The sequence below is a fragment of the Saimiri boliviensis genome, chromosome 12 (genome assembly GCF_048565385.1).
Source record: "Saimiri boliviensis isolate mSaiBol1 chromosome 12, mSaiBol1.pri, whole genome shotgun sequence".
NCBI lineage: Eukaryota > Metazoa > Chordata > Mammalia > Primates > Cebidae > Saimiri > Saimiri boliviensis.
The window spans coordinates 85,465-156,430 of record NC_133460.1 but is presented as its reverse complement, the minus strand read 5'-3'; the positions used below and the strand labels follow the sequence as shown (position 1 = coordinate 156,430).

Sequence of the window (70,966 nt, the reverse complement as noted above, 5' to 3'; positions counted from 1 at the left end):
CAATTCTCCTGCCTCAGCCTCCTGAGTAGCTGGGATTACAGGCACGCACCACCATGCCCAGCTAATTTTTTTGTATTTTTAGTAGAGACGGGGTTTCACTGTGTTGACCAGGATGGTCTCAATCTCCTGACCTCATGATCCACCCGCCTCGGCCTCCCAAAGTGCTGGGATTACAGGGTTGAGCCACCATGCCCGGCTGACAGTTCATTCTTGATTTGGCTCTCTTTAAGTCTGTTATTGGTATATAGGAGAAACATGGAGAAACCCTGTCTACTAAAAATACAAAAATTATCTGGGGGTGATGGCGGGTGCCTGTAATCCCAGCTACTCAGGAGGCTGAGGCAGGAGAAGCAGCTGAACCCGGGAGAAGGAGGTTGCTGTGAGCCAAGATCGCACCACTGCACTCCAACCTGGGCGACAAACCAAGATTCCATCTCAAAACAACAACAACAAAACAACACAACAAAAAACGTCATGTGTATCCTTTAAGATGCGTTCCTTCAAGTAACAGAAAACCGAATTCACAGTGATTTGAACAATAAAGAGAATCTACTAGCTCCTATAACATAGAAGTCCAGAGCAGACTTTGGGCATAGGTTGTAGCAGAGGTTATAAAATCTTCAGGGTTTCTCTGAGATTCTTTCAGTGATACCCTCTTGTCCCTGTGTCTTTCATGGTAACAGAAATGGCTATTATCAGTCCCAGGCCTTACATCTATATTAACATCCCAGTGACACAAGGAGAGAATGTCTTTGTCCTGATTTTCCAACAAAGGTTATGAGATTCACTGTAATTGGGCAGCTGCAGATAACATGATCATCTCTGAACCCTGTCGACAGGGCGGTCAGATGCCCTGATTGGCTCAACCTCTGTCATGTGCTCCACCCCTTCAGCCAAGTAAAGTCATCTCCTGGGAAGATCCCCAAAAAGGAACTGGGAGCTGTTGGGAAGTAGGGGAGGTGAGGTAATCAATGGTGGAAGCCATTCAACTATACCATGCCACTTGTCACATGATGTAAGGGCATGGCATAGACCCTTATCTATAGTTAGTGGGCATATGAAAAGTGGTAACTAATTTTCTTAGAAGTCTGTCTGCTAGGCAGGACATGGTGGCTCATGCCTGTAATCCCAGCTTTTAGGGAGGCAGAAGTGGGAGGATAGCTTGAGCCCAGGAGTTTGAGACCTGCCTGGGCAATATAGCAAGACCCCGTTCTCCACGAAAACGAAAAAAAAAACAAAAAACAACAAAAAAAAAAGAAAGTGTAGAAGTCTGTCTGCTAGACCATAGGCAAACTGACAGCAGCGTCCTCATCTTACTCACCTTGGGTGTCTCAAGTGACTAGCATAGTGTCTGAGACAGACAGCTTCGATATTGCTGGATTCATATTGATAATGGAAATGGTGAAATAAAGTTACAGAAATTATTTCAGCAACCAAAAAAGAGGATTGCATGGCCTCCAGTAATATGAAAACATAAACTATTGCTGATCCATAGCATTAATAAGATAAATGAGCTACATCTAGCTGAATTATAGACTGAAGATAAAATTGGGATATATCCCAGTACATATCTTAAGAGTTCTATTATAAATTTTGGAAAAGAAATTTCTCTTTGAAAAGAAATGTTAAACAAAGTATCATGGTGTGTTTTGCCTGTCTTGGTAGTGGAAGGGAAGAAAATAAGTCTTTTTCTTTCTTCTCCTCTTTAAAACTATTAAGGAAGGGAGCCAGGTGTGGTGGCTCATGCCTGTAATTCCAACACTCTCAGAAGTCAAGGTGGGAGGATTACTTGAGTCCAGGAATTCAAGACCAGCCCGGGCCACATAGTAAGACCTCATCTCTACAAAAAATAAAACATTAGCTGGCTGTGGTGGTGCACACCTGTGGTTCCCGCTACTCAGGAGGCTGAGGTGGGAGGATCTCTTGAGCCAAGGAGTTCGAAGCTGCAGTGAGGCGTGGTAGTGCCACTGCACTCCAGCCTGGACAACAGAGTGAGATCACGTCTTTAAAAAAAAATAAAGAAAGAAGCCAGGGACAGTGGCTTACACCTGTAATCCCAGCACTTTGGGAGGCCGAGGCAGGTGAATCACCTGTGGTCAGGAATTGAAGACCAGCCTGGGCAATATGGCAAAACCCTGTCTCTGCTAAAAATGAATTTTAAAAAATAGCTGGGTGTGGTGGTGCGCGCCTGTAGTCCCAGCTACTCGGGAGGCTGAGGAAGGAGAATCGCTTGAACCTGGGAAGTGGAGGTTGCAGTGAGCCAAAATGGTACCACTTCACTCCAGCTTAGGGGACAGAGTGATACTCTGTCTCAAAATAAATACACAAAAATTATTTTTTAACAAAGAAGGATCCCCTGGGCATACAGTAAGTAATCCCATACTACATAGGCAAGTAAATACCAATTCTATCATTTGGGAATCTTAAGATGGGTTCTACCACTTGATGGATGTTCAGAATCTCTATTTTAGAGATACTAACACTGATCGATCCTACTATGTGTCAGGCACTGTCCCTCACACCTTCACATATATGATCTCATTTAATCCTCATTTAATTTTAGCAGAGAAAAGTTGAGCGCCTTACCCAGGATCATATAACTAGGAAATAAAGACCACTCTTCTTGCTATTAGAAAATATTTCCTTCTATAAACCTCAGGGACTTTACAAGCAAAATATTAGATTACTGTAATATGACTCATCAGCCCAATTTAATATTATCTATTCATTATAAGGTAATGCTGTTCGCACAACTGAGAAAATGCTGTTGCTTTACCCCCTCCAGGTCTGTGGCAGCCATGCGTAAATCACAGAACTGTAAACATAGGCTAATGATATAACCTTCGTAGGCAATCAATATGAAGAAAAATTTTAACTGCCCTATATTTCTGTGGTTGAAAATGTAGAGTCTAATTTTGACCCACAGTAACATCTAGGTGAATGCTGATTCAGAAGGAAAACATTTGTTGTTGCCATGAGAAGTGGCATTAAAATGCTGAATCACCACCTCCAGTGCTACCACTATTAATATAACAAGCTATGTAGTAAGATGGAATTCGACCATTTCTGACCACTAGGTTTACGATTCCACCTCCAGATACGTGCAAGAAGTATTGTCACAATACTGTGTCACGTTATTCCATTACGGTCATTAACAACTAAGCTTATAATGAATAATGGTCATTGGGTCAATGTCACCAGCAATAAGGGTTGCAACCCTAAATGCCTGCAAGGCAAAATGTAAGACATTAGGAAGTGAAATCTATGGGCAACTATATAATAGAGGCTGCAGATTCATGGGAGATTCTAAAGCACAGCAGTCCCCAACATTTTTGGCACCAGGGACCAGCTCTATGGAAGGCAGTTTTTCCACAGACAGCAAGGGGTGATGTGCAGTGAGGGTAATGGTTTTGAGATGAAACTGTTCCACCTCGAATCGTCAGAGATTAGATTCTCATAAGGAGTATGCAGGCTAGATCCCTCATGTGTGCAGTTCAAAACAGGGTTCACTCCTATGAGAGTCTAATGACGCTGCTGATCTGACAGGAGGTGGAGCTCAGGCAGCAGTGGAAGCACGGGGGAGCAGCTGGAGATACAGACGAAGCTTCGACTGTTCACCCACCATTCCCCTCCTGCTGTGTGGCCCAGTTCCTAACAGGCCACAGACAAGAACTTTCCTTTTTTTTTTTTGAGATGCCACAAACACAGATTTTTTTTTTTTTTTTTTTTTTTTTTTGAGACAAGGTCTTGCTGTGTTGCCCAGGCTGGAGTGTAGGAGTGTGATCTCAGCAACCTGAACCTCCCAGGTTCAAGCAATCCTCCCACCTCAGCCTCCCAAGTAGCAGGGATTGCAGGTGCACTGCACCACACCCAGCTAATTTTTTTGTATTCTTTGTAGAGATGGGGTTTCGCCATGTTTCCCAGGCTGGTCTGGAATTCCTGAGCTCAAGCTGTCTGCCCATCTCAGCCTCCCAAAGAGCTGGCATTACAGGAGTGTACCACCACACCTGGCCTGAAACCCAGATTTTTTTGGACATGGAGTCTTGCTCTGTTGCCCAGGCTTGGGTGCAGTGGCGTGATCTTGGCTCATTGCAACCTCCACCTCCGGGGTTCAAGGGATTCTTCTACCTCAGCCTCCCAAGTAGCCGGGATTACAAGCACATGCCACCATGCCTGACTAATTTTTGTATTTTTAGTAGAAACAGAGTTTCACTATGTTGGCCAGGCTGATCTCAAACTGCTGAGCTCAGGTGATCCACCTGCCTCAGCCTCCCAAAGTGCTGGGATTACAGGCGTGTACTACTGCGCCTGGCCTGAAACCCAGATTTTTAATATGAAATCAAAGTCTTCAAACTTTGTAGGTGTCATAAAAACGCTGTGGACTGTTAGTTTGCAATGGTCATAAACATTTCATCACTTTAGCCATGAAAAAAAAAGGATGCGAGGCAGAAAATACAAGCAACCATATCTAGTTTATTGTTTTTTTATTTATTATTATTGTTATTTTTTTTAGGCGGAGTTTCACTCTCGTTACCCAGGCTGGAGTGCAATGGCGCGATCTCAGCTCACCACAACCTCCGCTTCCTGGGTTCAGGCAATTCCCCTGCCTCAGCCTCCTGAGTAGCTGGGATTACAGGCACGCACCATCATGCCCAGCTAACTTTTTTTGTATTTTTAGTAGAGACGGGGTTTCACCATGTTGACCAGGATGGTCTCGATCTCTTGACCTGGTGATCCACCCGCCTCGGCCTCCCAAAGTGCTGGGATTACAGGCTTGAGCCACCAAGCCCGGCTAGTTTATTGTTGAATACGTATTCTGTGTCCCAAGAGCTTCCTTTTCACTAGCATCTGAAACTATATCCGGAATGACATTGATTTTCATAAAAGTGTTGATCCTCACACCTCTTACAGTCTTGCACCCAGCACAGCAGAGTGAAACACTTTAAATAGCACCTGTTCCTTGAGTATATGCGGGAGAAAGTGAAACATTGACAAGTGTTCAGCTAATATGAGCAGCATCTCAGGAGCATGCAGTTCTACAAGTACCAGGGAGTATTTTTACCATTTTCCCCCAGTGAAAGGCCTATTTTGAGAGACTTATCCTCCAGAATGAATATATTAAGTCGTATTACTTTTTCTTTATTTTTTGAGACAGGGTCTCGCTCTGTTGCCCAGGCTGGAGTGCAGTGGCGTGATTGTTATAGGAAAGCGATTCTAATCCAGACCCCAAGAGAGGGTTCTTGGATCTCATGCAAGGGAGAATTTAGGTTGAGTCCACAGTGCAAAGCAAAAGCAGGTTTATTAAGAAACTAAAGGAATACAAGAATGGCTACTCCATAGACAGAGCAGCCCTGAGGGCTGCTGGCTGCCCATTTTTCTGGTTATTTCTTGATATGCTAAACAAGGGGTGGATTATTCATGCCTTCCTGATGTTGCCATGGCATTTGTAAACTGTCATGGGGTTGGTGGGAGTGTAGCAGTGAGGACGACCAGAGGTCACTCTCGTCACCATTTTGGTTTGGGTGGGTTTTGGTCAGCTCCTTTACTGAGACCTGTTTGATCGGCAAGGTCTGTAAAACCTGTATTTTGTGCTGACCTTCTATCTCATCCTGTGACTTAGCTTGCCTTCACTATCTGGGAATGCAGCCCAGTAGGTTTCAGCCTCATTTTACCCTGCTCCTATTCAATATGGAGTTGCTCTATTTCACACACCTCTGACGTTATCACTGCTCACTGCAGCTTCAGCCTCCTGGGCTCAAGAGATCCTCCTGCCTCAGCTTTCTGAGGTTCTGGGACTACAGGCATGTGTTACCACACCTAGCTAATTTTTATATTTTTTTGTAGAGAAAGGGTTTCTCCATATTTGCCAGGCTGGTGTCAAACTCCTGGGCTCAGGCAATCCTTCCACCTCTGCCTCCCAAAGTACTGGGATTACAGGTGTGTGCCACTGTGGCCAGCCTAATATTTACTTTTAATCAGACTAAGACAGCGTTACTACCTGAGTTGCTTATGGCTCCAGCTGAAAGCCTGTGCAGTCATATCATGGGTAAACATTTGCTTTATTATGGTAAAAATATGGTAGACCTGGCATTGCAGTTTACACAAACCTCCTAAGGTGTCTTAGGTAATGTATTATTTCATTTTCACACTGCTATGAAGAAATACCCAAGACTGAGTAATTTATAAAGAAAAAGAGGTTTCATGGACTCACAGTTCCACAAGGCTGGGGAGGCCTCACAATCATGGTGGAAGGCAAAGGAGGACAAAGGAACGTTTTTCATGGTGGCAGGCAAGAGAGTATGTGTAGGGGAACTGCCCTTTATGAAACCATCAGATCTCATGAGACTTATTCACTATCAAGAGAACAGTATGGGAAAAACCTGCCCCCATGATTCAATTACCTTCCACCGAGTCCCTCCCACAACACATGGGGATTATGGGAGCTAGAATTCAAGAGGAGATTTGGGTGGGGACACAGCCAAACCATATCAGGTAGCAACTAGCCAGGGTCGGTCTTGCAGGTGGTAAAGGTATTTACCAAGACAGCTGTAGGTAAAGAAAGGCAGATTTATTAGAGAAAGTATGAAAATATGTTGTAAGGTTGCAATGGGGAGCACAACAGGGAAGGGGCTGTCTGCAAAGAGGCAGGGGCTGGAGGAGAAAATTTTATAGGGTGGTGCTGGAGGGGCTGTGTGTGGAGTGAGGTCATTGTGCCCGCAGGGTGTTTGTAATTAGCTGTCTCTAACAATTGTTCATACAGCAATTGTTCATTGTGCTCCTCAACTTGGGGCTCTCCCCCATGTGGGGACCCTTCCTCATTGTTGCTTACTTATCAGGACTCCACATAAGGGTCTGGAAACTTCATTCATTCATATCTTCAACACAAATTGCAGGAAGCCTGGTTTTTTTTTTACACGGAGTTTTGCTCTTGCTACCCAGGCTGGAGTGCAATGGCGTGATCTCGGCTCACAGCAACCTCCGCCTCCTGGGTTCAGGCAATTCTCCTGCCTCAGTCTCCTGAGTAGCTGGGATTACAGGCACGCGCCACCATGCCCAGCTGATTTTTTGTATTTTTAGTAGAGACGGGGTTTCACCATGTTGATCAGGATGGTCTCGATCTCTCGACCTCGTGATCCACCCGCCTCGGCCTCCCAAAGTGCTGGGATTACAGGCTTGAGCCACCGCGCCCGGCCTCCACTATTACTTCTTACCTTCTTTACTATTGTATGGACTTTTAACTATCTCTCACTTTATTCTTCCGCATTCTCTATTATTTATACCTACGGTAAACTTCGACAATTTGACCATTCAACTAATACTCATAGTGAATATATAGAGTCTAGAAAAGAATATACAGATTCTTAAAGGCTGCCCTGCCAGCAAAACCATAATGCAAGATCAAGCCTCACAGCTGTGCCAAATAATCAATTGTATAATGTCCAGAATTTTCCTTTAAAACTGGAATTTCCAGACTTCTTGTCTGCATTAACCGGTTTAACCGGACAGTAATGAAATATTCCTCCTGCTTTATGCTGTGATTGTCTACATGTAAACCAAAAATAAAATTCCAAGCCTCCCAATGTGACTGAATGGACCCTTCCTCTTGGCCAAGGGCATTCCAGAGTAAACTGGAAAAACCAGCTCAGGCCATGATAGGAAGGGAAGGTGTCAATCTGCCTCATTATACCTTCCTCCTTCTGGAATCCAGACACAACTGACCAGGATTAACATTAAAATAGAGATCTTAAACTGGCATGTTGGCTCACGCCTGTAATCCAGGTACTTTGAGAGGCCAAAGCAGGTAGATCGCCTGAGGTCGAGAGTTCAAGACCAGCCTGGCCAACATGGTGAAACCCTGTCTCTACTAAAAATACAAAAATTAGCTGAGCATTGTGGTGGATGTCTTGTCTGTAACCCCAGTGAGGCAGGAGAATCACTTGAACCCAGGAGGTGGCAGTTGCAGTGAGCTAAGATCATGCCACTGCACTCCAGCCTGAGCAACAGAGTGAGCCTCCATCTCAAAAAGATAATAATAGTAATAATAATAAAAAAAACCCACAGACCTTAAGACTGACAAAATAGACTCTTTGTAGCAATAAGATACCAAATTAAAGCCTGACCCTAGTCAGGACAGATAGTAAGCCCTGAAAGAAATCAAAGTATTATACATATATATGTTAAAGATAGGGTTTCACCATGATGGCCAGGCTGGTCTTGAACTCCTGACCTCGGGTGATCCACCCACCTCGGCATCCCAAAGTGCTAGGATTACAGGTGTGAGCCACTGCACCCAGCCTCCAAAAATATATTCTTTTAACCTATTAAGAAATGGCCCTGTAAAGCTATCTCTTTTGTGAAAAATCTACATTCTGTAAAGAATCTCCTTCCTCTTCCAGGTCTTTCCCTCATCCAGGAGAGATTTAACTAAGTCCGGCACCTTTTAGGGTCTGACAGGAGATATTTACCGTCTATTCTCTGCAGTCTGCCACCTGGAGGCTTTATCTACATAACAAGAACTTGGCTTACATGGCCCACTTTATCTTAACTACAAACATTTCTTCTGCTGACTTCAGACTGCAGAGCTTAACCTTCTCAACCAGTTGCCTTCAGATCTTTAAATCCACCTATGACCTAGTAGCTTTCCCCCACCCCCCAGCTCCACTTCCCGCCACTTCTAGTTATGTCCTTCCTTCTGGGCCTAACCAATAGACACCTTACATGCATTGATTGACGTCTGCCTGTAACTTCTGTCTCCCTAACATGTATAAAATCAAGCTGTAACCCAACCACCTTGGGCACATGTTCTCAGGACACCTTGACTGTTCCTCAGGTCTTGGTCACTCGTATTTGGGTCAAAATAAACCTCTTAAAATATTTTAGAGTTTAATTGTTTTTATTGACAGAGTTGTTGAAAAACGTGTGCTTTGAATGAAGAGACCTTCCAAACAGGCTTTGTGTGAGCAACATGGCTGTTTATTTACCTGGGTGCAGGTGGGCTAGGGCCAAAAACGCATTAGCAAAGGGCAGTGGGACAGGAGTTGGCTTTATAGGTTTGGGTAGTTTTATGGCGGGGGGGTGTTGCAAAGTAAGTTCAGTTACAGTGGGGTGGGGGGTGGGGCAAGGAGTATACAAGTTCAGTTACAATGGCAGGGTTGGGTGAGAGGTATTTACATTATCATAAGAACAGTTAAGATGGCAGGGTGGGGTGAGGGGCTTGTGGGAAGCTCCGCTGGGCGATCAGGGAAAATGGCCAACGCAAGACGGTGGGACTTCAGCTGGAGGCAAGCAAGACTTCAGACTTTCAGGCTCCAGGCGTGCATATGGAGACCTGACAATAGTGTACTGTCAGAGGCATTCAAACCAGAGCAACTCCATCTTAAGTGAGGGTTAGGAAAATGAGGCCAGGACTTGCTGTGCTGCATGCCCAGAAAGGTAGGCATTCCTAGGCTCTAGATGTTTAGAGTTAAGGGAACAAATTAATAATGTTTACTAGGCCGGGCATAGTGGCTCACGCCTGTAATCCAAGCACTTTGGAGGCAGGAGTCCAAGACCAGCCTGACCAACATGGTGAAACCCTGTCTCAAAAAAAAAAAAAAAAAGGAATAATGTTTACTAAACAGATCCAGACTTGGGAGTGTCCAGATGTCCCAATATCTGGAGAACAAAGGCATTCCTAATTTTGCTTTAAAGATAATAAAATAGTTGCCGGGTGTGGTGGCTCATGCCTGTAGTCCCAGCTATTCGAGAGGTTGAGGCTGGAGGATCGCTTGAGTCCAGGAGTTCTGGGCTGTAGTGCGCTATGCTGATCAGGTGTCCACACTAAGTTTGGCATCAACATGGTAACCTCCCGGGAGCGGGGGACCACCAGGTTGCCTAAGGAAGGGTGAACCGGCCCAGGGCAGAAATGGAGCAGGTCAGAACTCCCATGCTGATCAGTAGTGGGATCAGGCCTGTGAATAGCCACTGCACTCCAGCCTGGGCAACATAGCAAGACCCTGTCTCTTTTTTAAAAATTAATTAATTAATTAAATTAAAAATAAAATAAAATAGTACTGATCTTGCAAAATATAGTAATTAAAAAATTAATCCTTTCTCACAAACCCTTATAGCAGAACACATCTCTCATATCTATGAGTATCGTACCTAGGGTCAATTCATTCCTCCTACTTTCAAGAACGTCCTTCTCTGTGGAGTAGCTGTTCTCTGTGGAGTAGCTGTATGTTCACTTCTTTCTTTTTTGAGACAGTCTCACTCTGTTGCCCAGGCTGGAGTGCAGTGGTGCTATCTCAGCTCACTGCAACCTCCACCTCTGGATTCAAGTAATTCTCCTGCCTCAGCCTCCCAAGTAGCTGGGATTATAGGTGCCGGCCACACGCCTGGCTAATTTTTTTTTGTATTTTTACTAGGGACGGGGTTTCACCATGTTGGCCAGACTGGTGTTGAACTCCTGACCTCAGGTGATCCACCCACCTCAGCCTCCCAAAATGCTCGGATTACAGGCTTGAGCCTCTGCACCAGACCAACAGAAATCTTAACACTGCGTTTTTTTTCTACTCATGCTACCACAAGAATGGCTTTCTAGGAAGTCCCCTGGGAATCAATTCAACTCTAGATTTTCACCTCTATTATGACAGTACATACATATCTGTAAAATAGGCTGACATTTTTCCATAGCCAGTTGGGAGCCAGTTAAAAAAAATAATAATAATTTGTTTTGTTTTTGTATTATATTGCTTTGTTTTGAGACAGGGTCTCACTCTGTCGCCCAGGCTGGAGAACAGTGTCATAACTCCAGCTCACTGCAACCTCTGCCTCTCAGGTTCAAGTGATTCTCCTGCCTCAGCCTCCAGAGTAGCTGGGAGTACGGGTGCCTGCCACCATGCCCGGCTAATTTCCGTATTTTTAGTAGAGATGGGATTTCACCACGTTGGCAAGGCTGGCCTTGAACTCCTGGCCTCATTTGATCCGCCCACCTCAGCCTTCCAAAAAGCTGAGATTATAGAGATGAACTGTGCCCAGCCAAAAAAAAAAAAAAATTTAATAGAAAAAATTAAAAAATAGGTTAACATTTGGAAGACTTCAATAAGTGATGTAAAGAACATATATAAATAGACAAGAACAACTTGTATGTCCAGCCAGAGTAAACGTGTAAATCTTGTATTTGCAATAAAGGAAAGATTACAGAGTATAAATACTTCCCAGAATAATCAGATCACCAAAAACACAAAGTAGCCAGAGTCATTTGTTGTATTTAACTAAGATTTTTATTTTTCATACACATAAAATCATATGACATCAAAATTTTAATATGTCTACATAAAATTTAAAGTTAAAAATGCAACCATTGGTATTGCTTTTACAATACTTTCTACCTAGAATATGAAAAGGACATTGTGGCCTGTGGCGCAGAGAAACAGGGCACCGATGTAAATATGAATATTAGAAAATAACAGATTAAGGCCAGGCTCCATGGCTCATGCCTGTAATCCCAGGACTTTGGGAGGCTGCGGTGGGTGGATCACCTGAGGGCAAGAGTCTGAAACCAGCCTGGCCAACATGGTGAAACCCTGTATCTACTAAAAATACAAAAATTGGCCGGGCGTGGGAGCTAGCACCTGTAATCCCAGCTACTCTGGAGGCTGAGGCAGGGAGAACTGCTTAAACCCGGGAGGTGGAGATTGCAGTGAGCCAGTATCACATCATTGGACTCCGGCCTGGGGGGCAGAGCGAGACTCTGTCTCAAAAAGCAATAAAAATAAATAAAATATAAAATAAAAACTCAAAGCTGTTATCTGCATCTCAGTAAATTAGCTTACTGAATCTACTTTTTTTTTTTTTTTTGAGACATGGTCTCGTTCTGTCACCCAAGTGGCAAAATCACAGCTGACTGCAGCTTCCCAGCCTCAGGTGATCCTCCTTGCCTCAGCCTCCCGAGTACTTAAGAATATTTGTGCGTGACATCACACCAGCTAATGTGTTGTTATAGCAGAGATAGGGTCTCACTGTTTCCCAGGCTGGTCTCCAGTGCCTGGCCTCAAGTGATCCTCACACCTCAGCCTCCCAAAGTGCTTGGATTATAGGTATGAGCCATTGTGCCCAAACCTACTTTTCTAGCACATAGCTAAAATCAGCCAGATGAAAAAACTGAAGTTTTGAAGGGTGAGGGGAAGAAAGTAAGAACTAATCTGGAAGATACAGGGTCTCAGAAAAGAAAGTGGCACCTGATATTTACTCAGTTCAAAATTCTTCCTAGGCTGGACATGGTGGCTCATGCTTGTAATCTTAGCACTTTGGGAGGCTGAGATGGACAGATCACTAGGGGTCAGGCATTCGAGACCAGCCTGGGCAACATGGTGAAATTCTATCTCTACTACAAATACAAAAATTAGCTGGGTATGGTGGCACACGCCTGTAGTCCCAGCTACTTGGGAGGCCGAGGCAGGAGAATTGCTTGAACTCAGGGGGCAGAGGTTGCAGTGAGCCAGGATCACCCCATTGCACTGCAGCCTGGGCAACAGAGTGAGACTCCATCTCAAAAATAAAAATAAATTCCTCCCGGGATGGTCATTCCTCCTTTTCCTCTCCCAGACACCAGAGAGGATCCTCTACTCCCATCCTCTCTAAAGCAAGGCTGTCGAGTCCTTAAGTGCCCTGGCCCTTACCCTCATTACAGTTATTCTGCCCTCCCGGAATGTTTGAGTGGTCAAGGCACAGACAGGGAGTGAGAGCAGAGAGCAGTGGGTTTGTCGGGTTGTGGACAAAGAGGAAGGAAGAAATGGATAAATAAAGATGCAGTTAAGAGAGGGACACACAAAGCAGAAGAGAACCAGGAAAACAAGCTTTTACTTGATATGTATCAAAAATGTTACTCAGTTAGTAATTACTGCCTTCTATGCGCTCATCTGCTACAGTTTACAGATCTTCACCCGTTCCTAACCTTTCAACTCCAGCACACACTTTATCTTTAAATCCCAATTTCCCTTTTCACCTATCAGCTGCAGAAAGTATTAAAAGAAACATTTTCAATCATTTTAATTACATTAGCAGTGATTTAATTCCTTTAGATGCTAAACCTTATGGGTGAAACTGAATTAAATGTAGCCAAATGCAATGTCAAAATCTTCAGGCACAAAAACCCATTAACTTTTTAATACTCTCAGAAGATGAACCTAATTTCAAATGAAAGCTGTCTCCAGAATATATTGTTAAGCATATTCTAGATATAATTCATTTTGGCAAATGTTGTGTAGAAATTCACACAACATTTTACTGAACTAAAAGTAAGTTGTCCATGTAACAAAAAATATCTTTTCATAGCTTCAAGTGAATCTTTTTTTTTTTTTTTGAGATGGAGTTTCGGTCTTGTTACCCAGGCTGGAGTGCAATGGCGCGATCTCGGCTCACTGCAACCTCCGCCTCCTGGGTTCAGGCAATTCCCCTGCCTCAGCCTCCTGAGTAGCTGGGATTACAGGCACGTGCCACCATGCCCAGCTAATTTTTTGTATTTTTAGTAGAGACAGGGTTTCACCATGTTGACCAGGATGGTCTCGATCTCTCGACCTCGTGATCCACCCGCCTCGGCCTCCCGAAGTGCTGGGATTACAGGCTTGAGCCACCGCGCCTGGCCACTTCAAGTGAATCTTAAAGGATGACTGACTGTCCTTGGAAGAGAAACAGTAAACAAATAAGGTTTATAGCAATGATGTATGATTTAGAAACTGCAATTCCAGATAATCTCTCTATTAAAGAGACTATTTATACTTAATTTGGTCAATTGTAGTGAACATAGTTGATGTGAAGTCCCTATTTAAATACAACCTGAAATACCAAAGCTAATTTTCTTTTCTTTCTGTCTTTTTTGTTGTTGTTGTTGAGACTGCGTCTTGCTCTGTCACCCTAGCTGGACTGCAGTGGCAAAATCAAGGCTCACTGCAACCTCCGCCTCCTGGGCTCAAGCGATCCTCCTGCCTCAGCTAGAAGGACAGGTGCAAGCTACCACACCCAGCTAATTTTTGTATTTTTGGTAGAGATAGGCTTTCACCACGTTGCCCAGGTTGGTCTCGAACTCCTGAGCACAAGTGATCTGCCCGCCTTGGCCTCCCAAAGTGCTGGGATTACAGGCGTGAGCCACTGCACCTGGCCAGAAAATTTTAAACATGCACAAACTCTTGAGTGGCCTAATTCCCTCTCACCCAATCAACCACAATACAGATAAAAGATAGTTTTTGCACAAACGAAAAAGGCAAATTGTGAATGATGCACGATTTTTAATTACAAGTAAACTGGGCATATTATTTAAAGCTAAAGGGTGGTCAGTGGAAATTTTCCTCTGTTAGTACTTAAATACTTTTCATATTTATCGGCTTACTACAACCTGTGCCTCCCAGGTTCAAGTGATTCTCCTGCCTCAGCCACCTGAGTAGCAGAGACCAAAGGCACACGCCACCATATCTGGCTAATTTTTGTATTTTTAGTAGAGACAGGGTTTCACCATGTTGGCCATGCTGGTTTTGAACTCCTGACCTCAAGGGATCCACCTGCCTTGGCCTTATAAAGTGCTGGGATTACAAGCGTGAGCCACCACACCCAGGATTATTATTATTATTATTATTAAAATCTCTTTTGCTCTCTCTTTCAAGAGAAACCTCATGTCATTCAGTTGCATCCATTTATGCAACTTTGGCCTCCTGGGCTTGAGAGATCCTCCTGCCTCAGCCTCCCAAGTAGCTGGAACTACAGGCTCACACCACCATGCTTGGCTAATTTTTGTGTTTTGGAGAAATAAGCTCTTGTCATGTTGCCTAGGTTGGTCTCAAACTCCTGGGCTCAAGTGATCCACCTGCCTCAGCCTCCCAAAACACTGGGATTATAGCTATAAGCCACCACACCCGGCCCCAAGTACTTTTATACAAAATGCAAACACTGTTCTTCCATTATAAAAGTGATAAAACAGCTTATGTAAAGTTTTGTCATGTACTACTTATAATTACCTTGGGTACACTTTTTGATGTTAAAATGTATCTTATTATGAAAGTTTTTCCATTTTATTAACTACTTTTACAACAATGCAAATAACAAATTATTTTACAAACCATTTAGACATTTCTTTACTCTTGTCCCAATAATGTAAAATATATCATTGTCTATTACATTCAGATAAATTATATACTTGTAAACTATATACTTATGACTTAGAGAAACATAAATAAATTATACAAATTATATGCTCAATTTTTAGGTATACTTAAATTAAGATTAAATATAAATTGTCAAGATAAATTAACAGTTCAGGGCTTCGCAACTTGAAATCCATGAAACAAGACATTGGAAACAACAAAATTGTGGTGCAATTCTTAGGTGAAATTTGCTGAAACTTTTTATTTTTTACATAGAGATGGGATGTTACTATAATGCCCAGGCTGGTCTTGAACTACTGGCCTTAAGTGATCCTCCCACCTCAGCCTCCCAAAGTGCTGGGATTACAGGTATGAGCCATCATATCCAAATGAAATTTCTTGAGATAGTTACATAATTTAAAAATTTGCTGGTGTAGAGGTTAGACAAACTGAATAAATACTAAATATTAGGTCAAGTTTCTCATGTTTACACTATAAAGATGTAATTTAAAGCACTGATTTTCACAAAATAACATAGTGTGAAATTTGAGGTAATTATTTTCCCTGCTACCTCAAGGATTAGAATTCTTCCTTCCTCTGGCATTCACTGTATTTCCTTAAGAATCCCAAATATTTTATTTCATGTATCTGGGAAATGAGGTGCTTTAGTGAACTGAATCTTCTCAAAACTAAAAAGCAATAATTAAAAAGTACTTAACTCAGAAATAACAAAAATATAAGACATCAATAAAATACATTCTATACAGAATACACCAGTCATACTCTACTCCTTTTTGGTAATAAAAAATGTACTTACTGGGCTGGGTGCAGTGGCTCACACCTGTAATCCTAGCACTTTGGGAGGCCAACGCAGGCAGATCAGTTGAGGCCAGAGTTTGAGACCAGCCTGGCCAAAATGACAAAATACCATCTATACTAAAAATACAAAAATGAGCAGGGCATGATGGCAGGCACCTGTAATTAATCCCAGCTACTCTGAAGGATGAGGCAGAAGAATTGTTTGAACCCAGGATGCAGAACTTGCAGTGAGATGAGATCATGCCACCGTACTCCGGTCTGGGCGACAGAGCAAGTCTATGTCTCAAAACGACAACAACAACAACAAAGGCCAGGCGAGGTGGCTCACGTCTATAATCCCAGCACTTCAGGAGGGAGGCCGAGGTGGAGACTGAGACCATCCTGCCCAAAGCGGTGAAACCCCGTCTCTACTAAAAATACAAAAATTAGCCAGGTGTGGTGGCACGTGCCTATAACCCCACAGGTACTCCGGAGGCTGAGACAGGAGAATCGCTCGAACCCAGGAGGCTGCAGGGAGCCGAGATTGCGCCACTGCACTCCAGCCTGGGCGACAGAGTCAGACTCCATCTCAAATAAGAAAGAAAGAAAAAAGAAAGAAGCAAAGAAAGAAAGAAAGAAGGAAGAAGGACAGAAAGATAGGTGCTGACTAAACTTTAGTATCAAAATAGCAAAAAAATTATTTATGTTTTGGGGAAAGAAATCTGGTTATTAAATCTTCATTTCGATTGAGTTATATGTAAATTAAAATTCAGTATAAGGACTATTTTTTTGGTAGAAAAGTTCACCTGGCCCAAAAATGTTCAGGAGATAACCTGAGATTTTAGAATAGAAATGTAAAGACTCAAAACCAAGTTTCCTGAAACTCGCTTTAAAATATTAGAAATATTAATAATTCTAAAATGCCATTTTGCCACTATCATTCATATTAACCAAAGTATTAGAGAAGTAAAGCTTTCAGACTAAAACAGGAAAAAATGAATACAGTTCACAAATAATCATGGATAATTTAAAAAACAAGTGGGTCAACAAATAGTAGTAATTCCTCCACATGAAGTACATAATTGGCGAATCAAGTATTCAGTCTGCTGGCAATCCTGTATTTTAGGTCAACAATGTGGTCCCTTTAAGAGAGTCCTTGAATTCTCATTTCTCCGGGGACCCTTTGATGGCACTGCTCCCCTTGGTTTGAAAAAAAGGAAGAGCTGACTTGAATGTGCCGTCACCACTCTGCTGGGAAAAACAGAGGAAGATGGCCCAGAGCAAAGAACAGAGCCCCACATAAGCTGTTCTCCACTGAACAGGAACAAGGCTGAAGTTGGTCAGCTGGAACAGACAGAGAGTCCGTGAGGGCCACATGGAAACCAAAGCCCTGAGTTAATATGCCTGAGTAGGCAGAACTCACCTGTACAAAGGGCCAGTACATCAGTCCACTCTGGAATTAAAAAAAAAAACAAAACTTTATTAGAATGTCTTTTATTTTTTGAGGCAGGGTCTCAATCTGTCGCTCAGACTGGAGTACAGTGGCACGATCTCAGCTCACTACAACCTCTGCCTCCTGGGTTCAAGCAATTATCATGCCTCTGCCTTCTGACTAGCTGGAATTACATGCACACACCACTCCACCTGGCTAATTTTTGTATTTTTAGTAGAGACAGGTTTTCACCATGTAGGCCAGGCTGGTCTCAAATTCCCAACCTCAGATGATCCACCTACCTCGGCCTCCCAAAGTGCTGGGATTACAGGCGTGAGCCACCACATTTGGCCTAGAATGCCTTTGAACCACACAAAACAATTGCAGAGTTCAATTCATAAAAAAAGTAAGCAATAGCAGGCCAACAAGATGCCAAGGTAGTATTATATTTGACTAAGCTGATTAAATTAGACTACTCAAGGCCTCTAGAGTGAAGGGGGTTGGGGAATTGTGGGAAAAGAAAGCTATTAGGTACAAGACATTTGTATTAATTTTATATTTAGCTCCAGAATGAAAAGTCTAATAGAATCAGTACCAGTTCTGGAAGACAACTGCTTTGAAAATAATAGCATATATTTATGTATTGTAATTTCCTGGCTACCATGAACAAATGATGCAGGAATATATTTGTAAATACAGAATCATCAATGAATTTTTTTCTTAAATTTTTTTTGAGATGTGGTGTCTATGTTGCCCAGGCTGCTCTCGAATTCCCAGGAAAAAGCAGTAGTCCCCCTACAGCCTCCCAAAGTGCTGGAATTAGAGGCATGAGCCACCTCACTGGCCAAATTTTTTTTTTTTTTTTTTTTTTTTTTAAGATGGTGTCTCAATCTGTTGCTCAGGCTAGAGTGTGGTGGTGCGACCTCAGCTCACTGCGACCTCTGCCTCCTGGTTTCAAGCAATTCTCCTGCCACAGCCTCCTGAGTAGCTGGGATTACAAGCGTCCGCCACAATGCCTGGCTAAGTTTTGTATTTTTAGTAGAGACAGGGTTTCACCATGTTGGCCAGGCTGATCTTGAACTCCTGACCTCAGCCTGCCTCCTGATCCACCTGCCTCGGCCTCCCAAAATGCTAGAATTTCAGGCACGAGCCACTGAGCCCAGTCTCAAATTCTTAAAACTATATACCAAACCATGGTTTATGAATGATTTTCTATTAATATATTCAAACCATGTGATGCTATAGGACAAGTTTAGCTGAAATTTTTTAATGCTACAAAATATCTTAGACATTTTAACAAGCTTTATCCTAAGCATTCTGATGAAAAAGTCACCATTATGAACTTTTTAAAAAGAAGCCTTGATATGTAAATTATATCTTAAAAAAAAAAAGCTAGAGGTTTTAAAAATAGTCCTTAAAAGGGAGATTTTCTTCCTTTTCCTTATTTGTATTTTCTGAGGTTTCTAAAATGAACAGTTAAAACAAAAGCTTTATAATATTTATGTTTATATTTAAAAGTAGATAGTATACGGTGGCTCACGCCTGTAATCCCAGCACTTTGGGAGGCCAAGGCGGGTGGATCATGAGGTCAAAGATCGAGACCATTCTGGTCAACATGGTAAAACCCCGTCTCTACTAAAAATACAAAAAATTTAGCTGGGCATGGTGGCGCTTGCCTGTAATCCCAGCTACTCAGGAGGCTGAGGCAGGAGAATTGCCTGAACCCAGGAGGCGGAGGTTACAGTGAGCCGAGATCACGCCATTGCACTCCAGCCTGTGTAACAAGAGCAAAACTCCATCTCAAAAAAAAAAAAATAGATAGTATATATAATATATATTTTATATTTAAAGTATATTTAAAATTTTAAGGCTGAGCATGGTATCTCACGCCTGTAATCCCAGAACTCTGGGGTGCTGAGGCAGGCAGATCACCTGAGGTCAGGAGTTTGGGACCCGCCTGGCCAACATGGCGAAAACCCATCTCTAGTAAAAAAACAAAAATTAGCAGGGCATGGTGGTGAGAACCTGTAATCCCAGATACTTAGAAGGCTGAGGCAGGAGAACTGCTTGAACCCAAAAGGTGGAGGTTGCAGTGAGCCAAGATCATGCCATTGCACTCCAGCCTGGGTGACAGAATGAGAACTCTGTCTCAAAATAAATAAATAAATAAATAAAATTTAAACTTTAGGAAAAATAATCAGAAGACTAAACTAATCCAAACATAGCTTTCCAATTTTCTTTCTTTCTTTCTTTTTATTTTATAGAGACGGAGGCTCCACTATGTTGGCCAGGTTGGTCTTAAACTCTTGGCCCCAAGCAATCCTCCTGCTTCTGCCTCCTGAGGGCATGAGCCACTGTGCCTGACCATGGCTTTATTTCTTATGACTGCATTTTTTTTTTCCTGTCAGAATGTAGTAACAGGTACTAGTATATTTTGTTCTTATACCATTCTCCCATAAAAAGGAATCAGGACTCCTCGGAGAACTGGCTGATGCCAGGGCCAGGGCAGAACAGGGCAGGTACAAGATACAAGGTATAAGACAGTCGAGGAACATACTATCATGCCAGAAAGGAAGTGGCTTACAAAAGAAGAAATGGAGAAAGAAGCTGAATGATGTCATAGGACACAGGAACGAGCTCGGAGGGACTCCCACTGGCCAAATCTGGGACGTGTGAGCACTAAAAATAATTAAACACTGCCGTGAACCCTTCCCTGTGCTTCGGCAATCTCTCTCTGAATAGCCCAAAGACATCTGGCATTCAGCATTTCCCAAACTCAACTCATCTCATTTTTTTTTTTTTTTGGCTCCCTTTTCTCTGTGTCCTAAATGAAGTGATGAACCAGCACCCATGTAGTTGCTTAAACTAGAACCGTGGGCTTCCTAAAGGTGTCCTGAATCCGTTACCCCTACTTCCGATCAATCATTCCGACCCACTCATTCTACCTTCTTAAATATCTCTCAAACCTTTCCTATGCCCACTGCTTTCTTATTTCTTTTACATATATATATATTTTGTTGTTGTTGTTTAATTTTTTTGAGAGTCTCTCCCTGTTGCCCAGGCTGGAATGCAGTGGCGTGATCTCGACTCACTGCAACCTCCACCTCCTGAGTTCAAGTGATTCTCGTGCCTCAGCCTCCCAAGTAGCTGGGACTACAGGTGTGCACCACCACACCCAGTTAACTTTTGTACTTTTGGTGGACACGGTTTCACCATGTTGGCCACACTGGTCTCAAACTCCTGACCTCAAGTGATCCACTTGCCACAGCTCCCCAAAGTGCTGGGATTACAGGTGGAAGCCACCGCACCTGGCCAGTTTTATTTTTTTTAAATAAATACCGACAGGGTCTTGCTATGTTGCCTAAGCTGGTCTTGAACTCGTAACCTCAAGGGATCCTTCTCCCACAGCCTCCCAAAATGCTAGGATTACAGGCGTGAGCTAGTAATCCACACACAGCGTGCTTCCTTATTTCTTATGTGAGCTTGGTTACATAAGAAATGTAACTTTGGTTTCCTTTGCTGCCATTATCTGAGGGTGAAGTTCAAGATCCTCAGCTCGGGGCATTCAACAGTCTCCAGGAACCAAACTCATTCCAAGTTGCTCAGCAAATGCTCTGTGAACACCAAACTGCCTGTGGTTTCTCCCCTCCAGGCATACCACGGTGCTTTACATATTGTCGACTCTACTCAGCTCCTTCTGTCCCTGGGATACCCTGTCCTCCACTATGTGTGTAATTATAGCTTTTTATTTATTTATTTATTTTTTTTGAGACAAGGTCTCACTCTGTTGCCCAGGCTGGAGTGCAGTGGCACAATCATAGCTCACTGCAGCCTCAGCCTCCTGGGCTCAGGAGATCCTCCCACCTCGGCCTCCTGAGTAGCTGGGACTCCTGAGTAGCATGGTGCGAGCCACTATGCCCAGCTCACTTTTGTGTTTGTAGAGATGAGGTTTTGTTGTCATGTTGCCCGGGCTGGTCTCAAACTCCCCAACTGAAGCGATCCACCCACCTTGGCCTCCCAAAGTGATGGGATTACAGGCATGAGCCGCTGGTGCCTTGCCCCAGCAAGACTTCCTGGATCCCCAACCCTACACCTCCTCATTGTGCTAAGGACCCATGGGCTCTGAGAGCATTTCTCGTGGAATTCTAGTTAATGACTTGTCTATTTATCTATCTATCCCACTAGAATCTAAGTCCCTTTAGGACGGAATCTGTGTTTTATATGGTTTTTTGGGTTTCTTCCACAAACCCCTAGTACAGCACCTGGAAGACAGTTTCTTATTACAGCAAATCTTCCCCAAAAATCTCCAAATGGGCTGGGCTTCAGACTGCTGGTATACCCTCTTTCTTTTCATGAGGGTAGATGAGACTCACTCACTGTAACCACGATTTTTTTTTTAAACAGTATGCAAATGTTCCCATGGCTCTGTTCATCATTTACAAATCCTTGCCTGAAGCTTCTTTCTTTCTTTTTTATTTTTTGAGACAAAGTCTTGGTCTGTCGCTAGGCTGGAGTGCAGTGGTGCAATCTTGGCAACTGCAACCGCCGCCTCCCAGGTTCAAGCAGTTCTCCTGCTTCAGCCTCCTGAGTAGCTGGGACTACAGGCGTGTGCCACCATGCCCAGCTAATTTTTTTTGTATTTTAGTAGAGACGGGGTTTCACGAAGTTGGCCAGGTTGGTCTTGATCTCCTCACCTTGTGATCTGCCCACCTCAGCCTCTCAAAAGTGCTGGCCTGAAGCTTCTTTCTTTCCCAATTCTACTTCCTTCTCTCTCTCTCTCTCTCTCTCTCTCTCTCTCTCTTTTTCTTTTGAAACAGGGTCTCACTCTGTCATTCAGGCTGGAGCCCAGTGGTACAATCATGGCTCACTGCAGCCTCAGTCTCCCAGGCTTATGATCCTCCCATCTCAGCCTCCCAAGCAGCTGGGACCAGAGATGAACGCCACTATGCCCAGCTATTTTACTTTATTGTGGTAGAGATGGGGTCTCACTATGTTGTGCAGGCTGGTCTCAAACTCCTGGACTCTAGTGATCCTCCTGCCTCAGCCTCCCAAAGTGCTGGGATTACAGGTGTGAGCTGCCTACTTTCTTGCTCTTAAAAAAAAAAAAAAAGTTAGCTGTACATATCTCTATAGACTTTACAACATAATGGAAAAGCTTGTTCCTTTTTCCAAACTAAAACAGAAGAAGTTGACTGGGTGTGGTGGTTCACGCCTGTAATCCCAGAACTTTGGGAGGCTGAGGCAGGCGAATCACCTGAGGTCAGGTGTTCAAGACCAGTCTGGCCAACATGGTGAAACCCTGTCTCTACTGAAAAATAAAAAAATTAGCTGGACGTGGTTGTGCAAATCTGTAATCCCAGCTACTCAGGAAACTGAGGCAGGAGAATTGCTTGAACCGGGAGGCAGAGGTTGTAAAGAGCCGAGATGGTGCCACTGTACTCCAGCCTAGGAGACGGTATGAGACTCTGTCTTCAAAAAAAAAAAAAAACCAAACAAACAAAAACAGAAGAAAATCACATTTGGTTGTCAGCATGGGGTCCTCAATTTCTGCCCCAAGAGAAATCTCAAGAGTTCTGAACACATTCCTTGTAGTTACTGTTCCCACGTATAGAGGCTCAGGGGAAGCCTCTGGCTTCAAACCTCTCCATCCTCTGCGTCTTGCCATCAAGTGATGCTTGCTCAGGGGCTCGGTACCATCCAACAGATGATTCTAGAAGCTGTACAGGTAATAGGTAGTTGTGGCTCAACACTGCTTTTGATAGGGAATGAAGAACATGTGAAGGCCTAGGCCAGTCTGTGTACATTCTGGAATCCCAAAGATTCATCTCCTTGTGATCAATGCAATTGAACATGCTCTAGGGCAGAGAGGAAAATCAACCCTGATTTTGCCAGGCCTTAGGACACTGTTCAATAAATCTTAACTGAATACATACGTATTGGACTGGATTGTATATGTTTGTACTGAGCAAAAAGTCAGAAATCATTGAGCACATGGACTAAAATGCATAGATAGTATGCATTTTTTTGAGATGGAGTCTCGCTCTGCTGCCCAAGCTGGAGTGCAGTGGTGCGATCTCGGCTCACTGCAACCTCTGTCTCCAGGTTCAAGTGATTCTCCTGCCTCAGCCTCCTGAGTAGCTGAGATTACAAATGTGCACCCCCATGCCCAGCTAATTTTTGTATTTTTAGTAGGATGGGGTTTCACCATGTTGGCCAGGCTGGTCTCAAACTCCTGACCTCAGGTGATCCTGCCTTGGCCTCTGAAGGTGCTGGGATTACCGGCATGAGCCGCTCTGCCCAGCCTGGAGATAATATTTCTTTCCAATTCATGAAAAGTATAGATACTCTTAAAGCCTCTCCTCATTCATCTATCAAAATAACTAAGATTTCTCTGTCAAAATATTGGACCCTTCTGCCAGCCAAACTGGAGCTGTAATTTAAGAATTTGTTTTATTAAAATGTACTTAATGTTGAGATGGGAGGATTGCTGAAGCACAGGAGTTTGAGGCCAGCTTGGGCTATATAGTGAGACTCTGTCTCTACCAAAAAATTTAAAAATAATTAGCTGGGTGTGGTGGCACATGACTGTAGTCTCAGCTGCTCAGGAGGCTGAGGTGGGAGAATTGCTTGAGCTCAGGAGGTTGAGGCTGCAGTGAGCCATGATCACACAACTGCATTCTAGCGTGGGTAACAGAACGAGACCCTGTCTCAAAAAAAAATTGTTTATTAAAAAAAAATAGGCCGGGCGCGGTGGCTCAAGCCTGTAATTCCAGCACTTTGGGAGGCCGAGGCGGGTGGATCACGAGGTCAAGAGATCAAGACCATCCTGGTCAACATGGTGAAACCCCGTCTCTACTAAAAATACAAAAAATTAGCTGGGCATGGTGGCGAGTGCCTGTAATCCCAGCTACTCAGGAGGCTGAGGCAGGAGAATTGCCTGAACCCAGGAGGCGGAGGTCGCGGTGAGCCGAGATCGCGCCATTGCACTCCAGCCTGGGTTACAAGAGCGAAACTCCGTCTCAAAACACACACACACACACACACACACACACACACACACACACACAAGTGTTTGTACGCAGAGAACCCTGATATGATTAGACATGTGTACTGAATGATCACGTGTGTACTGAATTATCTGCATATATGTGTCAATTAAAAAAATTTTATATCCTTATAAACACATACATATACACCCAAAAAGATACTGATTATACTTTCAAAAGCCTGTCTTACCATATAGGTATTCCAGAATTTCTGTTTCAGGTCCAAAAATATGTCATCCTTTCCCTGGAGAATGCTCATACCTATTTGCAAAAAACACCAAAAGAATTTTAAGAGATTCATAAGAGTACTGTATAACAGTTCATGTTTAAGTCTCCCATTCCAATATGCAAAGTAACCATCACTAACATCCATCAATGACCGTTCTGACCCTACAGTGAAAAGAACATAGCCGGGTGTGGTGCCTCATGCCTGTAATCCTAGCACTTTGGGAGGTCAAAGCAGGGCAACATGGTGAAACCCCATCTCTACAAAAAATTCCAAACTTAGCCAGACGTGGTGGCACACCTGTTAGTCATAGCTACTCAGGAGGCCAAGGTGGGAGGATTGCTTGAGCCTGGGAGGTGGAGGCTACAGTGAGTTGTGATAATGTCACTGCACTCCAGCCTGGGCAACACAGCAAGGCCCTGTCCCAAAACAAAAAAAAGAACATAATCTGCATTCTAAAACTAGGTAAATTTTAAAGGAATGATAAATACAAATCGAGAATAGCAGAGTATAAAAGTTACAGGAAAACAATTACTAAAACAAACAAGTTACAATAGTGGGTCTATTGGTGACTTTACCTTCCAAACATTTTGTGAAATGCTGAAATTTAATTTCTATCTTTAAAAAAAAGCCAGTGGGCCAGGTGTGGTGGCTCATCCCAGCACTTTGGGAGGCCAACATGGGCAGGTGAGGTTGGGAGTTTGAGACCAGCCTGACCAACATGGAGAAACCCTGTCTTTTTTTTTTTTTTTTTTTTTTTTTTGAGACGGAGTTTCGCTCTTGTTACCCAGGCTGGAGTGCAATGGCGCGATCTCGGCTCACCGCAACCTCCACCTCCTGGGTTCAGGCAATTCTCCTACCTCAGCCTCCTGAGTAGCTGGGATTACAGGCACGCGCCACCATGCCCAGCTAATTTTTTGTATTTTAGTAGAGACGGAGTTTCACCATGTTGACCTGGATGGTCTCGATCTCTTGACCTCGTGATCCACCCGCCTCGGCCTCCCAATGTGCTGGGATTACAGGCTTGAGCCACCGCGCCCGGCTGAGAAACCCTGTCTTGACTAAAAATACAAAATTTGCTAGGCGTGGTGGTGCATGCCTGTAATACCAGCTACTTAGGAGACTGAGGCAAGAGGATTGCTTGAACCCAGGAGGCGGAAGTTACAGTGAACCAAGATCACACCACTGCACTCCTGACTGGGTGACAGAGCGAGATTCCATCTCAAAAAAATTAAAATAGGGCCAGGCGCGGTGGCTCTAGCCTGTAATCCCAGCACTTTGGGAGGCCGAGGCGGGTGGATCATGAGGTTAAGAGATTGAGACCATCCTGGTCAACATGGTGAAACCCCGTCTCTACTAAAAATACAAAAAAGGCCGGGCGCGGTGGCTCAAGCCTGTAATCCCAGCACTTTGGGAGGCCGAGGCGGGTGGATCACGAGGTCGAGAGATCGAGACCATTCTGGTCAACATGGTGAAACCCCGTCTCTACTAAAAAAAAATACAAAAAATTAGCTGGGCATGGTGGCACGTGCCTGTAATCCCAGCTACTCAGGAGGCTGAGGCAGGAGAATTGCCTGAACCCAGGAGGCGGAGGTTGCGGTGAGCCGAGATCGCGCCATTGCACTCCAGCCTGGGTAACAAGCGCGAAACTCCGTCTCAAAAAAAAAAAAAATTAGCTGGGCATGGTGGTGCGTGCCTGTAATCCCAGCCTCAGGAGGCTGAGGCAGGAGAATTGCCTGAACCCAGGAGGCGGAGGTTGCAATGAGCTGAGATAGCGCCATTGCACTCCAGCCTGGGTAACAAGAGCAAAACTCCGTCTCAAAAAAAAAAAAAAAAATTAAGTATTTTTTTATTTAGTGGACCCAAATATTCTGGCAACTACAAATTTCCCATCGGTATTACCCTAATCAAAATTTGAAAGTGGAACATCAATTCAGCCTTCCTAAAAACACTTTGAAAACTTTGATCTTCAATATCCCTGAAGAGAAATTCACAGCCTGGGTAATACATTAAGACCTTGTCTCTACAAAACAATTTAAGAACCAGTCAGGTATGGGAGTGCACACCTGTAGTCCCAGCTACTCCAGAGGCAGAGGTGGGAGGATCACTTGAGCCCAGGAAGTCAAGGCTGCAATGAGCTGTGATCACATCACTGCACTCCAGCCTGGGGAATAGACTGAGACCCTGTCTCAAAAAGAGAAAAGGGGAAAAAAAAAGAAAAAGAAATTCAGGTAGCAAGGCAAAGCTCTTGTATTTTAGGAAGGGTTGTAAAACTCAGAGTACTTTAAAAATTCTTTCCAATCCCTGATTACAAAGGAGGGGAAATAGGAGCTTTATTAGTTAATTCCAGAAGATTCTTACATGACCTAGCAAAATACCGGTAATACTGTGTTTCACTTACCCAGCATTAATTAAATGCTAAGTACTTTATGCGCCTCATTTCATGTTCCTTTCCTTACAACTTGCTTATGTACGTAGAGTTACAAAGGAGGAAAAGAGCTTAGCGAGGTTAATAGCAGACAGTTTAACCCAGGTGTCCCATTCCCAAGCAGAGCTCTTCATGTTACGAATCAGGTTCCCCAAGGTGGCCCCAGCACAAAGATCATCTGATTCATGCAATTTTCAAGTAGAGTCTTACACAAACCTCCAATCCATCCCTCTCTACTTCCCCCTTCACTGTAAGAGAAGATGAGGATAACTGAACTAGAAAATACTGAAAACCAAAGCAAAGTAGCAATCTGGCCAGGGATCTGTATTAGAGACCTCGGCCTGGACATAGGTTCAAGTCTTGTTAGTTACTCAGCACCTTTCAGTCCAGGCACACTGTCAACCTTTCCACCATGAAAGCATCAAGTGCCTGGATTGTGTTCTCTTTGGGTGAGTCACATAACCCTTCTGAAACTCAGTTTCCTCATTTGTAACATGAGAATTATAAGAGTAGTCTCAGGTGTGGTGGCTCAGGTCTATAATCCCAACACTTTGGGAGCAGGTCACTTGAGGTCAGGAGTCCGAGACCAGCCTGTCCAACACGGTGAAACCCCGCCTCCATTAAAAATACAAAAATTAGCCGGGCATGGTGGTGTGTGTCTGTAATTCCAGTAATTCGGTAGGCTTAGGCAGGAGAATTGCTTGAACTCAGAGCGGGCAGTGAGCCGAGATCAGGCCACTGTATACTCCAGACTGGATAATAAAGCAAGAGTCTGTCTCAAAAAAAGAAAAACCACATACACACACAGAAAAAAGAAAAAGAGAGAACAATCTCACTGGTCTTTGAGGATTAAATAGGATTCTGGTCCCCTACCCCTTCACCAGTATGCAAGGCTTCTGTAACGTGTGCTAGGAAGCAGTTTGCAAATCCAGTCTGGAAATCATACCCTGGAACCAGGCGCAGACCTTCCGATAAAACAGGAGGCCCTAGCTCTTAGGCTGTCTGTTCTCCTGACCCACTGACCCCATCAGCCCATGTAGCTGGCTGCAGTGGCAATAGGTAATCAGGTCTTTTGTGTTTCTGGTGGGGTCTGTTGGGAAAAGAAATGAATTTGACTCTTAAAAATAAGGCTTAGGGGGCAGAGTAGGTTTCTTCAAGACGGTGGCTTGCCTGACCTCAACCTGGTATTAGAAAGCATCGACAGCCCTTAGGAAAAGTCCTCTCCGATTTGGGGGGAAATTTGTGATCCCCAATCCCAAGGTCAGGCTTAAGACCCATAGAGCTTTTCTCCCCAGTCACCCACCCCAACCCCTTCAAGGCTATAGAAATTGCGATGATGATAGAGGCCATAGGGCTCTTTCTGTAAGCAGACAGGGAGGATCTCCAAAGATTACTGGAATTTAACCAACTTGAGCAATCCGCCTGTTTTACAGCCTCCTGCCCTCAACCTGTCCTTCCCCAACCCTGGGTGGAATGAGGACACCTTGTTTGTTTAAACCAGCTCCAACGGGCGAGGTGGCTCATGCCTGTAATCCCAGCAGCTTGGGAGGCTGAGGCGGGTGGATTGCCTGAGCTCAGGACTTTGAGACCAGCCTGGGCAACATGGTCAAATCCCATCTCTACTAAAAATATAAAAATAAATTAGCCAGGCATGACACGAGAATCGCTTGAACCTGGGAGGCAGAGGCAGGAGAATCGCTTGAACCCAGGAAGTAGAGGTTGCAGTGAGCCAAGATCACACCACTGCACTCAAGCCTGGGCAACAGAGCAAGACTCTGTCTCCAAAAATAAAAAAAATAAAAATAAAAAAAATTTAAAAATCCAGCTCCTAACTGAACTCAGGTTACTTATAGATGAACCCAAGTTAACTCTCCTCATTACCATTCTAAAGTCTTCACCCCAGGAGAAGCTATAGCTTCATGACTGTAACACACAACCTGTGTACTAACATGATGACTCACTGCATCTGCGCCACTGGGACCCCTACTCTACATGCAGTCATGTACCCTCACATTCTCGGCTCTCCATCATCCCATAAAACCCTCCTGCCTCTTTCTCTAGGGGACACGCTGCTTTGGAGAATACACTCAGTGTCTTCTTTACTCGTGCCAAGTAATAGAACTCCCATTGATCAAAACCTGCCTCTTGGTGGAGTCGTTTGTGACTCCTTAGGGGAAGGAGCCCTGTTATTTTTCAGGTAACATTTCTACTGTTCTTATTTTAGGTAGTGGAGAAGGTATCCAACGTCAATCCCTTGTCCCCTACACCCCGGGCCAGGGTCGGATATTTTAAGGAGAGGGTTCCCTGAACCCTCACAGGTATATAGCAGGAATACAAGGTCCCCTGTTTTCCGTGGGACCCCAGGGGAAAATCTTGTTACCAAAGCAGGACTAGGACGTTGGGCATGAATTTTCGGAGGATCCAGGCATCATCTCACATCCCACCTGCGCGGTACCCTTGCATTTTGTTCCTCTGTTGACCCTGGAGCCCCAGGCGTGGATTTTCTGAACAGCAGGTGGGTCCCTTCCCTTCCCCACGACTGGTTCACGGTCTTTGCAGCTGTTACGGCGTCGAGCTGAGATTTCCTCGATTTTCCCGTGGGCCTTTTTCAGGCGGAAAAGCCCTCCCCAGCCCTGCCTACCTCCGGCTTTGGCCTACACCCGATCCCAGAGTCAGCGCTGACCCTAGTCCCCTCAATTCCTGGCCCGGGGGACCTCTGGCTCCCAATTTCCGGGCTCCCCCGCCAGTGCCCCCCACCCCGGCTTCTCCTCCTCAAACACCCCAGCCTGCAGCCCTTGCCCCGGCTCGCTCCCGCTGAGGCAGCCGCGGTCTCGGAGCCCCAGCTCCTGCCCGCGTCCCTGCAGCGCCCTCACTCCAGCCACTTGGTCTCCAAGTCGCTGCCTCCAGCACCCCAACGCTGGGTCCCCCTCCCAGCCCCTCACCGACGTAGAAGGCCGAGACAGCGACGGGCGCGCCCACCACCTGGTCGCACAGCACTTTGGCCAGCACGGTGCGCGGCGCGCGGCCCGGGAGCGCGCGCTCCAGCAGGCCCAGCCACACGTAGTTGAAGTTGGCGTGGAACGTGGCCGTCACGGTGGCCACGCGCCGCGTCTGGCGCCAGTCGGCCTGGGCGCCCCGCAGCCGCTGCTGCAGCGCGTCCCCGGACGAGAAGAGCGCGGCGTAGAGCAGCACGTTGGTGGGCCACGGGTGGCGCCGGGCCGCGCGCGACAGCGCCCGCCACCAGCCCGCCATGTCCGCGCCGCGGGCTCCCGCGACCGGCCGCCCGCGCCCGCGCCCGCCTCCCCCGGACGCCCCGGAGCGACTGGGCGCCGCGCACACCCCGCCGCGCCGCCCAATCCGGAGGCCACGGGCCGACGTGGGGGCCGAGCGTTCGGAAGGGGCGCGGCCCACCCGCGGCTGGGGGCCGTTCGCGCCGAACACCCGGGACAGGCGAAGCCAAGAGGCAGGAGGTATGGGGGTTATTCATTTATCGTTGTTGTAGTTGCTGATTCGGAGTCGGAGTCTCGCGCTGCCGCCCAGGCTAGGGTGACGTGACGCGGCCTCGGCTCACCGCAACCTCCGCCTCCCGGGTTCAAGCTCTTCTCCCGCCTCGGCCTCCCGCGTACCCGGGACTGCGCGTGCGCCGTCCCGCCCGGCCCACGTTTGCACTTTGAGCCGAGAAGGGGTTTCCACGTGTCGGCCAGGCTGGTCTCAGGTGATCCGTCCGCCTCGACCTCCCATACGGGGTTATTTTTTGCAGTGATTTTGAAATTAGATAGGTGTGATGGTTGCATGGTTTTGCGAATAGATTAAAAAACCATTGAATTGTACCCTAAAAAAGGGTGCATTTGGCCGGGCGCTGTGGCACATGACTGTAATCTCAGCACTTCGATAGGATTACACAGGAGGAACGGTTGAGGCTAGGAGCTTCAGATCAGCCTGGGCAACACAGGAAGACCCCGTTTCTACGAAGAAAACAATCTTACAAGAAATCATTGTGATTTGTCAGGTTTCAGGTTTGGTGGTGCGCACTGAAAGTCTCAACTCCCGCTACTTGGGAGGCTGAGGTGGCAGGATCGCTTGAGCCCAGGAGTTCAAGGCTGCAATGAGCCACGATAGGGCCACTGCACTCCAGCCTGGAAAAGGGGGGTGGAGAGAGAGAGAGAGAGAGAGAGAGAGAGAGAGAGAGAGAGAGAGAGATATGAAGGGATAGCAAAGGTTGACTTGTGCCTGTAATCTTGGCATTTTGGGAGGCTGAGGCGTGCGGATCAGCTGAGGTTAGGAGTTCGAGACCAGCCTGGCCAATATGGTGAAACCCTGTCTCTAAAAATATGAAAGTTAGCTGAACGTGGTGGCAAGCGCCTGTAATCCCAGCTACTCGGGAGGCTGCGGCAGAAGAATCGCTTGAACCCGGGAGGCAGAGGTTGTAGTGAGCAGATTTCGCCATTGCACTCCAGCCTGGGCAACAAGGGCAAACCTCCGTCTTTAAAAAAAAAAAAATGTTGACAGACCAATAATTCACATTTGCAACACACAGAATACACTGAACTGATTGTGTGACTTTCCTCTAGAGAAAATGTCAAAAGTTACAATTTGAGGGATTTTATGAATGTGAGACGAGGCCCAGTCTGCCTTCCCTTCTTCAGTTTGCGCCTCAATGATTGTCATTTCCCAAAACATACGCTGAGCTCCCAGCTTCCAGGCACTGTCCCAAGCAGCAGACACGGTGGAGTCTGTCACCTTACAGAACTCATTTTTGTCTTTGCTTCTTTCTTTCTTTTCTCTTTCTTTTTTCATTTTGTGATATAGGTCTTACCCTGCTGCCCAAGCTGAAGTGCAGTGGTGCAATCATGGCTCACTGCAACCTTAAACTCCTGGGCTCAAGGGATCTTCCTGCCTCAGCCTCCTGAGTAACCGGGACTACAGTCACCTGCCACCATGCCTGGCTAATTTTGTAGTTTTTTTTGTACAGACAGGGTCCTGCTATGTTCCCCAGGCTGGTGTGAACTCCTGGCTTCCAGCCATCCTCCTGCCTTGGATTCTCTAAGTGCTGGGATTCTAGGCATGAGCCACCATGTCCAGCTTTTCCTGCCTTTTTTTCTCCTCTTTCACAGTCACATCCAAACCTGTTCTCTCTCCCTCACTTCCTCTTCTCTATTAACCCTACATTTATTTAGTTTTTAATTTTTTTTTTTACTTTTAATGATTGCATTTATTTATTTTTGAGAGAAGGGTCTCACTATGTTGCCCAGGTGGGTCTTGAACTCCAGTGCTCAAGCGATACTCCCACCTCAGCCTCCCTAGTAGCTGGGCTACAGGCACATGCCACCAAATCAAGCTCTGATTTTTAACATTTTCCTTCCTTCCTCCCTCCCTTCCTTCTTCCTCCCTCCCTTCCTTCTTCTTTCTTTCTTTCTTTTTTTTTGAGGCAGACTCTTGCTCTGTTGCTCAGGCTATAGTGCAGTGGCAAGATCTTGGCTCACCGCAACCTCCACCTCCCAAGTTCAAGCAATTCTGCCTCAGCCTCCCGAGTAGCTCGGACTACAGGCAGGTGCCACTGTGCCTGGCTAATTCTGGTATTTTTAGTAGGGACAGGGTTTTGCCATGTTGGCCAGGCAGGTCTCGAACTCCTGTCCCCAGCTGATCTACCGGCCTTGGTATCCCAAAGTGCTGAGATTGCAGGCATAAGCCACCATGCCTGGCCTTGATTTTTAACTTCTAATTTTGCTTGAAATAACTGCAGACTTTGAAAGAAGATGCAAAAACAGTACAAAGAGTTATCGCATGCTCTTCACCCAAGCTTCCCAAAATATTGACATGCACCTGCACCTGACCAGAGTCCAATGATCAAAACAAGGAAATAAGCATGGAGATTATGTGTTTACCTAATCTGCAGATCTTATTCAAATGATCACTGTTTGTCACCCTAAGTTCCTTTCTTCCCAGTCTGGCCTCCAATCCCAGATCTCTTTGCATTATGTTGAACTATCAAATGGCCTTAGTCTCCAAGCAAGACCACTAACCAGTTATTTTGTAGGCTGTCCCTCAATTTCTCAACCCAGTTTAATGATGCCCTCCAAAATTCATATGTTGAAGCCCTAATTTCCAGTACCTCAGAATGCGACTGCGTTTGAAGATAGGGCCTTTAAGTGGAAAGTGAGACATTTAGAATGGGCTGTAATCCAATCTGTCTGGTGTCCTTATAAGAAGAGGAAATTTGGGGCCAGGTTCAGTAGCTCACACCCGTAATCCCAGCACTTGAGGAGGCGAAAGTGGGAGGATCGCTTAAGATCACGAGTTCAAGACCAGCCTGGTCAACATGATGAAATCCCATCTTGACTAAAAATACAATAATTAGCCTGGTGTGGTGGCCTGTAATCTCAGCTATTCAGGAGGCTAAGGCAGGAGAATCGCTTGAACCCAGGAGAGGAAGGTTGCAGTGAGCCAAAATCGTGCCATTGCACTATAGCCTAGGTGACAGAGCAAGATTTCATCTCAAAAAAAAAAAAAAAAAAGGAGGCCGGGCGCGGTGGCTCAAGCCTGTAATCCCAGCACTTTGGGAGGCCAAGGCGGGTGAATCATGAGGTCAAGAGATCGAGACCATCCTGGTCAACATGGTGAAACCCCGTCTCTACTAAAAATACAAAAAATTAGCTGGGCATGGTGGCGCGTGCCTGTAATCCCAGCTACTCAGGAGGCTGAGGCAAGAGAATTGCCTGAACCCAGGAGGCGGAGGTTGCGGTGAGCCGAGATCGCGCCATTGCACTCCAGCCTGGGTCACAAGGGTGAAACTCTGTCTCAGAAAAAAAAAAAAAAAAAAGGAAATTTGAACACACAAAGAGGTACCAGGGCCAGGCATGGTGCCTCACACCTATAATCCCAGCCCTCTGGAAGGCCAAGGCAGGAGGATCACTTGAGCTCAGGAGTTCCAAACCAGCCTGGACAATACAGCAAGCCCTTGTCTCTCTCTTTTTCTTTTAATTTGAAAAATAAAGGAATAAATGAGGCACCCAGGAAAGACCATGTGAAGATGCAGCAAGAAGGCAGACGTGTGAAAGCAACCTAGCAGTCACTCGGCTCTTAAACTTCTTGCCTGCAGAACTGTGACAAGTAAATTTCTTTTTTCTTTCTTTCTTTCTTTTTTTTTTTTTTTTTTTTTTTGAGATGGGGAGTCTTGCTCTGTCACCAAGGCTGGGGTGCAATGGTGGGATCTCAACTCACTGCAACCTACGTCTCCCAGGTTCAAACAATTATCCTGCCTCAGCCTCCGAAGTAGTGACATTACAGGCGTGTGCCACTACTTTCTGCTAATTTTTGTTTTTTTTTTTTTTTTTAGTTCTAGACCAGTTCTAGACCTGGTTGGTCTAGAACTCCTGACCTCAGGTGATCCACCCACTTGGCCAAAGTGCTGGGATTATAGGCATGAGCCACCATGTCTGGCCGAGCAAAGAAATTTCCATCGTCTAAGCCACCCTGTGTGTGCTATTTTGTTATGGCAGCTCCAGCAAACTAATATATCCATTCTTTTCAGTTCTTGGGAATCTGCCCATTTCTATACCCTCTGACCCTTTTTATCTGCCCATCTGTTGATTTCTAGCCTTTTCCCTTCCCTATCCTTGTTACTGGTCCCAAGTAAATTTCTGTTAGATTTCTCCCAGCTGGGCAAGCTTCCAGCTCACCAGAACATCTCCTTGTATTCCCTTTGTATCATTTTTCCATTGTCAAGGTAATAAGTTACCACAGATTTAATGGCTTAAAAGAACACAAATTTCTTGTCTTAGAGTTTGGGGTGTTAGGGTCTAAAATCGATCGCTGGGCTGCATTCCTCTTGGAGATCCAAGGAGAGTCCATTTCCTTGCCTCTTCCAAGCTTCTAGATGCTCCCTGCACTCGTTGGCTCTTCATCCAACATCTTCAAAGTCAGTAGCATAGAATCTTTTTTTAGACAAGTTTTCACTCTGTCACCCAGGCTGGAACACAGTGGTACAGTTATAGCTCGCTGCAGCCTCAAATCCCCAGGCTCAAGTGATCCTCTCCCCTCAGCCTCGCGAGTAGTGTGACCACAGGCAGGCACCACCACACCTGGGTAATTTTTAATTTTTTGTAGAGACAGGGTCTTGCAATGTCACCAGGGCTATCTTGAATTCTTGGCCTCAAGCGATCCTCCCACCTCAGCCTCCCCACAGTGCTGAGATTACAGGTGTCAGCCATTGCACCCAGCCACATAGCCTTTTCTGACCTTGTAGAGACATGGTCTTGCTATGTCTCCAGGGCTGTCTTGAATTCTTGGCCTCCCTCTTAGAAGGACCCCTGTGATTACATTATGTGCTCCTGGGTGATCCAGGCATTGCTCCACATCTCACAATCCATATGTTGGCTGGGTGTGGTGGCTCATACCTGTAACCACAGCACTATGGGAAGCTGAGGCTGGAGGATTGCTTGTCAGTCCAGGAGTTCAAGACCAGTCTGGGCAAAATAGTGAGACCCCTGCTATGGTTTGGATTTGTGTCCCTGCCCAAATCTCATGCCGAATTGTAATCCCCAGTTTTGGAGGAGAGACCTGTTGGGAGGTGATTGAAACATGGGGGTCGAGTTCCCCCTTGCTGTTCTTGTGATAGTGAGTGAGTTCTGATGAGATCTGGTTGGTTTAAAAGTGTATAGCACCCCCTCCTCCTCTCCCTTCCTCCTGCTCCGGCCATGTAAGATGTGCCTGCTTTCGTTTCACCTTCTGCCATGATTATAAATTTCCCAAGGCCCCCCAGCCATGCCTCTTGTACAGCCTGTGGAACTGTGAGTCAATTAAACCTCTTTTGTTTATGAATTACCCAGTTTCAGGTAGTTCTCTATAGCACTACAAGAATGGACTAATACAACCTCCATCTCTACAAATTAAAAAATTGTTTGAATTACCTGGGCCTGGTGGTGCACGCCTGTAGTCCTTGCTATTCTGGAGGCTGAGGCAGGAGGATCATTTGAACATGGGAGTTTGAGGCTGCAATGAGCTATGATCATATCACTACACTCCAACTTGGGCAACAGAGTGAGCCGCTAACTAAATGATAATAATAATAATAATCTTTATGTTCATTATATTTACAGAGTTCATTTTGCCAAGTAAAATAATATATTCCCAAGAGATTCAGGTGTGGATATCTTTGGGGGAACCATTATTCAGCCTGCTGTCCCCCTCTTTAGCACATCTTCTTCTCCATAGCCCTTCTGGTCTCACCTAACAGCAATTGATCATCTTAGCGAAATCACACTGTCTCTTTCTCAATGCACACAGCCCCAGGACTTTGTTTGTCCCAACATTTATTCAATCATTCATTCAATTGCTAAATATTCACTGAGAAGCATTAAGTTCCAGGCACTGAATTATCTGCTATGGAAAGACTTTGTATTTGCAATGCTTAAAAAAAAAATCTGAGCTGAGCATGGTGGCTCGTGCCTGTAATCCCATTTACTTGGGAGGCTGAGGTAGGAGAATTGCTTGAACCGGGGCCTGGGAGGCAGAGGTTGTAGTGAGCCAAGATTGCGCCATGCACTCCAGCCTGGGCTACGGAGTGAGAGTCCATCTCTAAAAAAAAAAATATCTTAAGGCCACGTGCAGTGGCTCATGCCTGAAATCCCAGCACTTCAGTAGGCTGAGGTGAGTGGATCACCTGAGGTAAGGGGTTCAAGACTAGTCTGGCCAACATGGCAAAACCCCATTTCTGCTACAAAATACAAAAATTAGCCGGGTGTGGTGGTGGGTGCCTGTATTCCTAGCTACACGGAAGGCTGAGGCAGGGAGAAGTGCGTCAACCTGGGAGGCGGAGGTTAAAGTGAACCGAGATCATGCCACTGCATTCCAGCCTTAGCACTGAGTGAGATTCCATCTCAAAAAAGAAAAATCTAATCCCTGCCTAAAATAAAGAAAGCACTTATGGTCTATGAAAAAAAAGAAAATTTCCCTAATCAGTCATACACAATTACCTTAAATACATTTGTTAGAAAACTACAGCAAAATTGGGTTTCTAGGAAAAGATTCTTATGGTCTACAAAAAAACCCCCAAATTTCCCAAATTATTTCTACACAATTCCTTTAACTAAATTTTTTAGGAAAAAAAAAAATAGAGCAACATTGGGTTTCCACAAAGGAGACTGGGAGCCGCAAAGTGGTGTGGGGTAGGGACTACGGTGCTAAGTTACCTTTGAATTTCAGATAAACGTTGAATTCGTTGTTAGTGTAAGTATGCCCCATGCAATAATTGGGAACATACTTATATTAAAAACTTCTTCATTGTTTGCCTGAAATTCAAAGTTAACTGAGTACCCTATATTTTTAAAATCTATTTTACTGGCCAGCCACGGTGGCTCACACCTGTAATCCCAACACTTTGGGAGGCCAAGGTTGGGAGGATCACTTTGAGCCCAGGAGTTTGAGACCAGCCTGGGCAACATGGTGAGACTCCATCTCTACCCAAAAAAAAAATTAGCTGGTGTGGCGGCACTCACCTGTAGACCCAGCTACTCGGGGGCCTGAATGGGAGGGTGGCTTGGGCCCAGAAGTCAGAAGTTTGAGGCTGCAGTGAGCTATGATTGTGCCACTGCAGCCAAGAATTTTGGATTCTCAGGGGTAGGTTCAATTCCTGTGATTCTAGAAATAAGAAGATTTTAACCTGTATAATTTAGTCTATCAAAGTAATTCTTTTTCAGACATATTTCTTATGTTTGAGGTGAGTCCAGGTGACAAAGTGAGACCCTGTCTCAAAAGAAAAAAAAATTCTGACACCCATTGAAAACAAATAAAAAATTTTAAAAATTAGGGCAGGCATGGCGGCTCACGCCTATAATCCCAGTACTTTGGGAGGCCGAGGCGGGTGGATCACCTGAGGTTAAGAGTGTGAGACTGGCCTGGCCAACATGCTGAAACCCTGTTTCCACTAAAAATACAAAATTAGTGGGGCTTGGTGATGCATGCCTGTAGTCCCAGATACTTGGGAGACTGAGGCAGGAGAATTGCTTGAACCTGGGAGGCAGAGGTTGTAGTGAGCCGAGATCACACCATTGCACTCCAGCTTAGGCAACAAGAGCGAAACTGTCCCAGAAAAAAAAAATTAGAAGAACATAAAGGGAAAAAATTATTTTGCTAAATCTGGCAATACCAAAGGGATGAAACTGTCACTTACTAGATGCCTTCTGCACGTCAGTTCTCCCAGAACCCAGAGAGGTGAAGGATTGGTAGCAATCTCTAAAGGAAGATATCCTCTAATATCCATGGCGTTCTTTATGGACCAGCTCAACAGATTTACTTAATGGGAACTGAAAGAAGGAAAAATGAAGACGTAGAAGGCTCTGATGATTTCCAGTGCATTACTAAACACTTGTTTCGTCTTAGAAGCAATAGAAAAAATAATAATCAGGAGCTAAAGACAATCTATTACTCAAGCAAATGCTGAAGGGCTCCCATGGTCTTCAAACAAGAGGAGATGCTCTAAGATAAATTAATTCATTACGTTGATGCTTCATCATCTGTGGAAGCTGTGACTCAGAGCCCTCCAGCAATAATGAAGCCGCCTGTGCTGTTAATATCCCCAAACAGTGGGCGATGAATGGAGAACACAGGACTGTGTACGAATGAAAAAGAGGAGTTTTGTTCGGCGCTCTTTCAGCAGGGAATAAGTACTGATGTAGGAAGTAGAACTAAGCTTCAATTTACAACTAAGGATCACATTAAAAATATACTAAGATGATAACAATGGAGCTTATTGTAGCTATTACTGTTTCATTTAAATGAATCCCAGTTTAATAAGAACCACCAAGGGGGCTAGCGTGTCTAAAATCTAACTTCTCTTACAAATTCTGAAATTTCTACTGACAAACAAAAGACTACAAGGTGCAATTTTTTTTTTTTTTTTTTTTTTGAAACGGAGTCCCACTGTCACCCAGACTGGAGTGCAGTGGCACTATCTCGGCTCACTGCAACCTCTGCCACCCAGGTTCAAGTGATTCTCTTGCCTCCGCCTCCTGAGTAGCTGAGATTACAGGCATGCACTATCACGCCCCGCTAATGTTTTTGTATTTTTGATAGAAATGGGGTTTCGCCATGTTGGCCAGACTGGTCTCGAACTCCTGACCCCAGGTGATCTGCTCACCTCGGCCTCCCAAAATGCTGGGATTACAGGCATGAGCCACCATGCCCAGCCAATGCGCAACGTTTTTAAGACCAAAAGGATTGTTTTCCAGTGGAGCAGAGGAAGTAAGGCCAACCCCTCAAAAAATGTAGCACTGAGGTTCTTTGAACATCTGACTCTGAGACTTGTTCACATATGTGACACAGAGCGGGAAACTGAAGCAACTGCCTTCCTCTTTGTTACCTGAAATGAGACTGGAGAGTGGCTGGCAAGGAAACGGTATGTACTCCTCTCTCTTTCCTGATTTTCTTTTCTTTCCTTTTGATTTTTATGATTTATTTATTTATTTTGAGTCAGAGTCTTGCTCTGTCACCCAGGCTGGAGTGCAGCAGCGCAATCTCAGCACTTTGCGAGGCTGACGTGGGCAGATCAGTTGAGGCTGGGAGTTTTGAGATCAGCCTGGCCAATATCCTGAAACCTCATCTGTACTAAAAATACAAAAAAATTAGCCGAGCGTGGTGGCACATGCCTGTAATCCCAGCTACCCGGGAGGCTGAAGCATAAGAATTGCTTGAGCCTGGGAGGCGGAGATTGCAATGAACCAAGATCCCAACACTGCACTCCAGCCTGGGCCACAGAGTGAAACTAAGTCTCAAAAAAAGAGAAAAGAAATACAATCTATTTACTCTGAAATGTACAGTCTATCCACTCTGAAGCCTGCTACCTGCAGGCTTTATCTGAGAGAGAAAACTTAAATCTCTCCCACCTCTTACTGTAACCTAGATAGATATTCCTTTCTGTTAACAATAACTCTTTCAACCAATGTTGCCCATCAGAACATTTTAAAATCTATCTATAAAACCTGGAACAAAATAATGTAATTCTGAAATGTATTTGATTGATGTTTCATGCCTCCTTAAAATGTGTAAAATCAAACTGCGCCCGGACCACTCCGGGCACATGTTCTCATGACTCCTGAGGGCTGTGTCATGGGCCATGGTCACCCATATTTGGCTCAGAATAAATCTCTTCAAATATTTTACAGAGTTTGACTCTTTTTGAGTGATGATTTTGGCCCAAAATGTGGCTACAGACTATAATAAAAAATAGCTATGCTTTCCGCAAATTTTCGATACGATTTTTCTTTTTCTTTTCTTTTTTGAGACAGAGTCTCACTCTGTTGCACAGGCTGGAGTGGAGTGGCACAATGCAATCTCTGCCTCCCAGGCTCAAATGATCCTCCCGCCTCGGCCTCCCAAAGTGCTGGGATTATAGACTTGAGCCACCGCGCCCGGCCTCATTTTGTTTTTTTGAGACAGAGTCTCGCTCTGTTCCCCAGGCTGGAGTGCAGTGGTGTGATCTTGGCTCACTGCAACCTCCACCTCCCAGATTCATTCAACTCTCCTGCTTCAGCCTCCAGAGCAGCTGGGATTACAGGCACCCGCCACCACACCCAGCTAATTTTTGTATTTTTTAGTAGAGATGGGGTTTTGCCATATTGGCCAGGCGGTCTCGAATTCCTGACCTCAACTGATGACCTGCTTCGGCCTCCTAAAGTACTGGGATTACAGACATGAGCCACTGCGCCCGGCTGGGGGCCATTTTAAACAGCAAAATCTCTAACAAAAAGCACATAACTGTGAAAGATGTGATACTAAGTAAACTGCAGAAAAGACACGTTTGCAGTCTGAAAGCTGAGACAAGAAGGCAGAGTATGTCCAGGCACGGTGGCTCACACTTGTAATCCTAACATGTTGGGAGACTGAGGTGGGAGGATCACTTGAGGTCAGGAGTTTGAGACCAACCTGGTCAACGTGGTGAAACTCTGTCTCTAACAAAAATCAGAAATTAGCCGGGCACGGCGGCACATGTGTGTGGTCCCAGCTACTCAGGAGACTTAGGTGGGAGAATTGCTTGAACCCCAGAGGCAGAGGTTTCAGTGAGCTGAGATTGCACCACTGCACTCCAGCCTGGGTGACAGAGCAAGACTCCGTGTCAAAAAAATTTAAAGAAGGCAGAGTGTCACCTTGTTGGACCTCAGCTGGCAATGAGTGCATCATGTGACTTAAATTTTTTGCTGCTCTGTGCAGGTACATGTCTTCAGATAATGGCAAAAGCACCAGAAGTATTGATTGGGGGCATCTAAATGCATTTTAGCAAAGTGGATGGATTTATAAGCATGGAACCCCTGAATAACAAGGATGGACCGTATCAAGAATTTTTCATAGGAGATTGGAATACTGAGGGTTTAGGTAGTAAGATGGGAACTCTAAAGCGTATACAAGCAGGTGCGGGGGCTCACATATGTAATCCCAGTGCTTTGGGAGGCTGAGGCAGGGGAATAGCTGGAACTCAGGAGTTGGAAATCAGCCTGGGCAACAAGTCTCCATTTCTTAAAAAAAAAAAAAAAATTAATTAACTAGGCATGATGGCACATGTCTGTAGTCCCAGCTACTTGGGAGGCTAAGATGGGAAGATTGCTTGAGCCCGGGAGGCAGAGGTTGCAGTCAGCTGAGATTGCACCATTGCACTCTAGCCTGGGCAACAGAGTGAGACCCTGCCTCAAAAAAAAAAAAAAAAAGAAAAGAAAAGAAAAGAAAGTATACAAATAGTAGATATAAGGAACAGCCACTACCCATAGGACTGCGATATTACACTCAAGGAACCAATGACCCTGGAGGGCTGAAATCTTGATCATGTAGAGAGGGTACAGCCCAGGGTCACTGAATAGCAAAGGCAGTTGCTGTGATGCCCTGCTGGCTGGTGGAACTTGCTGGAAATCCGCCCTTGGGGTAAACTTTTCATGGCAAGGTGTCTCACTGAAGGTACTCTGCTGCAAAACCGCCAGAGGGCAGTGACAGGGAAAGCTGCCTGCCAGTGTGTGGCGCGGGAACTGGGCCCTAGAGAAGCCATCGGCAGAAACCGGTAGGCGAAACCGTTTCCTCCTGCAGTGTCTCTCCAGCGCCCTCTACCCACAAAACTTAAAATAACATTGTGTCTCCTGGCAAAGGAAAACCAAAGGTCTCAGATCCGATTTTACCCAGAAGGCAAAAAGGATGGATTTGGAGCTGGAAGGCAATTGATTAAAAGCTGGCATAGTACTGTTTGATGTTCTTTCTTTTCTTTTTTTAGAGATGGGGTCTTGCTGTGTTTCCTAGGCTGGCCTCAGATTCCTGGGTTCAAGTTATCCTCCCACCTCAGCCTCCTAAGTAGCTGGTACTCTGGGCTCCTGGCATTGGGCCTGGCTGTTTAATGTTTTTTTAAAAAATAATTCTATAAGTATGAAAAACAAAAAAGTGTAATTAAAAAAGTTAACATTTCGGCCAGGCGTGGTGGCTCACACCTGTAATCTCAGCACTTTGGGAGGCCAAGGTGGGTCACTTGGGGCTGAGAGTTCTAGACCAGCCTGGCCAACATGGCAAACCCTGTCTCTACTAAAAATACAAAATTAGCCAGGTGTGATGGTGGGTGCCTGTAATTTCAGCTACTTGGGAGGCTGAGGGAGGAAAATCCCTTGAGCCCGAGAGGCGGGAGGCTGCACTGAGCCGAGATTGTGCCACTACAACAACTTGGGCAACGGAGCTAGACTCGGTCTCCAAAAAACAAAGAAAATGAACATCTCTAGAGTTAACCACTCTTTTCACTTTTTGTGAATTTTTATCGTCTTTTCCATGTATGTAGTTTTTCTTTTTTTTTTTAATTAATTTTTTTTTTTTTTTTTTTAATGATGAGGTTTCACCATGTTGGTCAGGCTGGTCTTGAACTACTGACCTCAGGTGATCCGCCTGCCTTGGCCTCCAAAGTGCTTGGATTACAGGCTTGAGCCACCACGCCCAGGCAGTTTTTCATTATAAAATAAAATTAGGTTCATGTTATACATGCTGTGTTCTCACCAGCCCTTCTGAGCTGGCAATGTCATCTTCCCATGTTAATAAGTATGCACCTGCATCACTTTTTTTTTTTTTTTTTTTTTGAGAAGGAGTCTCACTATGTTGCCCAGGCTGGAGTGCAGTGGCAAGATCTCAGCTCACTGCAACCTCTGCCTCCCAAGTTCAAATGATTCTCCTCACTAAGCCTCCCAAGTAGCTGTGATTACAGGTGTCCACCACCATACCTGGCTAATATTTTTATACTTTTAGTAGAGAGGGGGTTTCATCATGTCAGCCAGGCTGGTCTGGAACTCCTGACCTGAAGTGATACGCCCACACTGGCCTCCCAAAGTGCTAGGATTATAGGTGAGAGCCATTGCACCTGGCACTTTTTTTTTAAGGTGGTATCTTAACCAATTTTATGGAAGTACCAAAGACTAGCCAGAGCAACATAGGGAGACCTCATCTCTACAAAAAAGAAAAAATTAGCTGAGTGTGGTAGCTCATGCCTGTAGTCCCTGCAGTTTGGGAGGCTGAGGTAGAAGGATCACTTGAGCCCAGGAGGTTGAGGTTGCAGTAAGCCAGGATCATGCCACTGCATTCCAGGCTGGGGGGTAAAGTGAGACCCATCTCAACTTAAAAAAATCCACAGAAGGCAAGGTCTTAAACTCTTTTAATTATTGTTGTGTCCCCAATTTTTAAAATACTTTGTGGTATATAATGTACCTTCAGAAAGTATTTGTTGAATCCATACATTCAGTAGTTATTTATTGAACGCCAACTGCATCCTAGACATTGGACTAGCTAGACTTGGAAGGTAAATTGCCCCCGGGTCCATGAAGTGTCTTTTTCTTTTTCCTTTGAGACAGAGTCTCACTCTGTCCCCCAGGCTGGAGATCTCGGTTCACTGCAACTGCTGCCTCCTGGATTCAAGTGATTCTCCTGCCTCAGGCTGCTGAGTAGCTGGGACTACAGGCATATGCCAGTAAGCCCAGCTAATTTTTTGTACTTTTGGTAAAGATGGGTTTCACTGTTTTTGCAAGGATGGTCTTGATCTCCTGACCTTGTGATCCGCCCGCCTCGGCCTCCCTAAGTGCTGGGATTACAGGTGTCAGCCACCGTGCTGGCTGAAGTGTCTTTAAAATATGATGCGTGGCTGGGTACAGTGGCTCATACCTGTAATCTCAGTGCTTTTGGAGGCCGAGGAGGGTGGATCACCTGAGTTCAGCAGTTTGAGACCAGCCTGGCCAACGTGGTCAAACCTCATCTCCACTAAAACTACAAAAATTGGACAGGCATGGTGGTGGGTGCCTGTAATCCCAGCTACTCAGGAGGCTGAGGCAGGAGAATCACTTGAACTCAGGAGGTGGAGGTTGCAGTGAACTGAGATCACGCCAGTGCACTCCAGCCTGGGCAACAGAGTGAGACTTTGTCTCAAAAAAAATAAATAAAAAGAAAAAAGACCAAGGTGGGAACCGTGGCTCACGCCTGTAATCGCAACACTTTGGGAGGTCAAGGCAGGTGGATCGCTTGTGCTCAGGAGTTGGAGACCAGCCTAGGGAACATGGTAAAACCCTGTCTCTACAAAAATACAGAAAAACTAGCCAGGCATAATGATGTGCTTCTGTGATCTCAGCTACTTGGGAGGCTGATGTGGGAGGACCTCTTGAGCCTAGAAAGTGGAGGTTGCAGTCACCTGAGTTCATGCCACTGCACTCCAGCCTGGGTGACAGAGTGAGAACCCGTCTCAAATTAAAAAAAAAAAAAAAAAGACTGAGGGGATAATGACAGCCAAAGACCAAAAAGGTAGGCAGGGACCATATAATACTCTTGGGCCAAGTGAAGGATGCATGCTTTATTCCATGAACAGCTGAAAACTTGTGAGCAGATGATCTGATTTCTACATTTAACAGATGACTCCGGTTTCTGTATTAAGAATGGTTTGGCTACAGAGACTGCTTAGATATGGCAGTAGTCAAGGTGGTAACAACAGAAATAGAGATGCAGACAGCTTTGAGAGATATTTAGGAGGTAGAAGTGGCAACACTGATTGGAAGGGGTTAGAGAAGGGAAAGTGTGTGAGAGAGGAAGAATCCCAGATTCTGGGCGTGAATAGCTATGTGGGGGATGGGGAGCTTTCATGGGATCAGGAGTGTGAGAGTCCCTGGCTTAGGGTGGAAGAGTTCAGTGCCATCAGGGCACAGCTATAAATGTGAATAACGGAAAGAGAAGTTTCAGAAGGAATGAGTACTCTTACCACAATAGCAGGTGTGCTGATTTTATATATATATATATATATATATATATATATGTGCTTTAGCACTTAAAGCGGGGACCGTTTTAGCTGTGTATTTTGAAAAAGTTGTGTGCTCTTCAAAGAGAAAGCTACTTTTGCTGTGACTTTGGGTTCGAGGGGAAATGGGAGTCCTCTTCAGTCAGCAGGGACGACACCTGAGTCCTTTGCAGTCCTCTTGTCTGCCTCTGAGGGTGAAATGAGAGTGGTCCCTGTCATCATGAGCCATGTCTGAAAGAATTATTCACATTTCCTACGAGAATAGACGGGTGAAATAGCGAAAGGTGTGTCTTCCTTTGGAGCATGGACGGGTTCAAAGCCCACCTCAAACCACTAAGTATTTTGCTGAACACGAGCAGTTGTGTGTGCGGCCTGTGTTTGCATGTTTTTTGTGTCATGTGTGTGTGTGTGTGTGTGTGTGTGTGTGTGTGTCTGTGTGTGTGTGTCTGTATTTCTGTCTCCATTCCTGAGCAGCAAATCTTTTTTCCTCTTTTAGCATGTTACTCACAACTGTGGATGGAGCCCAGCACTCCTGAAAACACAATCCATGTATGGTTGAAGGAAATTTTCTTGGTGATGAGTGAGAGGTTGGTGACTGAAACCAGCTCATTTCCCATTGACCACTGAGGTCGCATCTCTCATTTGAGAAGCAAAGTGAGAATTTGAACCAGGCACATTCTCCTTAGAGACAATGGGCCAAAGACAGGTCCGATGGAATCGAATGTCTTTTCATGTTGACATCCATCCCGTCAAGCCCTCGTTAAGCCATTGAAGTGTCACATTGGGCCTGGGGGAGGCGGTGCACCCTGTGAAATTACACGTCGGAAGATTTGGATTTGATTTCCAGCCCTCTGCCAGTCAGTCTGCCAGGCACTTTCAAGTGACAAGCCTTAGGCGAGTCCCTTTCTGTCTCTGTTTCCCGATTCCTTCACAGGGATTTATGTGGGCCTTAAGGCCCACTGGGAAAAGATCCCTCTGCCAGCTCAGTGCCTGCTTTCTTGATTTTACTTGTCAATCTGGACTTGAATACACCTTTGGTTTTGGATTGACTCTATTACCTCTCCTAGAAATTAACACACAAAACTGACAGTTGATTGACCAGATGAGAAGCAGTTTTCCAGAATTCAACTAGAACTTAATCCTTTCTTACTAAAAGAATGCTCAACTCAAGGGGACACAGATCACTCGTTTTGACTTCATGAGCTATGGCACTTAGAGACAACTTTTTGAAAATACACAGCTAAAACTGTCCGTGCTTTGAATGCTAGACAAGTTTTTCAGAATACACAGCTAAAATGGTCCCCGCTTTAAGTGCTTTAAAGCGGGGACCGTTTTAGCTGTGTATTTTGAAAAAGTTGTGTGCTCTTCAAAGAGAAATCTACTTTTGCTGTGACTTTGGGTTCGAGGGGAAATGGGAGTCCTCTTCAGTCAGCAGGGACGACACCTGAGCCCTTTGCAGTTTAGGGTCGATGTTGGGGTTTTGGGGTTGGGGTCAAGTGTCAAGGGTCAGGGCTAAAGAGTAGGATGAGGGATTGGGGTAGTGTTAGTCTTTAGGGTTAGAGGTTAAGGGGGGTGAGGGTGAGGATAATAAGCAGATTACTAAAAGCAATTCTGCTTCACTTCAATAACAACCTTCTCCAACTCATTTTGTCTCGATAAACTTATTTTTCCAAGAATTCCAGGCTTCTTAAAGCACCCAGGGACTTTTCACACCTCAAATCTGTGAAATTCTGTCTTCTTCCGCCATATGCATAGCTCAAACATACAAGGAGAGGCAAAGCCAGACGCCTTCCTGAAGGGACCCGAGAAATTTTTCCTTTCTCTCTCTCTGCAATGAAACGAATTCTCTGGACCATCAGTGCTAACCTTCAAAGGCCAAACCCGGGCTCGGCGCGGTGGCTCAAGCCTGTAATCCCAGCCCTTTGGGAGGCCAAGTTGGGTGGATCACGAGGTCAAGAGATCGAGACCATCCTGGTCAACATGGTGAAACCCCGTCTCTACTAAAAATACAAAAGATTAGCTGGGCATGGTGGCGCACGCCTGTAGTCCCAGCTACTAGGGAGGCGGAGGCAGAATTCTTGAACCCAGGAGGCGGGGGTTGTGTTGAGCCGAGATCGCGCCATTGCTCTCCAGCCTGGGTAACATGATTGAAACTCCGTCTCAAAAAAAAAAAAAAAAAAAAAAAAAAGCCAAACCCATTTGTGAGATCTCCTTTAAAACTACTGTAGACCCAAGTGTTTATATTTATATGACATTAATTTAGTATTTATTTTAATATAAGGGAGAACACTTAAATCTGTCTACACCACATGAGCCTCTGGCTCATTGCCCAGTTAATTGTCGCTTCAGGCTAAACTTTGGTTTCTGTCTCTAATTTTTGTCCAAAAGAATATAACTGATCTCAAAACATCTGCTATTATTTTAGGTACTCGTGCTGCCATCTCCATTCCTCCCTCTTTTCTTGCAGTCTGTGCGGAAGTTCTTTAACGTGAACATTTTGACCACCTTCACGCTCCCATGTCCACTGTGAGCACATTCAGACTTACCCAGCCAAGGCTGTCATCTTAGGCCAGGGATTTTTTAGGGATCTTTATTTTGCTGTGATACGGTTGGCACTCCTTTGACTCATTGTATTAGCCTAGAGGTCTTTTCATTTTAGGAGCCCAAGAGGGCAGAAAAAGAAGCAGGTGAGCAATTAAACCTTCTGAGTCGCGAGAGAGTCCCGTTGTGTTAAGCAACATTGCAGAACATCGTATGTAGCAATCTAGCAGATGAGCCACGTGGCTGCTGAGCACACATGCCCGCTTGCTGCTGTGAGCTCAGACTCCCTCATCATTAGTCTTTTCTATCTCTGGAGGGAATTATAAGGGCCACTTGTTAACCTGTAAGTCAGAGAGAGTTAAAGGTGTTTCCCCAAAACACTGAGGACAGAATGAAAGATGAGGAGTGTTAGCCACAGCTCAGAAGTGCAGGAAAGTCAGTGTGGGTTGTTGGAGAAATGCAGGTCTTTTTTCTTTTGGAAGTCTCCCTAGAATGGGGTCAAGGACTCTGCCCATTCTAGGATGAATAATTGGTATATTAGACACCCTCGGATGTTTATCCCAAGCCTTCATTTAGGGATCTTAATGAGTTTGTTCAGCCATCACAGTCTCAAATGCTAAGGAGGACATTGGAATCTCTCCACAGTCCAAATTAGCACTGTCTTTTAAAGTTGAGTTTCTCATTATTCTCACCTGACATACCTTATGTATCCCACACGCATGCTAATAACACATCGTGCTCACTGTTACCTTTGCACCAAGACTTGAACATTACTTAGCCTGGAGGAGCGCACTTCACATGTCCAGACCCAGTTCTGGCTCATTCTTCAGCCCTGCATCAGTCAGTGGGGGCTGGTTAAACCACGGTGACAAACAACCTCCAAGTTTCAGTGGCTCAAGAATCTTCCTCATTTATTTGCATCTCATCATGGGTCAGGTGAGTGGTCGCTCTGTGCTGTGTCGTCCTAACACAGGAATCGGGGCTGAAGGAGGTACCATCAGTAAGATCCCCATTGCTCTAGAAAAGACAAAAAGCATGCTGGGTAGAACTGTTTCTTGGAGATTTCTCCTGAAGAAGTCACATATTATGTCTTCTAACCTCCAATGGCAAAAAAAAAAAAAAAAGTCATGTGGCCATGCAAACATTTAAGTAGGTGGGATGGAACAGTCAGAATGCATTGATAAAAAATGAACTGAAAATATGTGGAGAACAGCGCCAATGACTATTGTGAATGCCAGCATGCATTCCTGACAACCCAGTGCTGCTACCCTTCACACTTCTTCTGTCTTGCAAAGTGTTAGAACTTCTTATCTGAAGCCACACCACTCAGAGGGACTGCAGAATACATAATGACATCTCCTTTAGGATGTCCTTAGAGAATTCAAGGAAAAGAAGTTAAATAATCAAAAAGTGCTTTTGGGTACAGCTGTTTGGCACTAGAGGGTAAGATTAGAGATAGATTGTAGTGATAATAATAGGGTTAGAATTGGGGTCTGGGTCTGGGTCAGGGTCAGGGCTGGAAGAATGGTTAGAGGTGGGGTCACGGTCAGGGTCAAGATAAAAGTCAGGGTCAAAGTTAGGGTCAGAATTATAGACCAGGGTATGGATCAGGGTTTAGGGTCAGGGTCAAAGTCTAGGGACGGGGTTAGGATTAGAAGCAGAGCTTTGTTCTCCTCAGGACCCACCTGAGGAGAGGCCATGGCTTTGGAGCACCTGGTAGCTTGTCCACAGTGAAGACCAAAGTTTTGTTCTCCTCAAGTCTGGCCTGGGGAGACGTGACTGCAGGCCACGTGAGGAAGGTGAGCAGCTTCCTGTCTGCTCCCTGTGTGCAGAGGAAGGAACTCTGACACTGGCTGTACTTTCACACATTATATTCTACAAGTCTTGTTTTCAGAAACATCTCTTGCTTGAGGCTTTGGCTGCTCATCATCGTAGCGTGTCCTAACATATTGTAAGATTTGGATTTCTTTTTGGGGTGAATTCTTCATATAGAGAAAGGAGAAATGCTTAGAGCCACCATCAGGACAGCTGGGATGAAAGCTGGGGATGGGCAGGTGCCTTTCAAGTCACCCCAATCCTGAGGCTAGAGGAAACATGTCCACCCCCTGTAAACACTTTTATTCATGTTTTAATTACTCATTTTTCTTATAGCGTTAAAGTAGTCAAAACAGGCATATTAAATAATAAAATGTAGGCATATGAAAACTTGCAACATTATTTAAATGTCAATATATTATTTGTACCTCAACATTTTTATTTTGTTGAGAAAGTCTAAGGTTAATTGGCAGTATAGTTTTTTTTTTTTTTTTTTTTTTTTTGAGACGGAGTTTCGCTCTTGTTACCCAGGCTGGAGTGCAATGGCGCGATCTCGGCTCACCGCAACCTCCGCCTCCTGGGCTCAGGCAATTCTCCTGCCTCAGCCTCCTGAGTAGCTGGGATTACAGGCACGCACCACCACGCCCAGCTAGTTTTTTGTATTTTTAGTAGAGACGGGGTTTCACCATGTTGACCAGGATGGTCTCGATCTCTCGACCTCGTGATCCACCCGCCTCGGCCTCCCAAAGTGCTGGGATTACAGGCTTGAGCCACCGCGCCCGGCCGGCAGTATAGTTTTAATAGTAGATAGAATAATGTATGTTTTACAAACATTAACATCCTACATTACATGTATGAACCCCAAAAATCTGAGACAGGTCTTAGATTTCTTAGGGAGTTAATTTTGCCAAGTTTGAGGATCCCCGCCCCTGTGATGTATCCTCATGAGGTCCCGACAACATGTGCCCCAGGTGGTAGGAGTACAGCTTGGTTTTATACATTTCAGGGAGACATGAGACTTCATTATGTGTAAGATGTACATTGGTTCAGTCCAGAAAGGTGAGACAACTTAGAGAAGGCCAGACAGGGGGCTTCCAGATCATAGGTAGATAACAATGAATGGTTTCATTCTTTTGAGTTGCTGATTACCCTTTCCAAATGAGGCAACCAGATATGCATTTATGTTGGTGAGCGGATGAGTGACTTTGGATAGAACGGGAGGCAGGTTTGCCCTAAGCAGTCCCCAGCTTGACTTTTCCCTTTAGCATAGTGATTTTGGTTCCCCAAGACTTATTTTCTTTTCACAAGGTCAAACGTGTTTTCCTATGAGCACTAATTATTCATTGTGTATTTTATTACACAAATAAGGCAGAGATTTTTTAAAAAGTATCAACTTCATGACTAGCTAAATAGAATTACATAGAAGTTCAACTAAATTTGGAAACATTCCAGAGTTTGGGTTTCCAATAATTCTTTGTGATTATTTTAAATGTAAAGTATTTTTTCCCCATAAAACATAGAAACATCTAAAATCACCCATAGGGTGTCCTGCCAATTTTGTTTCTCTAGTTTCCTCATTTTCTGCAAAGCCCTATTGAGGAAATTGACTTTGAATATCCTTTTAAACTTTTCTGTTTTAGGAAGTGTTGCCGTGAGACATTGAATTATCATGGTCACAAGTTCAGTTCACATTCTTTTTTTCTTTAAATATTTTTTCCCAGTGGCCAATATTTGATTCTGGTGTATTATGGCTAAAAGACAAGAAATATTTGGAATAAGTGATTCAGTCACAATGAGTCAATCAGCCATTGGAACATATTTTTACAAAGTCACTCTTGTTAAAATATCCATGAATTGAAATAGAATCTGTAAGGTTATTATTTTTTTTTCCTGGACTAAGGTGAACAGCATTTTAGAGAATGAACCCAGGACACATCCACAGCACAAGAAAAAAATGTGAAAAATAAGTTCACACATATGTAAAGCCCATACTCAAGGAGTGAGGCATTAGCTCCACCTTCTTGATGGCTGAGTGTCTACATTAAGTATTTGGAATTCTTTTGCAAAGGAGATTTCTATTCAACTCCATTTGCTTATTCACTTACACATACAAATGGAGACACATAGATAATTACTTGAAGCTTTAGTTAGTATTAAACACTGTAGCAGTATGTTGAACAGTTCATTCCTATGTTGGCCAGCGGTAGCTCTTTTTATTGGCTCCAATTTTCCTTTGACATATTTCAGTTTTTTTTAAGTACTTACTTACTTTCTGATACTTCAAGATTATCCTGGCTCATATATTTACTGTCCCACTTCTAGTATCAAACATTTCTTCAATGAGCCTGATTCCTTTCAGAATGGTAGGAAAACTTGTATCTGGCTGCTGAGTGAGCACATTGTGTCTTGTCTCTCATTAGCAATGCTAGAAAGTATGTGTGTGTATGTCACCTACCTATACACACCTAGTTAGGAAGGTTTCGATGTGGAACTGCATGTATCTGTATTAAACTAAACACAAGTTTATGTTGATGTCTTCACCTCTGATCTACTATCACATGAATCTAGCCTTCTACCCTTGCTAATTTATAACCTCCCACTTCAACAGTGAGGGACCTGGTTCCTACCATCTGCGACTTATATAACTCATTGTTTGATTCCAGATACAGATACTGTGGTTTGACAATTGTTCACCATTACCCTGTTGGAAAGAACTTTATAAAATGGAATCCAATGATGAAGTATAGTTTATTTTCCTTCAGCCTACAGATTCTGTTCATTGTTAAAGAGACTTAGGTCAGTACCGTTTTCGCTACACCTTCAGAGAGTTGTTTCCCACATTTGCGTCTTAGTCCATTTTGTGCTTCTGTAACACAATACCTGAGGCAGGGTAATTTGTTTTTGTTTGTTTGTTTGTTTGTTTGTTTGTTTGTTTTTGAGACGGAGTTTCGCTCTCATTACCCAGGCTAGAGTACAATGGAGCGATCTTGGCTCACTGCAACCTCCGCCTCCTGGGTTCAGGCAATTCTCCTGCCTCAGCCTCCTGAGTAGCTGGGATTACAGGCATGTGCCACCATGCCCAGATGATTTTTTGTATTTTTAGTAGAGACGGGGTTTCACCATGTTGACCGGGATGGTCTCGATCTCTTGACCTCGTGATCCACCCGCCTCGGCCACCCAAAGTGCTGGGATTACAGGCTTGAGCCACCGCACCTGGCCTTCATTTATTTTTTGAGACAGAGTCTCACACTGTCATCCAGGCTGGAGTGTAGTGGTGCAGTCTTGGCTCACTGCAACCTCTGCCTATCAGGTTCCAGTGATTCTCCTGCCTCAGCCTCCAGAGTGGCTGGCATTACAGGCATGAGCACTGGGTAAATTTTGTATTTTTAGTAGAGATTGGGTTTCACCATGTTGACGAGGCTGGTTACGACCTTTTAACCTCAGGTAGTCTGCCTATATCAGTCTCCTAAAGTGCTGGGATTACAGGCATGAGCCACTGTACCTGTCCTATTTATTTTTATTTTTATTTTTGGAGGTGGATTCTGGCTCTGTTGCCCGGGCTGCAGTACAGTGATTCCATCCTGGCTCACTGCCTGCAACCTCTGCCTCCCGGGTTCAAGTGATTCTCCTGCCTCAGCCTACCGGGTAGCTAGGACTAGAAGCACCCTACCACACCTAGCTAATTTTTGTATTTTTAGTAGAGACAGGGTTTCACCATGTTGCCCAGGCTGGTCTTGAGCTCCTGAGCTTAGGCAATCTGCCCACCTCAGCCTCCCAAAGTGCAGGGATTACATGTGTGAGCCACCCTACTCGGTCCGCAAATGCACGTAATACACCTACCCTACCAAGCATTGGATGTTAGCCCAGCCGCTTTAGGTTGAGAACAAACCGAGCAGTACTAAAAGGAGAACAAAACCCACTCACCCTTCCCCACCTTGGATCATGACTTTGACATTTCAGGGGTCCAGCCTTCGTGAATGTTTGTAGAAATAGTTAATAAACTTGGATAAATGTACCACCTTTAAGTGTACAATTCAGTGGCGTTTGGTAGCTTCACAATATTGTGCAACAATCACTACCATCTGTTTCTATACTTTCTCATCATCCCAAACAGAAATGCTGTCCTCATGAAGCAATAGTTTACCCACTTTTAAATTTTTATTTACATATTTATTTATTATGAGACCGAGTCTTTCTCTGTCTCCCAGGCTGGAGTACAATGGTGCAATCTCGGCTCACTGCTAATTCCACCTCCCAGGTTCTAAGCAATTCTCCTGTCTCAGCCTCCAGAGTTGAGATTACAGGTGCATGCCACCACACCCAGCTAATTTTTGTATTTTTTGTAGAGATGGGGTTTCACCGTGTTGGTCATGCTGGTCTTGAACTCCTGACCTCGTCGCGATCCAGCCACCTCAGCCTCCCAAAGTGCAGGGATTAGAGGCATAAGCCAAATTTTTTTATTTTTTAAGAGATGAGGTCCTGCTCTGTTACCCAGGCTGGAGTGCAGTGGCATAACTATAGCTCACTGCAGCCTCAAACTCCTGGGCTCAAGTGATCCCTCCTGCCTCAGCCTCCCAAGTAGATGGGACTACAGGTGCACACAATTTCATGTGGCTAATTTTTATCTTTTCTATAGAGACAGGGTGTCACTATGTTCCCAGGCTGGTCTCAAACTCCTGGGTTCCAGCGATCCTCCCACCTCAGGCTTCTGAAATACTGGGATTAAGGGCATGAGCCACTGTGCCTGGTCCTCATGCAATTTATTGAATACTATGCTAACACTGAAAAACAGACAGATTGTATCGGTACTGGAAGCACAGTGTCTACTGAATGTGATCATTTTTGTGCCATTGTAAAGTCAAAAAATTGTGTGACCATCTGCACTTGCAACTACTGGTAGGCTTAGACACTTGGATTTTAGATCCTGAAACATCTAAACACCTCCTGCTGGGTGGCAGAAGGCTGTAGGGGTCAGAGCTCTCAGCTGCTAGCGAGAGAAGCCCACTCAGGCTGAGTTTAAAAACTGAGGTCGGGCACTGTGGCTTATGCCTGTAATCCCAGCACTTTGGGAGGTCGAGGTGGGTGGATCACCTGAGGTCAGGAGTTTGAGACCAGCCTGACCAACATGATGAAACCCTCTTACTAAAAATACAAAACTTAGCCCGGCATGGTGGCACGTGTCTGTAGTCCCAGCTACTTGGGAGGCTGAGGCAGGAAAATTGCTCGAACATGGGAGGCAGAGGTTGCAATGAGCCGAGATCATGCCATTTCACTCCAGCCTGGGTGACAGAGCAAAACTCCATCTCAAGAGAAAAACAAAAGAAAGAAAAGAAAATGAATTTGTGGGCAGCTGAGTAAAATTGAGGAGACACAGAGACTAAAGATGACAGGCAGCCAGGTGGACAGCCACAGCCTCATCAAGCCCAAACATGCAGAGGCTGGCCTAGGGGGGTGACACAGAAATGGCCAGGCATGGTGGCTCATGCCTGTAACTCCAGCATTTTAGGAGGCCTAGGATAGCAGATCGCTTGAGACCAGGAGTTCAAGACCAGCCTGACCAATGTGGTGAAACCGTTTCCACTAAAAATACAAAATTACCCAGGCATGGTTGCAGGTGCCTGTAACTTCAGCTACTTGGGAGGTTGAGGCAGGAGAACTGCTTAAGCCTGGGAGGTGGAGGTTGCAGTGAGCTGAGATCACACCATTGGACTACAGTCTGATCAACAGAGTGGCTCTTTCTCAAAAAAAAAAAAAAAAAAAGAAAGAAAGAAAGAAAGAAAGAAAAAAAAGACACAGATTCAATTTCTATGCAGAATTGTGAGTGAGTGTCTCTCCTTTTTGGGGCAATGTCAGGGGATTTCCAGGATCTGGGAGTGGGCACTGAGCATGTGACTGAGAATCCTGGACAGCTGCAACATCCAGATGTACTTAGCAGAGGAATCCGGGATGTACCTGACTGGGGTATCAAAAAAGCTGTCAATTCCAGCTGGCTGTGGATGTTGATGCTATACATCCTGTATATGAATTCTCCCATCAGAAGCTCTATCTAGTTAGAAAGGCAAAGAAGAAAGAAAATCATGCTCCCTTTCCGCAAAGGAAAGGGCAAGGAGGCGGGAAGATGGAAGGGAACTTCCTGGTGCTGTGGCCTGAATCTCCACTCGTGCTGCTGTCTTCCCCACTAGACTCTGTACTTCCAGAAGGGGCTGGAGATGGCCACAATGTGAGCCCCTCCCTTCTCTCCAGAAGTGTTCTGCAACCCTGACATTCACAGTAATTGCTTCTTTCTGTTCGTCTTTTTTTTTGAGGCAGGTTCTTGCTCAGTCACCCAGGCTGGAGTGCAGTGGTGTGATCATGGCTCACTGCAGCCTTGACCTCTTGGGCTCAAGTGATTGTCTCCCCTCAGCCTCCTGAGTAGCCGGGACTATAGGCGTGCACCACCATTCCTGGTTAATTTTAAAAAAACTTTTTTTTTTTTTTTTTTTTTTTCCTGTAGAGACAGGGTCTTACTATGTTGCCAGGCTGGTCCCAAACTCCTGGGCAGAAGCGATCCTCCCTTCTCGGCCTCCCAAAGTGTTTGGCATTACAGGTGTGAGCCACCACACCTGGCCTCTTTGCGTTTCTTTAGAGTAGAGCCATCCTAGTATGCATCTCTAGCCCATAACTGTTCCCCAGTATTGTTATGTCTTTTAAGCCTCTTTCAATCTCCCAAGTTGGTTGGCTGGGTGAGTCCTCACACCTGTAATCCTGATGTGATAGGATCATTTAAGTTCAGAGGTTTGAAAACAACCTGGACAACACAGGGAGACTTCTGTCTCTACAAAACCTAATTTTCTTCTTTTTTTTTTAACCCTACCCAGGCTGCAGTGCAGTGGTGTGATCTCACCTCACTGCAACCTTCGCCTCCTGGGTTCAAGTCATTCTTCTGTTTCATCCTCCCAAGTAGCTGAGATTACAGGCACATGGGACCGTGCCCAGCTAATTTTTGTACTTTTAATAGAGCCGGGGTTTCACCATGTTGGCCTGGCTGTCCTCAAACTCCTGACCTCAGGTGATCTGCCCACCTCAGTCTCTCAAAGTGCAAAGATTGGGATCACAGGTGTGAACAACCGTGCTTGGCCAAAAACTAAAATTTTTAAAAAGACAAAATCTCAAGTTTCTCCTCTATTCCTTTTCCTTTTTGTAGACAGTCTTGCTCTGTCACCCAGGCCAGAGTGCAATGGCACAATCTCAGTTCACTGCAACCTCCGACTCCCAGGTTCAAGTGATTCTCTTGCTTCAGCCTCCTGAATAGCTGGAATTACAGGCATGTGCTACCACACCTGGCTAATTTTGGTGTTTTTGGTAGAGATGGGGTTTCTCCATGTTGTCTGGCTGGTCTCAAACTCCGGACCTTATGATCTGCCCACCTCGGCCTCCCAATGTGCTGGGATTACAGGCGTGAGCCTCCTTGCCTGGCCTATCCCTTTTCTTTTCTATGGATTTTGGAAGACTCCACACTGTTGGGCCTGTAGCATTTCTCAAAGTCTGGATTTCCCTGGTGCAGATGAACCCATTCTCTGTCTTTTGAATTTGTGGCGTATTTGCAGCTGGATTTATGCTCACCCCATTAGATTAGAGTTTGATCGTGTTGGCAAGATTCAGTGGGTGATGTGATTGATCTCTTATTGGTGATGAATACTATCCTATTGTCTCTCTTATTTTGTTAATTTTTTAAATGAGTTTTTTAGAAATAGGGGTCTCATTTTGTCACCCAGTCTGGAGTGCAGTGACTCTACCATAGCTCCCTGAAGCCTCAAATTTCTGGGCTCAAGTGATCTGCACACTGCAGCCTCCTAAGTAGCTGAGACCACACACCACCACACCCAAATTTTTTTCTTTTTTGAGATGAAGTCTTGCTCTGTCGCCCAGGCTGGAGTACAGTGGCATGATCTCAGCTCATTGCAAACTCCATCTTGCTCTGTCGCCCAGGCTGGAGTACAGTGGCATGATCTCAGCTCATTGCAAACTCCACCTCCCAGGTTAATGCAATTATCCTGCCTCAGCACTCTGAGTAGGTGGAATTATAGGCAACTGCCACCACACCCAGCTAATATTCATATTTTTAGTAGAGATGGGCTTTCACCATGTAGGTCAGGCTGGTCTGGAACTCCTGACCTCAAGTGATCTGCCTGCCACAGCCTCCCCAACTGCTAGGATTACAGATGTGTGCCATCGCACTGTATCTGGCCAATGCCCAGCATTTTCTTTTTTTAGACTGAGTGTTGTTTTGTCACCCAGGCTGGAGTGCAGTGGTGCAATCTTGGCTCACTGCAATCTCCACATCCTGGGTTGAAGCGATTCTGTTGCCTCAGCCTCCTGAGTAGCTGGAATTACAAGCACCCACCACCAGGCCCAGCTAATTTTTGTATTTTTAGTAGAGACGGGGTTTTGCCATATTGGCCAGGCTGGTCTTGAACTGATCTAGTGATTCATCCACCTCAGCCTCCCAAAGTGCTGGGATTCCAGGCTTGAGCCACCACGCCTGGTACCTAATTCCTATTCACTGGTCATGGATGGGAGCTATGGAACCTTTCCCCAGAATACATGCTGGCCCATCAGAACTTCAGGGTTCAGTCTCCTAAGAGATGTTCCTCTGTTTGTGCTACATACCCAAATAGTCCATCTCAGTCCACTGTCAGACAACTTCCAGGAATGACAGTGGCTGTAGTCTAGCTGAAGAAACACTGAAGTAGGAGTCAGCAGACCCCAGGACTCTTTTGACTCAGCTGCTAACAACTTAATGTGGCCTTGGGGAAAAAAAAAAAAATGGAGCGACCATGCCTGTAATCCCAGCACCTTGGGAGGTCGATGTGGGAGGATTGCTTGAGCCCAGGAGTTTGAGAGCAGCCTGGGCAACATAGCAAGACCCCATCTCTACAAAAAATGTCAAAAATTTTTCCAGATGTGGCAGTGTCCCCCTGTAGTCCCAGCTACTCAGGAGGCTAAAGTGGGAGGGTCACTTGAGTCCCAGAGGTCAAGACTGCAGTGAGCCAAGGTCATGCCACTGCACTCAAGCTTGGGCTTCAAAGTGAGACACTGTCTCAGAAAAAAAAAGCTGGAGCTTTTGTTTCACATTTGTAAAAGGTAAATGTTATTATCTCCTTCATGGAGTTACTGTGAGGATGGAAATACAATTATTTTTCTTCCCTCTCCTTTTAGAAATACAATGAGATAGGCATAGTGGCCAGCTGAGGTGGTTCATGCCTGTAATCCCAGCACTTTGGGAGGCTGAGGCGGGTGGATCACCTGAGGTCAGGAGTTCAAGACCAGCCTGGCCAACATGGTGAAACCTTGACTCCACTAAAACTACAAAAATTAGCCCAGTGTGGTGGCATGTGCCTACAATCTCAGATACTCGGGAAGCGGAGGCAGGAGAATTGCTTGAACCCGGGAGGTGGAGGTTGTAGTGAGCCGAGATCATCCCACTGCACTCCAGCCTGGGAGACAGAGCAAGACTCCATCTCAAAAAACAAACAAAAACCAAAACCCGGTGTGGTGGCTCATCCCTGTAATCTCAGCACTTTGGGAGGCCGAGTTGAATGGATCACCTGAGGTCAGGAGTTCAAGACCAGCCTGACCAACATGCAGAAATCCCACCTCTACTAAAAAGACAAAATTAGGCAAGCATGGTGGCGTGTGCCTGTAATCGCAGCTACTTGGGAGGCTGAGGCAGAAGAATTGCTTCAACCTGGGAAGCAGAGGTTGCAGTGAGCTGAGATTGCACTCCAGCATGGACAATGAGAAGGAAACTCTGTCTCAAAAATAGTAATAGTTATTAGATAGGCATAGGCCCTGCGCGTCGGTGGGATTCGAACCCCTGCGCCTCGGGCGGGGGAGACACTTGGAGAGAAAAGCTGAGTCCCAGGCTTCGGGACCTCAGGAGACTGAAACCTGTCCCGCGGGTTATTGGGCCAGGTGGGGGAAGCAGTGCCCGGAGGCCTCCCGCCAGGGTCCCGGAAACAAAGGCCAAGTGTTTGCTCTGTGGCTGAAGGGACAATGGCGTCGCAGATCTGTCACCGCGGGGGGGTGGCCAGGGGTGCGCTCCTCCCCAGCACGTTTCCTGGTTCTCTGGCCAAGCCCTCTGAACTCCGAAGTAGACCCTTGTTGGGGGGGCCAGGGGACAGCACGAGGTCCCCGTGGGGTGTCTGCCAGCCCTGGGCGCCATGTACCGTGGGGTGTCTGCCAGCCCTGGGCGCCATGTCCCGTGGGGTGTCTGCCAGCCCTGGGCGCCATGTCCTGTGGGGTGTCTGCCAGCCCTGGGTGCCATGTCCCGTGGGGTGTCTGCCAGCCCTGGGCGCCATGTCCTGTGGGGTGTCTGCCAGCCCTGGGCTCCACGTCCTGAGCAGCTGTTCTGTGTGTGGCACTTTCTGGCTCTGCCAGGCGCTCAGCAGCATGCATATAACCGAAACGGTTCCGTAAACGGCCTGTGAGGGAGGGGCAGCCGCGCGGAGTCGGCTGCTGGAGGCCGCACAGCCGGGAGGTGCCACCAGGGTGGGGTTGGGTGTGGCTGCTGCGTGCCAGGGGTGGCGGCCAGGCCGAGGGCACCTCCATCTGGAAGCTGCCGCCCGTCACAGTGCAGTCCACAGGTTCCAGACGGGGCTTCGGGAGCAGCGTGAGGGCAGGAAGGCTCCCGGGGGTCAAAGGAAGAGAAGGTGCCTGTTCCGGGGACCCCAGGGTGAGCTTTCCAGGCAGAGGGAAGCCCGGGGCTGGTTGTCATGGGGGTGTCTGAGTCTCTAGCTGGAGTTACTGGGGCAGGGAGGTCGGAAACGGAGGCCAACCGGTGTGAGGCTCCGCCTGCTGAGAGCCGAGGGGAGAGGCTGCAATCCTGTGACCCCGACCTTCCACCGCGGGGCAATTGCAGGAGCCTCCTCCCTGGTCTCTGCCGTCACTCACAGCGGCGCCAGCCGCCCCTGCGCCCCAGCAGAAGCCGGGCTCTTACGTGGCAGCCCCCTCTGCCCCAGCGCTCGCCTCTGCAGGCACCGTCCCGGCTCCGGGCCCCTGCGCTGCCCGTTCTGTTCTGCATTCCCTCCGCCTTTTCTGCCCTGTGAGGCAGACCTCTGCTGTCTTCACTGCTTCATTTCCCCAGACTCAGCCAGCATCGAAGGCGTGCCTTGTCCTAGGACCCTTGCAGCTGGCATGCAGGGAGGAGTGTGAGGCTCCCTGTCCCTCCTCAGGCTCTCAGAATTCGGAAGAGCCACGCTTTTTTGTCCTTGCCCTGCTGGGCCAAAGACGCCCTGCCTTCGTTATTCTCTGGGGTAGACACCCTGCGCTTTTGTTGTGCACCTGCCGCGTGGAACAGGGAGCTGCCCCGGGCCCTGCCCTCTGTAGCTGACTCCGGCTTCCCTGGCCACCCTCAGCTCAGCAGGGCCCCAGGAGCCCAAGTGCTATGTGACACCTTCCGCAAGTGTGGAATTGAGAAGAATGTGCCTTTTGTCCCTGAGTTACCGTGTGGCTGGCATGTGCCCTGGCACGAGGGTCAGTGGTGGGCAGGGGCGAGCAGGAAGGCACCTCCGCTGTGCCCCTGCTTTTGCCTTTTCCTGACTTCTCTGGCCAGCTCTTAGGTTGAAATAAGTCCTGCCTGTTTTAACAGATGTTTATTAAACATCTGCCCTGGCCAGGCTCTGAGCAGCCTCCAGGGTCTCTGTCCTGAATACAATAGGCCCCTCCTGGTGCTGGCGGGTGGAGGCGGGGAGATTAAGTCCAGTGTCCCACAGGTGACTGCGTAATTCCACATGGGGCAATAGGGAGAAAGAGCAGACCTTCCCTTTTATATTTATTTATTTATTTATTTATTTATTTATTTATTTTCTTTTAATAAATTGAGATAGAGTCTCGCTCTGTTGCCAGGCTGGAGTGTAGTGGCGCGATCCCGGCTCACTGCAACTTCCATTTTCTGGTTTCAAGCAATTTTTCTGCCTCAGCCTCCCAAGTAGCTGGATTACAGGCACGCGCCACCACACACGGCTAAACAGACCTTTCCTTTTGTGAGAGGGACGCTGGTGGGGACAGCCGGGAGGGGAGATGAAACTGAGTGGAAGTGGGAGTCACTTTGGTTCCTGGCACGTTGTCTCACACCTGTAATCTCGGCACTTTGGGAGGCTGAGGCTGGGGGGTCCCTCTAGCCTGGGAGTTTGTGACTGGCCTGGTCAGCATCAGACCCCTGTCTCTACTTTTAAAAATAAAAATAAGATATTTTGGGCAGAGAGAAGTCCCTGTGCAAAGGCCCAGAGGTGAGTGTTTGCCTGGTTTTTTCTTTTTCTTTTTTTTTTTTTTGAGACGGAGTTTTGCTCTTGTTCCCCAGGCTGGAGTGCAATGGCAGGGTCTCCGCTCACTGTAACCTCCACCTCCTGGGTTCAGGCAATTCTCCTGTCTCAGCCTCCTGAGTAGCTGGGATTACAGGCACGAACCACCATGCCCAGCTGATTTTTTTGTGTTTTTAGTAGAGACGGGGTTTCACCATGTTGACTAGGATGGTCTCGATCTCTTGACCTCGTGATCCACCCGCCTCGGCCTCCCAAAGTGCTGGGATTACAGGCTTGAGCCACCGCGCCCGGCCTTGCCCGGTTTTTTCAAGGAGCAGAGGGAGGGTGTGAGGGGGAGAGGGCCTGGGGAGTTCGTGCTCCTCTGAGGGTGATGGGAAAGGAGTGTCGCTTGGGCCTCCCACGTGCTGTGAGAGAAGCTCTTCCTTGTTGGTGGGAGGCCTCGAGGCCAAGGCGGGTGAGGGGGCCCCATGGCCCAGCTGGTTTGAGAACCTCACAGCTCCCAGGCCCTTCTCCCCCTCCAGCCTCCCTGTCCTTCGCTGTCCTGTCGCTGGTGAACACCCCGTATAACCGAGGATTTGACTGTGGGGATGACTCCATCTGGTACCCCTACCGTCCAGACACCATCACCCTTGGGCTCATGGCCGGGGTCACCATCACAGCCACCGTCATTCTTGTAAGACAGGAGGGATTCAGAGGGACAGGGAGGGGGCGGGATGGGGTACAGCCTAACCCTGGGTTCCTGATGGAGGTGGCCTGGAGGTCTGTGGGGGGCTGGGGGACACAGCCTTGCCCTGAGTGGTACTTGTGGGTAATAGGAACCCCCTTTTGTCTTTTGAGATGGAGTTTTGCTCTTGTTGCCCAGGCTGGAGTGCAATGGCAGGATCTCCGCTCACTGTAACCTCTGCCTCCTGGGTTCAAGTGATTCTCTTGCCTCAGTCTCCCCAGTAGCTGGGACTACAGGCTGCTAATTTGTGTATTTTTAGTAGAGACAGGTTTCACCATGTTGGTCAGGCTGGTCTTTAATGCCCGGCCTCAGGTGATCCTCCCGCCTCAGCCTCCCACAGTGCTGGGCTGGCAGGCGTGAGCCACCGAGCCCAGCTTGGGCACCTTTAGAGTCCCCAGCTCTGCAGCAGCCTTGGGGAGGCCCGTGCGGAGGACTGAGGCCCACTAAGGGCCCATGGGCTGACCAGGACCCCCTCTGGTCACCGCGGCTGCCCCACACGCAGGTCTCGGCGGGAGAAGCCTACCTGGTGCTCACAGACAGGCTCTATTCCTGCTCTGACTTCAATAATTATGGGACCTTCAATAATTATGGGGACCTTCCTCTTCGGGGCGGCTGTGAGCCAGTCTCTGACGGACCTGGCCAAGTACACGATCGGCCACCTGCACCCCAACTTCCTGGCCATCTGTGACCCCGAGTGGAGCTGGGTCAAGTGCTTGGTCTACGTGCAGCTGGGGAGCATGTGCAGGGGAAACGCTGCTGGCGTCACCGATGCCAGGTGAGTGTGGACGAGCAGCCTTCACTCTGAGGGCAGTGGGAGCTGAAGAAGCCGCAGAAGCCAGATGGTTAGCAGCCAGCAGGCCGGGGGTCTGGCAGGAGTGGGGCCTCAGGGCTCCAGGCGCCCCACAGACAGCAGGAGGCCACGGGGAACGTGCTGTCTCCCTTGAGTCTCAGCCCTGCCCTCTTCTGCGCTGTCTTCTTCTTCTTCTTTTTTTTTTAAAGATGGGTTTTCACCATGGTGACCAGGCTGGTCTTGAATTCCTGACCGCAGGTGATCCACCCACCTTGGCCTCCCAAAGTGCTAGGATTACAGGCGTGAGCCACCGCGCCCAGCCATGCGCTGTCTTCTTACCATTTCTACTGATAGGTCCTTAAACGTTTCAACTCATCGTTGTCTTTTTTTAAAAAAATCCAAATATTGACTGACAAGCCTAGGGTAATGTCAGACCAGAATAAATAAATAAATAAATCAAAATAAAATTTGTATAAGTCACCATTTCTTCCATTTTAATGTGTCCAGTTCATTTTTAGTACATTCACAATGCTGTACAGCCATCTCCTCTACCTAATTCCAGAATATTTTCATCTCAACAGAAGGAAACCCCGCAGCATAGGTAACATGGCAAACCCCCGTCTCTACGACAAATAAAAAAATTAGGCCGAGCTAGGTGGCTCATGCCTATAATCCCCGCACTTTGGGAGACTGAGGCGGGCAGATTACCTGAGGTTGGGTGTTTGAGACCAGCCTGGCCAACATGGAGAAATCCTGACTGTATTAAAGATACAAAATTAGCCAGGCATGGTGGCACACGCTTGTAATCCCAGCGAATACCACACCATGAGCAAGAGAACCCTGCAGTGCTCTAGTTGCCATCACGGGAGTGTTGCCAGGACACTATGGGCAAGAGGGTCTTGCAGTGCCCCAGCGGCCAGCAGGGGGCGTGACCCCACTCCACCGAGAGTAAGAATGCCCAGCAGCACAGGCACCACACTGTGAGCAAGAGGATGTAGCACCGCCCTGTTTGCCAGCAGCGGGCATATTGCCACTGCACTGAGCAAGAGGGCCCTGCAGTGCTCCAGCTGCCAGCAGGTGATGCCGGTCACCACACTGTCAGAGGGCCCTGCAGTGGACCTAGTCAGAAGGGGGCGTGGGCACAGCATCGTGAGCAAGAGGACTCTATAGTGCAGGCCCCCAGTAAGGGCCCCCACGCCCACCTTTCAGATTCTTGAGGCTCCTCCACCGATGTACATCCTGTCACACCACCAGCGTGCATTGAGTCACAGCGGTCTGCAGAGGTGCGTTCTCCTCCTTACAGAACTGGGGGGCATTGTGAGGGTGGAACTGCGTCCTCCTCAGCACAGACCTTGGGGCGGGGTTCTTACTGCAAGAGGGGCTTGCGGTGGCCCCAGCTGCCATCAGGGGGGTGCAGACACAGGACCATGAGCAAGAGGGCCCCGCACGCCTGGCCACCAGCAGGGGGCGCCCGAGCGTGCCTTTTCAGTGGGTGTCAGGGTGCCGGCATGCATCGCGTCAGGGCAATCTGCGGAGCTGCGTTCTCCACGGCACAGACGTAGCGGGCACAGCCTCGGTTTGGGACAACTCTGGGCCGTGTCCAGGGTGAGTAAAATCCTTCCTCTTTGCATTCCTGACTGCTGAGGGTCAGAGACTAGTACGAAGAGCTCTGTGTGGGAAACTGGACACGAAAAGCCCCTCTGAACCCTGCGCACCTGGGTTCTCCCGCCCAAGGCCAGGCGGCTGCGGTGTGAGGGGCACCCAGCAGCCTCAGAAGACAAATGGAGCGTTCCCGAGGCAGAGATGGCCTCTGAAATACGGATACAATAAGCCCAGTGCTCAGGTAGGAAACACCTAACGCTGATGCAAGGCCTCAGTCCAAACATGTTACTATAAAATGCGCACTAGTCATGCGGCCCTGCCGGTACCGCAGTTTCAATACTCAACACGGACATATCAGTGCAAACGTAGAAACTAACGTATGGTTAGGGTTTAGGGTGAGGATTAGGGCTAGCGGATAGGGTTAGAGTTCGGGGTTACCAGTTAGGGGTTAGGATACAGGGGTTAGAAAAATTTTAGGCCAAATAAATTTAAACAGTTTGAGCACCGGAATGATTCACGAATCATGCCTGAAGCAGGAGAATGGAAAACAGGGCTTGGGGCTTCGAGCTTTTAGTGGAGGCAGCTGAGTGAGGTTTCTCGTTGGCTCCAGCTGGGCGACCGCCGGTTGTGGGGATGGTTCCCTCAGCGTTCCTAATCATACAGCCAGCTGGCAGCTGGGCTTTTTGTTATTGACTGGTTGGTTGGTTAATGTTTTAAAGTCAGTTTAAATGACTCCAAGTTTGGTTTCCATTTGCTTAGGCAAGACCTCAGGCTAACGGCTTCTTCCTTCTTTGCTTTAATGTATCAGAACCATAATTCATTTTCATTTTACTTTACTGACATTATCAAAAGTAAGTTTTTTTTTGTTGTTGTTGTTATTGAGAAAGTCGGTTTTCTTGGCAACCTATTTCTGATGGTGCATAAAATAATGTTTGTTAATCATTAGCATCTTAGATTAGATGAAATGTGTTAACTCTATTAAGCTTTGTTATTAAACCATAACAGGAGTTCAGTTGCTTTTTTTTTCCTCCTAGGCTTTAACCATTTAAAACACAGTGATGCGTGTCCTAACGATGTGGATACTTTCTGAGAAATGTGTCCTTAGTGATTTCATCTTTGTGCACACACCATCGAGCGTCCTTATAAAACCTGGATGGTGTAAGTGATATGGTATAGCTTCTTGCTTTCAGGCTACATACCATACCTGTATAGCTCATCTCTGTACTGAATGCTGTAGTCAAATGTCACACCATGGTGATTGTGGATTGTGATCCCTAAATATCTGAGTCAGGTCTCAGTCAAGTAGAAAGCTTATTTCGCCAAGGTTATGGACATACCCATGACACAGCCTCAGGAGGTCCTGACAACATGGGCCCAAGGTGGTCAGAGTAGAGCTTGCTCTTATATATTTTAGAGAGACAAGAGACACCAATCAATATGTGCAAGATGTAAAGTCATTCGGTTCAGTGAGGTGGAACAACTGGAGGTAGGAAGGCGGGGTGGGGGGTGGTTCTAGGTCAGAAGTAGATAAAACAAAAGTTGCATTCTTTTGAATTTTTTTTTTTTTTTTTTTTTTTTTTGAGACGGAGTTTCGCTCTTGTTACCCAGGCTGGAGTGCAATGGCGCGATCTCGGCTCACCGCAACCTCCGCCTCCTGGGTTCAGGCAATTCTCCTGCCTCAGCCTCCTGACTAGCTGGGATTACAGGCAAGCGCCACCATGCCCAGCTACTTTTTTGTGTTTTTAGTAGAGACGGGGTTTCACCATGTTGACCAGGATGGTCTCGATCGCTCGACCTCGTGATCCACCCACCTCGGCCTCCCAAAGTGCTGGGATTACAGGCTTGAGCCACCGCGCCCGGCCTCTTTTGAATTTTTTGATCAGCCTTCCACTGAATACAATTTAGTCTGGTTCAGTGAATTTGCATTTTTACACATACAGTAGGGCAGAGGAATGGTGTGATCTTGGCGCAGCACACCCACCTCCTCCCTGGTTTAAGCGATTGTCTTGCCGCATCCTCCCCAGTAGCTGGGATTACAGGTATGCACCACCACGCCTGGGTAATTTTTGCATTTTTAGTAGAGATGGGGTTTCTCCGTGTTTGTCAGGCGGGTCTCGAGCTCCTGACCTCAGGTCATCCACCTGCCTTTGGCCCCTCACAGTGCTGGGATTATAGGCATGAGCCACCGTGCCTGGTCAGGAAGCTTATTTTGATTCTGATATTGTCAGCTGTATTTCAGGTATAACTTATTTTCCTTGGAGCGTTAAATACTGCGTTGGCATTGTATTACACAAATAAAACACGGATCCCTTTTTATCACATTCATTGCTAGTGATATTGACAACTAAATTTAGATGCATTCCAGAGTCTGGGCTTCCAGTAATTCTTGGCGATCCTCTAAAGGTAAATTACTTTTTCTCACAAGACACGGTGACATCTAAAGTCGCATTGATTGTCCTGCCACTTTTGTTTCTCTAGTTTCATCAATTACTTCAAAGCATCTTTGGGGGGATAACTTTGACTAACCCTTTAAACTTTTCAGTATTAGAAAGCATCGTCATGAAACATTGAATAATTGTGGTCACAAATTCCCTTTACAGTCTTTCTTTGAATATTTTTTTCCAGTGGCAAATATTTGCTTTTGTTGCATTGTAGCTAAAAGGAATGCTGGGAAACAAAACAAAGACCGGCATTCATTATAATAAGTGATTCAGTCACAATCAATTGCTATTTTAATTTTTTTTTTAAAGTTATACTTTTGAAAACGTCCTGCTGTAAATTGAAATAGTGTCCAAAATCTGAAGTCTTTCCTTGGTTCTAAGGTGACCAGATTTCCTAGGAAGTGAATTACACCACAAGAAAAAAATATGATAAATATGTTTACATGGATGTGTTATTTTAACATAAATCTTGTAAAATAGGCATTTCATTGAAATTTTATATGTTTGCATAAATTACTTTGCAGCATCATGAATGCCCTTGTTTCGAAAAGCAGGAGTAGTTAGTGTCAATTACTGCTTATTATTAGTACAAATAAGTAAGGAGATATTTTTAAAAATTACAATTTTTAAATAAAGGTTTTATTTTAAATTAGTTTTGGAATCACACCGAAATTGGGAGGAAAATGCAGATTTCCTGTGTAGACCCGAACTAGTTTCCCCTCGTATAAACATATCAACATGTATGAGATATGTTGTTAACAATATATATATATATTTTTTTGAGATGGAGTCTTTCTTGCTCTGTAACCCAGGTTGGAGTGCAATGACACGATACTGGCTCATTGCACCGTCTACCTCCCATGTTTAAGCAATTCTCCTGCTTCAGCCTCCCAAGCAGCTGGGATTACAGGTGCCCACCAGCACGCGTGGCTAATTTTTTGTATTTTTAGTAGAGACGGGTTTCGCCATGTTGGCCAGGCTGGTCTGGAACTCTGACCTCAGAATATTTACCCATCTAAGCCTTCGAAAGATGTGGGATGACAGGCGTGAGCCACCATGTCCTGCCTGCTATCAGTATATTTGCTTCGGTTAGATATCTGTTCAGATATTTACCCAGTTTTAAAATCACGTATGTGTTTTGTCATTATCTTTTCGCATCTCTCTTGTCTTTTTGTTCTCTGAATACAGTTTTGCACAGTAGAATACTTAGTTTTATGAAGTCTGTTATCGATATTTTCATGAATTGGCATTTGATGTTTTGTGTTACAAGTCAACACCAAACTCAACGTCATATAGATTTTCTTTTAGATTTTTTATAGTTTTGCATTTAAAATTACAGTCTCTGGACTATTTTGAGTAGGTTTTTGTTTTTCTTAATTTGTGTATATATTCATTTGATTCTACATGGCTTCCAAAGTCTTCCATCACCGTCTTTGGGAAGGAATGGCTACAGTGGGCTTCATTTTGGTTTGAATTTCTAAAATTATTACATTGAGTAAACTCAATATTGAATTTTATAGGTATTTCAGGACAGCCAGGCGGGGGTGCACGTCTGCTGAGAAACTGAGCAAGAGTATCTGTGCTGAGCTCTGGTGCCACCAGAGGGCGCACGAACCCACCCCTGACCAACTTCCCTCTGAGGTGCCCGAAGACTTCCTCGGGGCAGCACGACGGTGGTGTCAACTAAGTCTTGTTCATTGGTGAGTAAAAAGCTTCCTTTCCACGGCCCTGAGTGCAGACAAGAGAGTCTTTAGAGTACTCAGCAAAGGAAGAAATTCGTCTAGAAAAGTGAAATCCCCAAATCCCATCATTACGACTACATCCTGATATCATTGTCAATATCCAGACACAGTGGCTGCTAAGATATGTTCTCACAGTGGCCTCTAATATAATAATCACACCGTGCCCTAACATTACTATGATATCCAGACCATACCCTAACACCAACATAATATCCACACCAATATAATATTCTAACGCTAATCTGACATCCACACTGTTGCTTCTAATGCTAATGTAATACTATCCGTATGATTCCCTGATGTTAATGTAATATCTGCACTGTTCTCCAACACCAATATAATATGTACACTATGCCCTAACACTAATATCCACACTGTGCAGTAAAACTAATGTGTCCACACAGCAGCCTCTAATACTAATAAGTATAATACTATCTACTAAGTGGAGTCTGTTGACATTGAGGCTTTTTTTTTTTTTTTGAGATGGAGTCTTGCTCTGTCGCCAGGCTGGAGGGCAGTGGTGCGATCTCGGCTCACTGCAACCGCCGCCTCCCGGGTTCAAGCAATTCTTCTGCCTCAGCCTCCCAAGTAGCCCGGACCACAGGTGTGTGCCACAACACCCGGCTAATTTTTCTATTTTTATTAGAGATGGGGTTTCACCATGTTGGCCAGGATGGTCTCGATGTCTTGACCTTGTGATCTGCCCGCCTCAGCCTCCCAAAGTGCTCGGATGACAGGCTTGGCCCACCGCGCCCGGCCCCCGGCATTGAAGCTTTTATAAGCATTCACAGCTTTGCATGAAGCGTAGCCTCTATAGTATATTTTGGTGATGTCTCTGCTTTTCTGGCACAGTATTGATATGGTTGTTTTAAAAACTAATTTACTTTTTTGTTGTTGTTTTTTTTTTTGAGACGGAGTTTCGCTCTTGTGACCCAGGCTGGAGTGCAATGGCGCGATCTCGGCTCACCACAACCTCCGCCTCCTGGGTTCAGGCAATTCTCCTGCCTCAGCCTCCTGAGTAGCTGGGATTACAGGCACGCGCCACCATGCCCAGCTAATGTTTTGTATTTTTAGTAGAGACGAGGTTTCACCATGATGACCAGGATGGTCTCGATCTCTCAACCTCGTGATCCACCCTCCTCGGCCTCCCAAAGTGCTGGGATGACAGGCTTGAGGCACCGCGCCCGGCCAGTAATTTACTGTTTAATAATGTCCTAGTTCTAGGAAACTTCCAGGAGCAGTGCAAAATATAACCTGTTTCTTTTCTTAGAGTCCCCAGCAGTTTTTGCTGTACCAGATTTGCAGCGTCCTGCAAAATACTCCGGTATATTTTACCCACAGCACGGACACTCTCCTACGTTACCGCCCCAGAAACCCTAGATCAGGAAATCAGCATGGTTCCTACGTCGTAATTCAGTTCACAAACTCATTTCGCTTTTACCTCCTGCCCCGCCTGGGAGTATGATGTGTTTTTTCACTCTGATCCAGTTTTCCCGACACTGTTCCCAAGACTTTCCTGCATATGTATGATCTTGACACATTTAAAGAGCATACAAGTGTTTGTTTGAACACCTGTCTTCAGATCTTTGGGGTATATAGCTAGGAATGGAATCACTGAGTCATATGGTAAATCTACTTGGAACCATTTGGAGAAACTCCAAATTATTTGACACATACACTGCACCA

The 70,966-nt window shown here is 46.0% G+C and overlaps 2 protein-coding genes and 1 long non-coding RNA gene across 6 annotated transcripts in view; 2 read left to right on the top strand and 1 right to left on the bottom strand.

Moving 5' to 3' along the window:
- Positions 1–11,241: 11,241 nt before the first annotated feature.
- On the bottom strand, positions 11,242–30,672 carry MPV17L (MPV17 mitochondrial inner membrane protein like). Of its 3 annotated transcripts, none has more exons than XM_039478043.2 (4): positions 29,989–30,655; positions 24,583–24,653; positions 17,338–17,367; positions 11,242–17,162 (listed from the first exon to the last, which is right to left on the bottom strand). In XM_039478043.2, the coding sequence occupies exons 1-4, from the start codon at positions 30,296–30,298 to the stop codon at positions 17,079–17,081; spliced, it is 495 nt and encodes a 164-aa protein (XP_039333977.1). In that variant the 5' UTR covers positions 30,299–30,655; the 3' UTR covers positions 11,242–17,078. The 3 variants fall into 3 exon arrangements, with proteins under 3 accessions (XP_039333977.1, XP_039333976.1, XP_010330912.2); XM_039478042.2 differs by having other exon boundaries at positions 11,242–17,258; positions 29,989–30,653; XM_010332610.3 differs by lacking the exon at positions 24,583–24,653 and having other exon boundaries at positions 11,242–17,258; positions 29,989–30,672.
- Positions 30,477–41,770, top strand: LOC141580525 (uncharacterized). Its single transcript, XR_012512676.1, has 2 exons — positions 30,477–30,516; positions 38,238–41,770. It is a non-coding gene; the product is annotated as an uncharacterized LOC141580525 (long non-coding RNA).
- Positions 41,771–65,121: 23,351 nt separating this feature from the next.
- The window catches only part of LOC120361902 (ATP-binding cassette sub-family C member 6-like), a 68,061-nt gene continuing 62,216 nt past the window's right edge, over positions 65,122–70,966 (top strand). Inside the window, exons 1-2 of one of the 2 annotated variants that reach the window (XM_074381596.1) lie at positions 65,122–66,255; positions 69,059–69,238. In XM_074381596.1, coding sequence (XP_074237697.1) covers positions 66,251–66,255; positions 69,059–69,238 — 185 coding nt within the window. In that variant the 5' untranslated portion in view covers positions 65,122–66,250. Of the gene's footprint in view, positions 66,256–69,058; positions 69,239–70,966 lie in introns of those variants that run through there. The other variant, XR_012512673.1, reaches the window with a different exon arrangement.

Excerpts from the sequence above, each read along its gene's own strand:
- MPV17L (XM_039478042.2), bottom strand. The coding sequence starts at position 30,298 with ATGGCGGGCTGGTGGCGGGCGCTGTCGCGCGCGGCCCGGCGCCACCCG. Across the intron at positions 17,368-24,582 it reads AATTCTGGAATACCTATATG|AGTGGACTGATGTACTGGCC; the intron begins GTAAGACAGGCT and ends TTTTAATTCCAG. Across the intron at positions 17,259-17,337 it reads TGTACTGGCCCTTTGTACAG|CTGACCAACTTCAGCCTTGT; the intron begins GTGAGTTCTGCC and ends TGTCTGTTCCAG.